The 72089-nt window shown below is 44.6% G+C and overlaps 4 protein-coding genes across 4 annotated transcripts; 1 reads left to right on the top strand and 3 right to left on the bottom strand.

Annotated features, from left to right (window-relative positions):
* Positions 1–5144: 5144 nt before the first annotated feature.
* Positions 5145–6135, bottom strand: LOC139758589 (uncharacterized). The gene is made up of 3 exons (XM_071680106.1): positions 6123–6135; positions 5621–5938; positions 5145–5435 (listed from the first exon to the last, which is right to left on the bottom strand). Exons 1-3 carry the CDS (start codon positions 6132–6134, stop codon positions 5169–5171), a joined length of 597 nt encoding a protein of 198 aa, XP_071536207.1. The 5' UTR covers position 6135; the 3' UTR covers positions 5145–5168.
* Positions 6136–22469: 16334 nt separating this feature from the next.
* LOC139758453 (uncharacterized) lies at positions 22470–24761 on the bottom strand. The gene is made up of 3 exons (XM_071679897.1): positions 24738–24761; positions 23820–24575; positions 22470–23215 (listed from the first exon to the last, which is right to left on the bottom strand). Exons 1-3 carry the CDS (start codon positions 24747–24749, stop codon positions 22712–22714), a joined length of 1272 nt encoding a protein of 423 aa, XP_071535998.1. The 5' UTR covers positions 24750–24761; the 3' UTR covers positions 22470–22711.
* A 20188-nt stretch (positions 24762–44949) lies between these two features.
* Positions 44950–45855, top strand: LOC139758458 (cuticle protein 19.8-like). Its single transcript, XM_071679903.1, has 3 exons — positions 44950–44979; positions 45093–45221; positions 45538–45855. The coding sequence occupies exons 1-3, from the start codon at positions 44968–44970 to the stop codon at positions 45853–45855; spliced, it is 459 nt and encodes a 152-aa protein (XP_071536004.1). The 5' UTR covers positions 44950–44967.
* Positions 45856–53285: 7430 nt separating this feature from the next.
* On the bottom strand, positions 53286–55070 carry LOC139758454 (uncharacterized). The gene is made up of 2 exons (XM_071679898.1): positions 54969–55070; positions 53286–54725 (listed from the first exon to the last, which is right to left on the bottom strand). Exons 1-2 carry the CDS (start codon positions 54978–54980, stop codon positions 53484–53486), a joined length of 1254 nt encoding a protein of 417 aa, XP_071535999.1. The 5' UTR covers positions 54981–55070; the 3' UTR covers positions 53286–53483.
* Between the last annotated feature and the right edge of the window lie 17019 nt (positions 55071–72089).

Here is a 72089-nt window from a genome sequence, read left to right as displayed (position 1 = left end):
GGTGAACTCTGATCACCAGCGATTACAGGAATTATTCTCCCACTCCTTTCTCTCTAGCTTCACTATGTGTGTTGGGGGGGTGGTTACAACACCCCCGATCCCCCATGACGTGGCTGTAGATCGTTATTGACACAATTCATTCCATGACTCACATACACACGCACACACACACACACACACACACACACACACACACACACACACACACACACACACACACACACACACACACACACACACACACTCACACACACACACACACACACACACACACACACACACACACACACACACACAACTTCTCTGTCAAGCCAACTATATATATATATATATATATATATATATATATATATATATATATATATATATATATATATATATATATATATATTTTTTTTTTTTTTTTTTTTTTATACTTTGTCGCTGTCTCCCGCGTCTGCGAGGTAGCGCAAGGAAACAGACGAAAGAAATGGCCCAACCCCCCCCCCCCCCATACACATGTACATACACATGTCCACGCACGTGTATACATACCTACACAGCTTTCCATGGTCCACCCCAGACGCCTCACATGCCTTGATTCACTCCACTGACAGCACGTCAACCCCTGTATACCACATCGCTCCAATTCACTCTATTCCTTGCCCTCCTTACACCCTCCTGCATGTTCAGGCCCCGATCACACAAAATCTTTTTCACTCCATCTTTCCACCTCCAATTTGGTCTCCCTCTTCTCCTCGTTCCCTCCACCTCCGACACATATATCCTCTTGGTCAATCTTTCCTCACTCATTCTCTCCATGTGCCCAAACCATTTCAAAACACCCTCTTCTGCTCTCTCAACCACGCTCTTTTTATTTCCACACATCTCTCTTACCCTTACGTTACTTACTCGATCAAACCACCTCACACCACACATTGTCCTCAAACATCTCATTTCCAGCACATCCATCCTCCTGCGCACAACTCTATCCATAGCCCACGCCTCGCAACCATACAACATTGTTGGAACCACTATTCCTTCAAACATACCCATTTTTGCTTTCCGAGATAATGTTCTCGACTTCCACACATTTTTCAAGGCTCCCAAAATTTTCGCCCCCTCCCCCACCCTATGATCCACTTCCGCTTCCATGGTTCCATCCGCTGACAGATCCACTCCCAGATATCTAAAACACTTCACTTCCTCCAGTTTTTCTCCATTCAAACTTACCTCCCAATTGACTTGACCCTCAACCCTACTGTACCTAATAACCTTGCTCTTATTCACATTTACTCTTAACTTTCTTCTTCCACACACTTTACCAAACTCAGTCACCAGCTTCTGCAGTTTCTCACATGAATCAGCCACCAGCGCTGTATCATCAGCGAACAACAACTGACTCACTTCCCAGGCTCTCTCATCCCCAACAGACTTCATACTTGCCCCTCTTTCCAGGACTCTTGCATTCACCTCCCTAACAACCCCATCCATAAACAAATTAAACAACCATGGAGACATCACACACCCCTGCCGCAAACCTACATTCACTGAGAACCAATCACTTTCCTCTCTTCCTACACGTACACATGCCTTACATCCTCGATAAAAACTTTTCACTGCTTCTAACAACTTGCCTCCCACACCATATATTCTTAATATATATATATATATATATATATATATATATATATATATATATATATATATATATATATATATATATATATATATATATATATATATATATATATATATATATATATTCTACCAATGCTGAGCACGAGCCAAATATCTTACAACTTTACTAAAGTATAACATTCGATCACAACTCGTTCCTACAACATCAGTGACGACGTCATGGTTCTCATCCAGCTCAGCGGCCAAGATAAACATACCTGCTGAACACATGACACTTGACTCAGGTCTGTCATGCTGTGATGCCCTATTCAGTCAGGTAGTGGTACATGGTTCTGTCAGGCACTGGCGGTACCCTGTTTAACGAGGCAGTAGTTATCTAGTTCAGTCAGGCACTGGTGGTACCCAGCTCAGCGAGGCAGTGGTTACCTAGTTCAGTCAGGCACTGGTCGTACCTTGTTCAGCGAGGCAGTAAGTACCTAGTTCAGTCAGGCACTGGTGGTACCCAGCTCAGCGAGGCAGTAGTTACTTACTTCAGTCAGGCACTGGTCGTGCCCTGTTCAGCGAGGCAGCAGGTACCAAGTCCAGTCATGTATTGGTGGCACCTAGTTCAGGGAGGCAGTAGGTACTTAGTTCAGCCAGGCACTGGTAGCACCCAGCTCAGCATGGCAGTAGGTACCTAGTTCAGTCATGTATTGGTGGTACCTAGTTCAGGGAGGCAGTAGGTATCTAGTTCAGTCATGTATTGGTGGTACCTAGTTCAGGGAGGCAGTAGGTACCTAGTTCAGTCATGTATTGGTGGTACCTAGTTCAGCGAGGCAGTAGGAATCTAGTTCAGTCATGTATTGGTGGTACCTAGTTCAGGGAGGCAGTAGGTATCTAGGTTCAGTCATGTATTGGTAGTACCTAGTTCAGGGAGGCAGTAGGTACCTAGTTCAGTCAGGCCCTGTTGGTACCCAGTTTAGACATTGAAGAAAGCCTCACATGTGGACACGTCATTACATCTATCATCAATTTAGTGATAATTCTTACTTTCGACCAGTTCACTGGCTTTTCTGTGGTCGATTTCAAAAGTTCCAGATGTTGGCCAATAACTGAGTCTAATGATTATTATATCTTCTCTCAGTATCTCTGTTTCCTGTGTGATTTCCATTGAGTTTGAGGGCGAATCTGTCTCCCTCATTTTCTTTCCTTCACTTTGATTGCGTTTCTTTAGCGTCCTTGCAAGGTCGCCCGTCTTGCTATGGTCATGAACATTGATCTTACTGTGAAAAGCGATGTCAGTGGCTGTTTGTGTCCGCGACTGTGACCCTGTCCGTGCTGTCCATGTGTTATGACACTGGTGCTAAAAGATAAAAAGAAATGACCACGTTTGTATTATTTCTCATTCCTTCAACTTCATATCATTATCTATGATCAATTTGTCTAACTACCGTAAAGAATTTATTGTGAGTTAGGTTATCGAAATTATTAGGAGTTTGGAGAAATTCTATCAGACACAACTGAAGTCTGAGCTCAATAGGGAGCACAAGTTTGAATTTCAAATACATTACTCACAACGTTTGTCCCTGAGTGACTGAATTAGTCTTGTTGTTCTTCTTTGTATGTGTTCTAGTTATTTTTTTCTGACCAGAACTGAGGAGAGTACACGGAATGTGGCCTGACAAGAGCGTTATTAAGAGTAATAGTGTGGCTTTTATCTTATAATCAACTTCTAGCCATTAACTACAACATTGTAATTGCTTTCTCAGATGCAGCGCAGCATTGCTTCGGGCACCAAACGGCACCTTTTTTTTTTTGCATTTTTATTGGAACTCTGCATTGACTTGTCTAGATCTCTTAATCATTAACCACTTTCTCTTAGCCTTTGGCTTTATTCCTTCCTGAGTGATCTAGTGATCGTAGACACTATTATTTGGTCTAGTTTATTTCAGTATTCTAAGACAGAGGTCATCAAGACCAACTGATTTATCTTGATTTATATTTTCTTATTTTTCAGGTACTGCATAGTGTTCAGTGTCATGTGCGGCAAATTCTTTATATCCTCTCTCCTTGGAAATATGTTTTCTCTTATCGTATATACTCGCGCATAGTCAGAGTTTTTGATACCAAATGTTTAGAAGAAAAATTAGGGGGTCGACCTATACATGGGTAATTGTTTCGTTAGGCTGAAACCTGTGCATGATGGGAAGGGCTAGGAGCAACTTTTAGCTTCAGACATGAAAAATATTTACCAGTTACTACCAGTAAACAATGGAAACATAGAATATGTACCAATTTGTAATTAAAAGTACCGTCACATTGAATCATAAATAAACTTGTCGTATTTCTGGAGAATAAGAAGCAAGACAATAAGGGTATAACACAATTTCAACGTACGGTGATATTAAAGGTTTCTTAGGAAGGGCCGATGCAAAGGCAAAGCCTCTAGGATAGGGTTCTGCTGTATTAACTAAGAGGTACGTGTTTTTCGAAGCGTTTTCAGTTAAAAAAACTGTTGCATCACAATTATATCTTATCTGAACTGTTCCTGAATGACTATATTCTCAGAAATTGTTAGCAGTTTTATTGAAACGTGGTGGTATTTCACCTAAGATGGGATAAGATGAATGACGAAAACAAAAGACTATACCTTCCGATGGTCAAGAGACGTTACTCGTTTTTTAATAGCTATGGCTAAAATGCTGTTTTTTTACAATGATATTCTATTCATGCTGTGCTTGATATAATACATTCTCGGATATGCAATATTTTTGCTGAAATGACTTACGCATTATAGAGGAAAATGGCAGAAAATCATGACGAAAACAATCGACCTTCGCTTTCTTTCGTTGTTCAAAAGATGTTACCGTAATCGCCTTACGAATGGTAATCAGTTAAACAAAAACTGTTGTATTACAATAATGTTCTATCCTAACTGACTGGAATAAATACTGGAATGGAAAGTGACGTTATGATATATTGTAAACAACTTGCCATCGGCACTCGATATTTCAGGCTTAGTGAACCTCAGTATATAGAACGTAGTGTGTTTTTAATGAAGATTCTTTTTTAAATGAGTTTATATGCCATACGATATGGTGCTTTATTGCCCTAATTTGTTGTTCCATTACCCTGAAAAACTTGGGTCGACCTATACACGAGATATATCATGAATTAATGATCTCTTAGGAAAACATCAATGGTCGACCTATACACGAGGTAGACTTATAGACGAGTATAAACTATATGTGAAAGAATTCGATAACGAACACTGAACCGAAATCTTTGCTTGATAACGAAGCTAATCTATTGTTATCATTTATTATCATAACGGACCTCTTTGCCCCTTTTTAACGTCTTGAGAAATTTTCATTACGACTTTCGTATTTGTACTGACTTTATTATCTTACAATAATTTCTGTGTCCGCACTATTGTCCATGATCCTGTGGGATGGCATCTACAGCAGCTGTCCTCAGCATCTGTTCATTTCAGTGTTCGAACCTCGAGGTATGAATCATAACAGAGGATATGATAATCATTTATTCTAAATCTAATTTTTTCCTTATATTCAAATACCTAAGGATACTGTGGTTCGGATTTCATATGCTGGAGCAGGTCTGTAGGGCGGGTAGGTGGCCTCACCCTCGTAAGTGACCTCGGCCACGAAGCCGGAGTCGCCGTTGACGTAGTAAGTGACCTTCTGGAGGCGACCGTCGGGAAGAGGCACGTAGTAGGAGCCCCTGGTGTCGTAGCCATCACGGGTCTCCTGGTGGCCATAGGTGGCGCCAGTCTGGTCGTCCTGGACGGTGTAGGTGAAGTCATAGCCGGTGGGGACCTGGAAGTACGAGAGTAGAAAATGACGGGAGGACAGTAATGGCGAAGTTGCAGTTGATTACTCTTGCAGAATGAGCGCATTCTATCTCCTAGCGCAAGCTATCATGTGTGTGTGTGTGTGTGTGTGGACAGTGATATACATGGATATATGGTAGTGATATCTATACATGGGCATTAGACTCTGACCTCCCTGGCAGGGGCATGGTATTTCGGGGCGGTGCGAGCAGCCCTATCTACTGGGGCGGGGTTGGTCGGGGCTCGCTGGTGCTGGGCGGAGCGGGGCATGGCAGACTGGTGCTGGGCGGGGCGAGCGGCTCTGTCCACTGGGGCGGGGTCCTTCGGGGCACTCTGGTGCAGAGCGGTGCGGGCAATCCTCGCCCCTGCGGCGGGACCCACCGGGGCGTGCTGGGATGAGGCGGGGCGTGATGGGGTATGCTTGGATGGGGCAGACTCCCCCGGCCTGGCGAGGACCATGGCTAAGAGAACGGCGGACACAACCAACTGCTGTATAGAAAACGGAAATAATTTCCTTCAGTGATCTTACCAAGACCACCAACTTCAGTGAGCCAGCATTTGCATTCTATAACACGTTATCACCTAGCAAAATGAAGTTTCGATTCTGAACTTGACTTAGATGTATGTATGGAAGATCATTGTGATCATGGCCCAAGAACTGTACAGAACTCACTTTAGCTCCCATGATCCTGCTGTCACATGAACTGATTCTTCAGTGGGAAGACTGGAGGCTTTTATACCTGTAATCCTCCGCTCGCTCTCAGCTCTACAGACGCACACTAGAGGGGAGTTGGGGAGAGAGGGGGTGTACAACAGACACCACGCCAACTATCGCTGGGAAACTTAATCACATCGTTACATTGTCAATAACCTCAGTTATTGACAATGGCATATGGTGGCTTGTTAAGTAACTTTTCGTTCAATTACCTTAACCAATGATAATCACGTCATTTTGGTGGATTTATAACAGGTGGATGTTCAACTATCTATGCGAATTATGTTAAGGATTTATATGAACATTTCACACCATTTATCTATACTTAACGATCTGTGGTAACCTAGCCTTTAGGTCGCAAGCTTTTGTCTTTCTCTGAACATATATATATATATATATATATATATATATATATATATATATATATATATATATATATATTATAGTTGTGTTAACTGGAGTGATAGTTTTCATCATGTGTTTTGACAAGAAAAGTGAAGTTGGAGAAAAATGTAGCTTAGACATTGAAGCTTATTGATACAGTGGTGAAATTGATGAGAACTGCTATTGACGTTTTGTGTGAATAAATTGTACATTTCCTTTTCCATAGCCAGAGGTTGAACCATTATGTGACATTCATTTTTTCATTCATTTCAAGCTAAAAGTTTGTTTTCTAAATTGTTTCTTACATTTTTCATATGTATATATATGTATGTGTGTGTGTGTGTGTGTATGTGCGTATGTGTTGATGTATGTGTGTGTGTGTTATGATATATATATGTATATTATCCCTGGGATAGGGGTGAAAGAATACTTCCCACGTATTCCTCGCGTGTCGTAGAAAGCGACTAGAGGGGACGGGAGCGGGGGGCCGGAAATCCTCCCCTCCTTGTATTAACTTTCTAAAATGGGAAACAGAAGAAGGAGTCACGCGGGGAGTGTCATCCTCCTCGAAGGCTCAGAGTGGGGTGCCTAAATGTGTGTGGATGTAACCAAGATGTGAAAAAAGGAGAGATAGGTAGTATGTTTGAGGAAAGGAACCTGGATGTTTTGGCTCTGAGTGAAACGAAGCTCAAGGGTAAAGGGGAAGAGTGGTTTGGAAATGTCTGGGAGTGAAGTCAGGGGTTAGTGAGAGGACAAGAGCAAGGGAAGGAGTAGCAATACTCCTGAAACAGGAGTTGTGGGAGTATGTGATAGAATGTAAGAAAGTAAATTCTCGATTAATATGGGTAAAATTGAAAGTTGATGGAGAGAGGTGGGTGATTATTGGTGCATATGCACCTGGGCATGAGAAGAAAGATCATGAGAGGCAAGTGTTTTGGGAGCAGCTGAATGAGTGTGTTAGCGGTTTTGATGCACGAGACCGGGTTATAGTGATGGGTGATTTGAATGCAAAGGTGAGTAATGTGGCAGTTGAGGGAATAATTGGTATGCATGGGGTGTTCAGTGTTGTAAATGGAAATGGTGAAGAGCTTGTAGATTTATGTGCTGAAAAAGGACTGATGATTGGGAATACCTGGTTTAAAAAGCGAGATATACATAAGTATACTTATGTAAGTAGGAGAGATGGCCAGAGAGCGTTATTGGATTACGTGTTAATTGACAGGCGTGCGAAAGAGAGACTTTTGGATGTTAATGTGCTGAGAGGTGCAACTGGAGGATGTCTGATCATTATCTTGTGGAGGCTAAGGTGAAGATTAGTATGGGTTTTCAGAAAAGAGAGTGAATGTTGGGGTGAAGAAGGTGGTGAGAGTAAGTGAGCTTGGGAAGGAGACCTGTGTGAGGAAGTACCAGGAGAGACTGTGTACAGAATGGAAAAAGGTGAGAACAATGGAAGTAAGGGGAGTGGGGGAGGAATGGGATGTATTTAGGGAATCAGTGATGGATTGCGCAAAAGATGCTTGTGGCATGAGAAGAGTGGGAGGTGGGCTGTTTAGAAAGGGTAGTGAGTGGTGGGATGAAGAAGTAAGAGTATTAGTGAAAGAGAAGAGAGAGGCATTTGGACGATTTTTGCAGGGAAAAAATGCAATTGAGTGGGAGAAGTATAAAAGAAAGAGACAGGAGGTCAAGAGAAAGGTGCAAGAGGTGAAAAAAGGGCAAATGAGAGTTGGGGTGAGAGACTATCATAAATTTTAGGGAGAATAAAAAGATGTTCTGGAAGGAGGTAAATAGGTGCGTAAGACAAGGGAGCAAATGGAACTTCAGTGAAGGGCGTAAATGGGGAGGTGATAACAAGTAGTGGTGATGTGAGAAGGAGATGGAATGAGTATTTTGAAGGTTTGTTGAATGTGTCTGATGACAGAGTGGCAGATATAGGGTGTTTGGTCGAGGTGGTGTGCAAAGTGAGAGGGTTAGGGAAAATGATTTGGTAAACAGAGAAGAGGTAGTAAAAGCTTTGCGGAAGATGAAAGCCGGCAAGGCAGCAGGTTTGGATGGTATTGCAGTGGAATTTATTAAAAAAGGGGGTGACTGTATTGTTGACTGGTTGGTAAGGTTATTTAATGTATGTATGACTCATGGTGAGGTGCCTGAGGATTGGCGGAATGCGTGCATAGTGCCATTGTACAAAGGCAAAGGGGATAAGAGTGAGTGCTCAAATTACAGAGGTATAAGTTTGTTGAGTATTCCTGGTAAATTATATGGGAGGGTATTGATTGAGAGGGTGAAGGCATGTACAGAGCATCAGATTGGGGAAGAGCAGTGTGGTTTCAGAAGTGGTAGAGGATGTGTGGATCAGGTGTTTGCTTTGAAGAATGTATGTGAGAAATACTTAGAAAAGCAAATGGATTTGTATGTAGCATTTATGGATCTGGAGAAGGCATATGATAGAGTTGATAGAGATGCTCTGTGGAAGGTATTAAGAATATATGGTGTGGGAGGCAAGTTGTTAGAAGCAGTGAAAAGTTTTTATCGAGGATGTAAGGCATGTGTACGTGTAGGAAGAGAGGAAAGTGATTGGTTCTCAGTGAATGTAGGTTTGCGGCAGGGTGTGTGATGTCTCCATGGTTGTTTAATTTGTTTATGGATGGGGTTGTTAGGGAGGTAAATGCAAGAGTTTGGAAAGAGGGGCAAGTATGAAGTCTGTTGGGGATGAGAGAGCTTGGGAAGTGAGTCAGTTGTTGTTCGCTGATGATACAGCGCTGGTGGCTGATTCATGTGAGAAACTGCAGAAGCTGGTGACTGAGTTTGGTAAAGTGTGTGGAAGAAGAAAGTTAAGAGTAAATGTGAATAAGAGCAAGGTTATTAGGTACAGTAGGGTTGAGGGTCAAGTCAATTGGGAGGTGAGTTTGAATGGAGAAAAACTGGAGGAAGTGAAGTGTTTTAGATATCTGGGAGTGGATCTGTCAGCGGATGGAACCATGGAAGCGGAAGTGGATCATAGGGTGGGGGAGGGGGCGAAAATTCTGGGAGCCTTGAAGAATGTGTGGAAGTCGAGAACATTATCTCGGAAAGCAAAAATGGGTATGTTTGAAGGAATAGTGGTTCCAACAATGTTGTATGGTTGCGAGGCGTGGGCTATGGATAGAGTTGTGCGCAGGAGGATGGATGTGCTGGAAATGAGATGTTTGAGGACAATGTGTGGTGTGAGGTGGTTTGATCGAGTAAGTAACGTAAGGGTAAGAGAGATGTGTGGAAATAAAAAGAGCGTGGTTGAGAGAGCAGAAGAGGGTGTTTTGAAATGGTTTGGGCACATGGAGAGAATGAGTGAGGAAAGATTGACCAAGAGGATATATGTGTCGGAGGTGGAGGGAACGAGGAGAAGAGGGAGACCAAATTGGAGGTGGAAAGATGGAGTGAAAAAGATTTTGTGTGATCGGGGCCTGAACATGCAGGAGGGTGAAAGGAGGGCAAGGAATAGAGTGAATTGGAGCGATGTGGTATACAGGGGTTGACGTGCTGTCAGTGGATTGAATCAAGGCATGTGAAGCGTCTGGGGTAAACCATGGAAAGGGCTGTGTAGGTATGTATATTTGCGTGTGTGGATTGTATTACATGTGTAATGGGGAGGGGTTGGCATTTCTTTCGCATGTTTCCTTGCGCTACCTCGCAAACGCGGAACAGGACAAGTTAAAAAAAAAAAAATAATAATATATATATAATATTAAATAATATTATTATATTGTATGTATATGATATAATATATGTATTATTATATTATATATTGATATATAAAATATACTTAAGTGAAGTAAATGTTATAGTTGTGTTATGAGTGATAGTTTTCATCATGGTGTTTTTGACAAGAAAATAGTGAAGTTGGAGAAAAATGTGCTTAGACATTGAAGCTTATTGATACAGTGGTAAATTGATGAAACTGCTATGACGTTGTGTAATAAATTGTACATTTCCTTTTCCATAGCCAGAGGTTGAACCATTATGTGACATTCTTTTTTTTCATTCATTTCAATCTAAAAGTTTGTTTTCTAAATTGTTTCTTACATTTTTCATATGTATATATATGTATGTGTGTGTGTGTGTGTGTATGTGCGTATGTGTGTGTATGTGTATGTGTATATATATATGTATATTATCCCTGGGGATAGGGGTGAAAGAATACTTCCCACGTATTCCTCGCGTGTCGTAGAAAGCGACTAGAGGGGACGGGAGCGGGGGGCCGGAAATCCTCCCCTCCTTGTATTAACTTTCTAAAATGGGAAACAGAAGAAGGAGTCACGCGGGGAGTGATCATCCTCCTCGAAGGCTCAGAGTGGGGTGCCTAAATGTGTGTGGATGTAACCAAGATGTGAAAAAAGGAGAGATAGGTAGTATGTTTGAGGAAAGGAACCTGGATGTTTTGGCTCTGAGTGAAACGAAGCTCAAGGGTAAAGGGGAAGAGTGGTTTGGAAATGTCTGGGGAGTGAAGTCAGGGGTTAGTGAAAGGACAAGAGCAAGGGAAGGAGTAGCAATACTCCTGAAACAGGAGTTGTGGGAGTATGTGATAGAATGTAAGAAAGTAAATTCTCGATTAATATGGGTAAAATTGAAAGTTGATGGAGAGAGGTGGGTGATTATTGGTGCATATGCACCTGGGCATGAGAAGAAAGATCATGAGAGGCAAGTGTTTTGGGAGCAGCTGAATGAGTGTGTTAGCGGTTTTGATGCACGAGACCGGGTTATAGTGATGGGTGATTTGAATGCAAAGGTGAGTAATGTGGCAGTTGAGGGAATAATTGGTATGCATGGGGTGTTCAGTGTTGTAAATGGAAATGGTGAAGAGCTTGTAGATTTATGTGCTGAAAAAGGACTGATGATTGGGAATACCTGGTTTAAAAAGCGAGATATACATAAGTATACTTATGTAAGTAGGAGAGATGGCCAGAGAGCGTTATTGGATTACGTGTTAATTGACAGGCGTGCGAAAGAGAGAATTTTGGATGTTAATGTGCTGAGAGGTGCAACTGGAGGGATGTGTGATCATTATCTTGTGGAGGCTAAGGTGAAGATTAGTATGGGTTGTCAGAAAAGAGGAGTGAATGTTGGGGTGAAGAAGGTGGTGAGAGTGAGTGAGCTTGGGAAGGAGACCTGTGTGGGGAAGTACCAGGAGAGACTGTGTACAGAATGGAAAAAGGTGAGAACAATGGAAGTAAGGGGAGTGGGGGAGGAATGGGATGTATTTAGGGAATCAGTGATGGATTGCGCAAAAGATGCTTGTGGCATGAGAAGAGTGGGAGGTGGGCTGTTTAGAAAGGGTAGTGAGTGGTGGGATGAAGAAGTAAGAGTATTAGTGAAAGAGAAGAGAGAGGCATTTGGACGATTTTTGCAGGGAAAAAATGCAATTGAGTGGGAGAAGTATAAAAGAAAGAGACAGGAGGTCAAGAGAAAGGTGCAAGAGGTGAAAAAAAGAGCAAATGAGAGTTGGGGTGAGAGACTATCAGTAAATTTTAGGGAGAATAAAAAGATGTTCTGGAAGGAGGTAAATAGGGTGCGTAAGACAAGGGAGCAAATGGGAACTTCAGTGAAGGGCGTAAATGGGGAGGTGATAACAAGTAGCGGTGATGTGAGAAGGAGATGGAATGAGTATTTTGAAGGTTTGTTGAATGTGTCTGATGACAGAGTGGCAGATATAGGGTGTTTTGGTCGAGGTGGTGTGCAAAGTGAGAGGGTTAGGGAAAATGATTTGGTAAACAGAGAAGAGGTAGTAAAAGCTTTGCGGAAGATGAAAGCCGGCAAGGCAGCAGGTTTGGATGGTATTGCAGTGGAATTTAGTAAAAAAGGGGGTGACTGTATTGTTGACTGGTTGGTAAGGTTATTTAATGTATGTATGACTCATGGTGAGGTGCCTGAGGATTGGCGGAATGCGTGCATAGTGCCATTGTACAAAGGCAAAGGGGATAAGAGTGAGTGCTCAAATTACAGAGGTATAAGTTTGTTGAGTATTCCTGGTAAATTATATGGGAGGGTATTGATTGAGAGGGTGAAGGCATGTACAGAGCATCAGATTGGGGAAGAGCAGTGCGGTTTCAGAAGTGGTTAGAGGATGTGTGGATCAGGTGTTTGCTTTGAAGAATGTATGTGAGAAATACTTAGAAAAGCAAATGGATTTGTATGTAGCATTTATGGATCTGGAGAAGGCATATGATAGAGTTGATAGAGATGCTCTGTGGAAGGTATTAAGAATATATGGTGTGGGAGGCAAGTTGTTAGAAGCAGTGAAAAGTTTTTATCGAGGATGTAAGGCATGTGTACGTGTAGGAAGAGAGGAAAGTGATTGGTTCTCAGTGAATGTAGGTTTGCGGCAGGGGTGTGTGATGTCTCCATGGTTGTTTAATTTGTTTATGGATGGGGTTGTTAGGGAGGTAAATGCAAGAGTCCTGGAAAGAGGGGCAAGTATGAAGTCTGTTGGGGATGAGAGAGCTTGGGAAGTGAGTCAGTTGTTGTTCGCTGATGATACAGCGCTGGTGGCTGATTCATGTGAGAAACTGCAGAAGCTGGTGACTGAGTTTGGTAAAGTGTGTGGAAGAAGAAAGTTAAGAGTAAATGTGAATAAGAGCAAGGTTATTAGGTACAGTAGGGGTGAGGGTCAAGTCAATTGGGAGGTGAGTTTGAATGGAGAAAAACTGGAGGAAGTGAAGTGTTTTAGATATCTGGGAGTGGATCTGTCAGCGGATGGAACCATGGAAGCGGAAGTGGATCATAGGGTGGGGGAGGGGGCGAAAATTTTGGGAGCCTTGAAAAATGTGTGGAAGTCGAGAACATTATCTCGGAAAGCAAAAATGGGTATGTTTGAAGGAATAGTGGTTCCAACAATGTTGTATGGTTGCGAGGCGTGGGCTATGGGTAGAGATGTGCGCAGGAGGATGGATGTGCTGGAAATGAGATGTTTGAGGACAATGTGTGGTGTGAGGTGGTTTGATCGAGTAAGTAACGTAAGGGTAAGAGAGATGTGTGGAAATAAAAAGAGCGTGGTTGAGAGAGCAGAAGAGGGTGTTTTGAAATGGTTTGGGCACATTGAGAGAATGAGTGAGGAAAGATTGACCAAGAGGATATATGTGTCGGAGGTGGAGGGAACGAGGAGAAGAGGGAGACCAAATTGGAGGTGGAAAGATGGAGTGAAAAAGATTTTGTGTGATCGGGGCCTGAACATGCAGGAGGGTGAAAGGAGGGCAAGGAATAGAGTGAATTGGAGCTATGTGGTATACAGGGGTTGACGTGCTGTCAGTGGATTGAATCAAGTGCATGTGAAGCGTCTGGGGTAAACCATGGAAAGCTGTGTAGGTATGTATATTTGCGTGTGTGGACGTATGTACATGTGTATGGGGGGGGGTGTTGGGCCATTTCTTTCGTCTGTTTCCTTGCGCTACCTCGCAAACGCGGGAGACAGCGACAAAGTATAAAAAAAAAAAAAAAAAAAAATATATATATATATATATATATATATATATATATATATATATATATATATATATATATATATATATGTATATATATATATATATATATATATATATATATATATATATATATATATATATATATATATATATATATATATATATATATATATATATATATATTTTTTTTTTTATGCCTCGTCGCTGTCTCCCGCGTTTGCGAGGTAGCGCAAGGAAACAGACGAAAAGAAATGGCCCAACCCCCCCATACACATGTACATACATACGTCCACACACGCAAATATACATACCTACACAGCTTTCCATGGTTTACCCCGGACGCTTCACATGCCTTGATTCAATCCACTGACAGCACGTCAACCCCTGTATACCACATCGCTCCAATTCACTCTATTCCTTGCCCTCCTTTCACCCTCCTGCATGTTCAGGCCCCGATCACACAAAATCCTATTCACTCCATCTTTCCACCTCCAATTTGGTCTCCCTCTTCTCCTCGTTCCCTCCACCTCCGACACATATATCCTCTTGGTCAATCTTTCCTCACTCATTCTCTCCATGTGCCCAAACCACTTCAAAACACCCTCTTCTGCTCTCTCAACCACGCTCTTTTTATTTCCACACATCTCTCTTACCCTTACGTTACTTACTCGATCAAACCACCTCACACCACACATTGTCCTCAAACATCTCATTTCCAGCACATCCATCCTCCTGCGCACAACTCTATCCATAGCCCACGCCTCGCAACCATACAACATTGTTGGAACCACTATTCCTTCAAACATACCCATTTTTGCTTTCCGGGATAATGTTCTCGACTTCCACACATTTTTCAAGGCTCCCAAAATTTTTGCCCCCTCCCCCACCCTATGATCCACTTCCGCTTCCATGGTTCCATCCGCTGCCAGATCCACTCCCAGATATCTAAAACACTTCACTTCCTCCAGTTTTTCTCCATTCAAACTCACCTCCCAATTGACTTGACCCTCAACCCTACTGTACCTAATAACCTTGCTCTTATTCACATTTACTCTTAACTTTCTTCTTCCACACACTTTACCAAACTCCGTCACCAGCTTCTGCAGTTTCTCACATGAATCCGCCACCAGCGCTGTATCATCAGCGAACAACAACTGACTCACTTCCCAAGCTCTCTCATCCCCAACAGACTTCATACTTGCCCCTCTTTCCAAGACTCTTGCATTTACCTCCCTAACAACCCCATCCATAAACAAATTAAACAACCATGGAGACATCACACACCCCTGCCGCAAACCTACATTCACTGAGAACCAATCACTTTCCTCTCTTCCTACACGTACACATGCCTTACATCCTCGATAAAAACTTTTCACTGCTTCTAACAACTTGCCTCCCACACCATATATTCTTAATACCTTCCACAGAGCATCTCTATCAACTCTATCATATGCCTTCTCCAGATCCATAAATGCTACATACAAATCCATTTGCTTTTCTAAGTATTTCTCACATACATTCTTCAAAGCAAACACCTGATCCACACATCCTCTACCACTTCTGAAACCACACTGCTCTTCCCCAATCTGATGCTCTGTACATGCCTTCACCCTCTCAATCAATACCCTCCCATATAATTTACCAGGAATACTCAACAAACTTATATCTCTGTAATTTGAGCACTCACTCTTATCCCCTTTGCCTGTGTACAATGGCACTATGCACGCATTCCGCCAATCCTCAGGCACCTCACCATGAGTCATACATACATTAAATAACCTTACCAACCAGTCAACAATACAGTCACCCCCTTTTTTTATAAATTCCACTGCAATACCATCCAAACCTGCTGCCTTGCCGGCTTTCATGCAGCCGTTGGACCTGAACGATCCCAACCTCGTCAAGGCCATCTGGAAACCTGAGGTGTACTTCCCCAACGCCAAGCATGCAGAGTTCCAGTTCGTGACTGTGCCCAACGTCCTAGTCCGGATCAACCCTTCCGTCACCATTGGTCGAAGGAAAGACGAACGCTGAACAGTTGTGTTACTGGAGTGATAGTTTTCATGCATGGTGTTTTGACAAGAAAATAGTGAAGTTGGAGAAGAATGTAGCTTAGACATTGAAGCTTATTGATTCAGTGGTGAAATTGATGAGAACTGCTATTGACGTTTGTGTGAATAAATTGTACATTTCCTTTTCCATAGCCAGAGGTTGATCCATTATGTGACGTTCATTTTTTTCATTCTTTTCAAGCTAAAAGTTTGTTTTCTAAATTGTTTCTTACATTTTTCATATGTATATATATGTATGTGTGTGTGTGTGTGTATGTGCGTATGTGTGTGTGTGTGTGTGTGTGTGTATATATATATGTATATTATCCCTGGGGATAGGGGTGAAAGAATACTTCCCACGTATTCCTCGCGTGTCGTAGAAAGCGACTAGAGGGGACGGGAGCGGGGGGCCAGAAATCCTCCCCTCCTTGTATTAACTTTCTAAAATGGGAAACAGAAGAAGGAGTCACGCGGGGAGTGCTCATCCTCTTCGAAGGCTCAGAGTGGGGTGCCTAAATGTGTGTGGATGTAACCAAGATGTGAAAAAAGGAGAGATAGGTAGTATGTTTGAGGAAAGGAACCTGGATGTTTTGGCTCTGAGTGAAACGAAGCTCAAGGGTAAAGGGGAAGAGTGGTTTGGAAATGTCTGGGGAGTGAAGTCAGGGGTTAGTGAGAGGACAAGAGCAAGGGAAGGAGTAGCAATACTCCTGAAACAGGAGTTGTGGGAGTATGTGATAGAATGTAAGAAAGTAAATTCTCGATTGATATGGGTAAAACTGAAAGTTGATGGAGAGAGGTGGGTGATTATTGGTGCATATGCACCTGGGCATGAGAAGAAAGATCATGAGAGGCAAGTGTTTTGGGAGCAGCTAAATGAGTGTGTTAGCGGTTTTGATGCACGAGACCGGGTTATAGTGATGGGTGATTTGAATGCAAAGGTGAGTAATGTGGCAGTTGAGGGAATAATTGGTATGCATGGGGTGTTCAGTGTTGTAAATGGAAATGGTGAAGAGCTTGTAGATTTATGTGCTGAAAAAGGACTGATGATTGGGAATACCTGGTTTAAAAAGCGAGATATACATAAGTATACTTATGTAAGCAGGAGAGATGGCCAGAGAGCGTTATTGGATTACGTGTTAATTGACAGGCGTGCGAAAGAGAGACTTTTGGATGTCAATGTGCTGAGAGGTGCAACTGGAGGGATGTCTGATCATTATCTTGTGGAGGCTAAGGTGAAGATTAGTATGGGTTTTCAGAAAAGAAGAGTGAATGTTGGGGTGAAGAAGGTGGTGAGAGTAAGTGAGCTTGGGAAGGAGACCTGTGTGCGGAAGTATCAGGAGAGACTGTGTACAGAATGGAAAAAGGTGAGAACAATGGAAGTAAGGGGAGTGGGGGAGGAATGGGATGTATTTAGGGAATCAGTGATGGATTGCGCAAAAGATGCTTGTGGCATGAGAAGAGTGGGAGGTGGGCTGTTTAGAAAGGGTAGTGAGTGGTGGGATGAAGAAGTAAGAGTATTAGTGAAAGAGAAGAGGGAGGCATTTGGACGATTTTTGCAGGGAAAAAATGCAATTGAGTGGGAGAAGTATAAAAGAAAGAGACAAGAGGTCAAGAGAAAGGTGCAAGAGGTGAAAAAAAGGGCAAATGAGAGTTGGGGTGAGAGACTATCAGTAAATTTTAGGGAGAATAAAAAGATGTTCTGGAAGGAGGTAAATAGGGTGCGTAAGACAAGGGAGCAAATGGGAACTTCAGTGAAGGGCGTAAATGGGGAGGTGATAACAAGTAGTGGTGATGTGAGAAGGAGATGGAATGAGTATTTTGAAGGTTTGTTGAATGTGTCTGATGACAGAGTGGCAGATATAGGGTGTTTTGGTCGAGGTGGTGTGCAAAGTGAGAGGGTTAGGGAAAATGATTTGGTAAACAGAGAAGAGGTAGTAAAAGCTTTGCGGAAGATATATATATATATATATATACATATATATATATATATATATATATATATATATATATATATATATATATATATATATATATATATATATATATATATATATATATATATATATATATGATAGTGAAAGGTACTAGAGAACATAACACCTAGCCATCTGTGTGAATCATTTAAAGGAAGGTTTTTATCAAATTACGTGACAGTGAGAAACGGTCGGCTCACTTACGTCTGAGTACATTTTGTTCGTTGTAGACCGTCACAATGTGGTGGGAGGTGACGGTGCGTGACGCTACTGGCCATCACGAAGATGAGGATCGCTGGGCAGGCTCCCACGCAGGTTCCGCTGGTGAGGAGGTGAGTGAGGACTGGTAAGGTGTCGCATCTTCCACACAGCCTTCCTTGTGGTTAGCACGGGACGAGGGACCTCACACACCGCGTCCACAACTGTTTAACTACCCACAAACAACCATCTAACTACCCGCAAACAACCATTTAACTTCCTGCAAACAGCCACTTAACTTCCGGCAAACAACCATTTAACTACCCGCAAAGAACCCTTTAACTAACCGAAAACATCTATCTAACCACTAACAAGCATTTAACTACCCACAAACAACCATCTAACTACCCACAAACAACGAATTCATTGGTTGAAAATTCTACTTCCAACGCGACAGGAACTAATATACAACCCATAAAAATCCTCTTGTTACCTTTAACTGTCTGACTACCCTCCAAACGACCCTATTAAAGACCAGACCAGGAGCTGCTAAAAGGCGCTTCTCCCATCAGTTCCCCGGCGGCTTAACCAGGCAAATCCTCTACCAGGGTTCGATTCAACCGGGCGAGAAGCAATTAGAGTTACCAATAACGAAGTAGAACTTCCCCAAGAGCGACCACTGCAGTCAGACGCCGCGAGGGGAAGCTACACGGAGGGTTGGATCCTGCTGCTGGTCTTTGACGGTGGTATTCGATGCCACGTTTGATAAGATGCCGATTGAATTTGCCTCCGCTTGGCTGGCGTTCTTGTAGGTGCAGAACCCCATGATCATCAGTCCTATTCGTCAGCCACTGTCTAAGATACGGTGGTATTCAGAGTAGGTGCGTGTGTGTGTGTGTGTGTGTGTGTGTGTGTGTGTGTCCTTACAACTTGCACGTGGACCAAGGTCACATGACTGGTCCAGCACGGACCTAGACGACGTACATCCCCCACAACTCGCTCCCTACAATCGACTGATGAACTTACTGACATCTTAAGAAATGAGGAACCACATGGCATCACAGCTTCCCTGGATGTGGAGTCTCGCTTCACACATGTAGCAGTGGAGAGGACAATAGACATCATCTTGGATTACGTTTATCAACACCATGTCTGACTTCCCCTGAAGATGCCCAGAAATATAGTAAAAGAAATATGACGTGTCTGCACCATGGACGCCTCTCTGAGATGTCCACAAGGCAAGCTTTACCAGCAGGTGGATGGAATAGCCATGGGGTCCCCCTTGAGGGTTCTCTTTGCGCAGGCATTTATGTCGTATATCTAAATTACAACAGTGCGACTTTGATACCACTGTGAACAGCAAGGTAGAGCACCATCTCGTGGCTAGCAGACAGCCTCAACGTAAGAGCATAAATGTTTACTACAGGAACACACACTTACGACAACATATCGTAAGGACGAGAAAGTCGTGCGAGATAATGTGGTCAGAAACTGCAAAGCGATTGAGGAAGACAAGGATACCTGTCTGATAATATACTCCAACAATCCGAAAAGATGTTTGCTCCTCATGAACAATATGGTAAGTCACTCTGGAAGTTTGAGTCGTACCGTTGTGGTATATGAGTACCGATGCAATATCATGGACTGTCAGCCTCACCACATGAATTACATTGGACATACAACCTGCACCCTGAGCCGCCGCCTCTCGCTCCTCATGCCAAGGGATGGAATCAAACATCATAAACCAAAGCATGGAACGAAACTAACGAGGGAGATTACAGTAAATAACACCGAAATCATGACTAGCTGCAGTGATTGGAGGAGACTACAGATATTAGAAGCCATTCACGTTAGAGAGAAAGCACCTGTCATCAACATCCAGACAAACATGACCACCGCCATATAGCTCTATGATGGCCCGCCAATAGGATGTAGAGCTAACATTTTAGAGCAAGGGAAACTCGTTACTCACCCGCCATAAGTTAACGAGTCCGTCATTCCAGGACAGGAGGAACGTGACACTGATCCACCTTATGCTGGGTTACGAAGGTCAGAGAGAATCAGACGAGCCTGACCTGACCTCAACGCCACACGCGGAAAAGAACGGTCTCGCTTGGCCCAACTTAGTGTATTTAGTAATGGACTACCTATATTCCTACCTAGTTGAAGATTGTTCTCATTTGTTTCCTTTCCTTAAGTTTTTCTATATTTCTGCATCAATATTTTGTTTTTGGGTTGTAGTTGATACTACCGTTCATGACATTGTTAATCTGTATCGCTTATAGTGTTTCCCATACTTTTTATGTTATATGCACTTTCGGTTTTCCGAGTTTGTTTCTTATACACATGTTGTTGCATAATACATTTTATATCCAAGTTTTGTGAAGCAATCTTTACTCTCTTTTTGTAGATTCCTGATGATAAATCTGTGAAAGCGAAAGCTTGATTGAAATATAACGGATGATTTTGGACAATTGTTGTTTGAGCCCTCACCCGGTGATAGAAAAACGTTGAGAAAATTAGAGAATGTAAAAGATATTCATAACTCTAAATACGCTTTCGCATTCAATTCTATGTGTATGAGAGAAAAACCTGCTCCCAGTTTACACTATTATACATATATATATATATATATACACGAGTATAGTGCATATGAACTCGCACTTTCCGTTAAACACATAATGTCCTCCAACAGCAAGGATTCGAACCCCAGGCCTTTTTGGTGGTAGTTGGGAACGCTAACCACTCGGCTATGATCGTCCCTAATAGGGAAATGACTATGGGGTCTAGACCGGTCAAATCTCATCAGGCTCACATTACTAATCATAATGTGAGTTTGATGGGATCTGACTGGTCTAAACTCCATTGTTCATGATGTGAGACGAAGAGTATTCGATTACTAGTGATCGAGTAGTCATTTCCCTATTAGGGGAGATCATAGCCGAGCGGTTAGCGTTCCCAACTACCACGCGAAAGGTCGGGTTTGAATCATTGCTGTTGGAGGGCATTATGAGATTATATATATATATATATATATATATATATATATATATATATATATATATATATATATATATATATATATATATATATATATATATATATATATATATATATTACAGGCTGACGTTAGTGACTATATCCCTGTAGTTTGCTCTCATATATTATAGCTTGCGTCACCTGAAAGAGAAAACGGAGATAATGTTCTTTACGAAAGCCATATTTCCCCAATTGTTTCCACCACAACAACACATGAATGGTGAGGCTTTCGATCTCCAGCAGAACTAGCAAACCCCGTCTGCTCGGGGCGTATTTGGATCTATTTTTTGTTTGTATTAGATATGAAGGAAACTGCCTTTAGATCTACAGTATATATATATATATATATATATATATATATATATATATATATATATATATATATATATATATATATATATATATATCTTAAATTTTTGGTGAGTTCTTTTCATTTGTCGGAAAGTTTATATTTTGTGTTTACGATGTTCTTGATGGGGTAGTGGGAGTGTGAAGGTGAGGGTTGGTAGGTGGCCCCGCCCTTGTGACACCAGCACGTCTCTAAGAGGATGGTGTTGCCGCCCTTGTGACACCAGCACGTCTGCGGGAGGATGGTGTTGCCGCCCTTGTGACACCAGCACGTCTCCGGGAGGGTGGTGGTGCCGTCACCGCCACCCCTCGAGGGAGAGAGGGCCCCAGCCACAGCAGGTGGGCGGCAGGTTATCATCAGGCGCTCGGGAAAGTGACTTTAATCTTTCACTTTCAAGCGTGAGCGGTGCAGTAAGGGTGCTCGCCATGAGCCACACGTGTGTCAACTTCCTCGTCTGAATCAGAGCTTAATCGGTGGGTGGGGGGAGCCAGCGGTGGCTACGTCTGCCATTAAGTGTTATACGAAAAGTCGAGTAAATATCACTGTGTGGAACGGCTGCAGGAGGAGGAGCTGCTCCTGGTCTTGAGGTGTTTGCCAACCAGTGTGCAAAAGTTCCTGATTGTTGATCTGTAAAACTGCAGCAGTTTGTCTAGTCGAAAGGAGTATTTTGACAGCCACGGTGTGAGAGTTGTTTACAATTGTAGTGAAATAGGGGGGATATATTTAGAAGATTCTTGTCTACATACTGTTGTATGTAAACAAGAGGACCGGTCCACAGCCTCTGTGCCACAGGGATTCGAATGTGACGTGGAGAAGTGAGCGTACGAGATGATGAAACCATGAGGAGAACAAGCTTATCTGACGTTGCGTTTAATAGACAAAAAAGATAAAAATAATGACATCATTTCTTGATAACAATAACGGAATAACAATAAAGATCAACATAACATGTCACAGTGAGCAGAGATCAGTCTTATGAGCGAGCTTGTCGAAAAGCCCTATGCCGCAATGATCATTTCCGGGTCCCTCACCAGGCGTCGAAACCCAGGGTCTCGGGTTGCAGATGTCGTGCGCCGCTGCCGGACGAACCACCTAGGCCAAGGACTTAGGCGTAAGCTAGGGGCGGGAGGTGAACACCGGTAGGTCTGTAGTCAAAGTCGGACTCATGAATGGGGTCTGGTTGGTATGGCCTGGGGTCCGGTTGGTATGGCCTGGGGTCTGGTTGGTATGGCCTGGGGTCTGGTTGGTATGGCCTGGGGTCCGGTTGGTATGGCCTGGGGTCTGGTTGGTATGGCCTGGGGTCCGGTTGGTATGGCCTGGGGTCTGGTTGGTATGGCCTGAGGTCTGGTTGGTAGAGGGGCCTGGGGTCTGGTTGGTAGAGGGGCCTGGGGTCTGGGGCGGGATGCGAAGCCTCGCCCTCGTAGGTGATCTCAGCCACGAAGCCAGAGTCGCCCTCGACGTAGTAGGTCACCTTCTGCCGACGGCCGTCAGGGAGGGGCACGTAGTAGAAGCCACGGGTGCTGTAGCCGTCGCTAGACTCCTGGTGGCCAAAGTCCTCGCCCGTGTAGTCGTCCCGAACGTTGTAGCTGAAGTCGTAAGGCATGGGACTCTGGCCAGGGGAGAAGGCACGTTAGGTAGAGACAGGGGCAAGTGAACATCAGGTTACGTATTACCTGATCATATATCTGTAGCACAACCTGGGTACCACAGACAAAGTCTGAGTTGTATACGACCCTCCCTGAAATTGTCGAACAACCTCAGTATTTTTATAAAGACACTCAAGACCTTCATTCATCATTCACTCAATACAAAATATATATTTATGAATTTTGATCGAAGTTTGGTCTGTGTGGTTCACCTCATCCATACATGACGTTCTGATCAGGATTCTACACTGGAAACCTCGACACTGACTACATATTCATGATGCTATCTTGCTGAGGTTGAATCTAAAGAATTTACATTACCACTGATGCATTACCAGTGGCCTCTGAGACATGGACAGCTCAAGTCTTATGACTGAGTTAAGTTGTGACACGACTTGATCGTTCATCTAACGTAACGTATACTGTAACTAGTGGCTATAGTGAAAGCCTCTTAAGCTAAGCAATGGAAGTATCATACGGTATTGACTTAATGTAAATTGCTTTTTTCTCACTCATGTTCTTTAAAAAATCAAAATTGCGTTTGCCAATCCAGCGGGAAAGTCTTACCTCATCCTCGTAATTGTAGACTGGATCAGGACGGACGTACGCTGGGGGTACTGCTGGATGAATGGGCTCTAGGGATGGATGGATTGGTTCTGTAGATGGATGAATAGACGCTGGGAGAGGTTGGACAGGGCGGACAAAAGCAGGGCGACGAACAGGAAGGATAGGGCGATTCCTGATGTAGATGGGGCGTGGGACGGCGTGAATAGGTCGAGCCACAGGGACTAAAGGACGTGAGGCGACGTGGATAGGTCTCGGGGCAATAAAGATGGAGGATGAATCAGGGTGGACAGGCCTGGGAGTAGAATGGACAGGACTTATATCAGAGTTGAACGAATCTGAGCTGTGGTAGGTAGTGTCTTGCGAGGAGTGGACAGGCCTTGGATTTTGATCAAAAGGACGTGGGGTCGAGTAGACAGAGCCTGGAGGCAGGTAAATGGGATCGTTTGGAGGCTGGATAGGGGGAGTATTTGAGTGAGCAAGGTGGATAGGTGAGCTATGGAAGGAGTCATCAGGAGGGTGAGGTGCGGTCTGGATAGGGTCGGTATCGAAGTGGATTGTGGGCCTATAAATGGGATCAGACCCAGAACTGACAGGCGCAGGAGTGGAATGGACAGGTCCAGGCGCATGGTGGATAGGTCGCCTGTGGACGGGAGGAGGAGCGGAGTGAATCGGAGCACTAAATGTGGGACCACTGTGGGATAGGTCAGAATCGGGGCGAGCGATCGAGGCGCTTAGAACACTTGCCAAGATAATGACCTGCAAAAGGAAGATAAAGCACATTAATAAGGAAATAGAAATGAGTAATGTAAACAGACAACAAACTAGAAATAAACGTCACTAAATGCCATTGACAAAAAAGGCCACAAGAATCACTGTTCACACGTCACTTCCTGTTTAACACTACGACACTATACAGACCGCTAGCGTCATTCTGACGGTGGCGCTGGCGAAAGCAGATAAAGAATAATGCCTCGGTGAGAAGCAGCCAGACTTATATACTCGGGCGCCACCGCCCCCGGCACACACGTGAAAGGAAACTATGCTGAACCTGTTATTCCTTAGCAATAGTTGGTGCCAATATCCCTGTAGAACCAAGGAACTTTTCGCTTTTCAGTTATAAAGATGATCATCAATAGTGTTTGAAAAGACCGCCAGAGCTGGTCTGTTGCTTGGTTTCTTGGTTATTTGGATATCAAGCCTATCGATTACCAATTGACCATAGAGACCGTTGACTTGAAGTTATGACCAACAATCAAATAATCTTGAACACCTTCTTCAACACCTTCTTCAGGGGTTCAATCTAATTCCTAAGGCCATTTACGCTCTCACTCATGTATGGATGTGTCTGCAAGGGGGTTTGTTTGTTTATGTCTATAGTTCTTATAATGGCCACCAGAGGTTTGTTTCCCTGTGACAATAGTTCATGAGGCGACCACCAGGAGTTTGTTTACTTGGGATCAAAAGAAGGGTATAGAAATGACCTCTGAAACTTCATTAAGCAGAGAATTGGTTGTCAGGCTACAGTGGTGCCAGAGTTTGCTGTCACGCTATAGTTATGTCAGGATTGAGGGTTGTCAGTGTTTGTTGTCACGCTAGGGTGCTCTCACGGTAGAGTGGTGTCAGAGTGTGTGGTCACGCTAAGGTGATGTCACATTTCGTTATCACGCTAGGGTGGTGTAAGAAGCCACACTATCGACTAATGAGGTTCTCATGTCTTGTTCATTCATTCTCTCCCTGAGGTTAATCAACGATTATGATAATGACATTTGTCCAGACCTAATCTGCAACAGTTTTCATTCCGTGTGACAGCTGGAGTAAGTACAGCTGAGCGAAGGCTTGGAATGATGCGTCGTCAGCTGAGGAAAGAGAATTAGAAATGGTGATAATAAGAACGGAAGGCAAAGACCTCGGGAGGTCCAGTACTGCAGGAAGCATTTACTTGTGAGGAGGAGGAGGAGGAGGAAGTCATTTGTGTTACGCAGGATGTGACATAATCTCTCTCTCTCTCTCTCTCTCTCTCTCTCTCTCTCTCTCTCTCTCTCTCTCTCTCTCTCTCTCTCTCGCAAGGTAGCCACCGACCAGTGAGGTAGTATACCAATGGTACCACCTGCCCGGGTATCGGAAGGGTCAGTGACAGTTACACAACAAGTCAGCACTTCTATGGCTGTCAAGTTTCACTCCTTTGGCCCAGTAGCTGTCTTTTCTAATTCATTTTTAAAGCTCCACCCACACGCGGGCTGCTGGCTTTCATGCCAAAAACATATGATTTCTCCACCTCACACATAACGCGAGACAACACGCAACTCACACGACTCGTCGCTCTCCGTAACTCTACATTTTCCCGTGGTGATCACTGCGTGCCAGCCCTGCCTTCTTGCAAGATCACGTCGAAAGTACTTGTAAGTAATTACTCCCTGTCAAAGCGGACGGAAAAGGAAGGTTGACGAGAGGTGATCCAGCTTTGTAACCAACTTCCTTTGTGAGACGGTATCAAATGTCTCCTGGCAGTCTAAGAACACACGGTCCACCCATCCATCTATATTGTTTAAACCACAGTTCATTTCCTCATACAAATCTTCAAGATTTGTTACGCCAGACCATTCTCTTGTGAGCCCATGTTGTCCCTCTCAGGTAGTGTCTGCTTTGCGAGTGGTCACCCAATCCTTCCTGCCTCCAGAGGTACCCATGTTCTGACTTCTTCGTTGAAGATATCGCAGTCTATCAACAGCTTTGGTCTATACTCCTTCAACACCGTCAACGCCCTCAAAGAACTTAATCAGTTCCATGTTTGTTGCCTTGGCTGTATTTCCACCTTTGGGTCCCAGCGTCTCTCTCATGTCCTCCTCCACTACAGAGTCTAAATCAAGCATCATGTGATCAATTTTCTTTTCCTCAGTAGATGCATTATATGTCAGATGTTATACTTCCATACTACAGTGTGTGAAGGCCAGGCTAAGTGCTGATTGTCTATCATCCCCTTAGTTCTCGTTTGTTATATGATTGGCTCATGCAGGAAGTCCTCCTCTATCCTATAAAGGAATTTTGTGTCTCCATGACTCGCTATCTCCATGCGAACCTCCGTTTTCTACTGTATTTCCGCGTAATTGAAACCTCCGACAATCAAAGCCTCACCATTTACGAGGAGGGAGTACTTCTCCACCTCATTCACCATCCTGATTGTTCCCTCGTTCTCCACAAAGTATACCAGTTCGGGGTCACTGCAGTGCCTTGGAAGGTTGCAAATCAAAAGTCCAACGCCTATACACCTCCTCCCCATTGCCTGAAGGCGCCATCTATTGATATTCTCAGGAATTTATCGATATTCTCGTGTATGATTATCTATTGTGCAAGATTTCTACACTTGTGTGGGGTCTCATTTCTTTAATCTTCTGTTCGCTCTCCGCATACACAGTTTATTGCAATCATCCACCATTCTCATACTGTAAAAGCGGTTCCTTTCAACTTGCCCAACAAGTCACTTGCCTCATTTCATGTTATGGCATTTGGGCGTTGCATCCTTACATTTTTCGAAGAATATTTCACAGTCTTCGAGCTGATTTGAAAACTTAAAGGCTTCGAACCTTTTCTTGTACATTAGGTTTCTTGATTCTGGTATAATCTTTCTTATTCTTCTGTGGATATTGTCTGTAAGATCTTTGTGCGTCTTTAAGGTTAATGACCAAACTTGAGAAGCATATTCTAGTTTTGATCTTATATAGGACTTATGAATAGCTTATTGGTATGTCTTTATCTATTCAACATTTGCCAGCAAACAGTTTGTTTCTTCACTTTCTCTTAAGCTGGGATCCTGGCGACAGTGCTGGGGGCAATGGCCAAACCCAGATCTTCCTCACACCTAGACTCCTCCGGCTCATTTCTTGCAAGATGATATTTGCACAGAAGCTTTCTTTCTCTGTGCCTCGAGGCTTTCTTTCTCTCTGTGTCTCATCTTCACTACTTGGCATTTACTTCAGTAGAATCCCATCAGCTATGCATCATACTAACTCTGGAAATTGCGAAGGTCCACTTGTAGACGATGCAATCCTCCTCTCTTTATTCATCTTGGCAACATCCGCAAAGCATATCCATGTCGGACTTCAGTCCCTCTGGTGAGTTAGTGACACAAGGAAAGGCAGTGGTCCCAGCACAGAACCCTGTGTATGCGTGTTTGTACGTCTGTGTGTCTGTATCTGTGTATACGATCAGTAGGTAGCTAGGAACTGAAGACGAACTGTGTCATGAAAATGAATCATGAGGTCGGTAGTGAGCCAGTGATGTTGACAATGAGTTAGTAAGGTCGGCAGTGAGTCAGGGGGTTTAACAGTGGTTCAGTGACGCTGACAGTGAACCTGTGAGGTAAACAAAGAGTCTGTGAGGCTGGTATTGAGTCAGTGGGGCTGGCAGTGACCCAGTGAGGCTGGAAGTGAGTCAGTGAAGTTGATATTGAGTCAGTGAGGTAGGTAGTGAACCAGTGAGGTTAATATTGAGTCAGTGAGGCTGGCAGTGACCCAGTGAGGCTGGAAGTGAGTCAGTGAAGTTGATATTGAGTCAGTGAGGTAGGTAGTGAACCAGTGAGTTTAATATTGACTCAGTGAGGTAGGTAGTGACTCAGTGAGGCTGGGAGTGAACCAGTGAGGTTGAAATTGAGTCAATGAGGTTGGTAGTGAGTCATGGGGTTGACAGTGAGTCAGTGAGGTTGGGAGTGTGTACCACAGAAGGGGATCCCGAGGTAGGAAGGTAAGTCAAAATGAATAAGTCAGCTGGCGATATCGTCCGTCAGCCAGGGAGTGAGTCAAGCATTAAGTCATTCGGAAGGCCAATCAGTCAGTCAATGACTTACTCAACCACGTAATCATTCAGTCATTAGTCGTACAATTCTTTATACAGTCAACACCTACACAAAAATGAGTCGGTCGGTCGTGAGTCAGTGAGTCAGTTAGTAATGACCCAGCCCATTTACCCCACCTATCAGCTGTTGAGTCATTCATATTTCAACAGTGACCCAGTCAACCAAATTAATCTATGCAACCAGTCGTTTGACTGGTTTGTGACTGGTGCTTCTAGCCAAACAGTTAATTAATCACTCAGTCAGATAAACAGGAAGTTAAGTAGTAAACCAAGTAACTGGTCAATTGATTAGCCAATCAATTCATCTATCAGCAAACCAACTGGCTGATCACTTGGTTAGCCAACCAGTTAATTGGTTAACTAGCCAACATAATAATTAGTCAACTGATTAGCTGACCGATTAGTTGAATTGTTCGCTAATCAGTCAGCAATCTAGTGAATCAACCAATCAATTAGCCAATGAATCAGCCAACCAATTAGTCAGTTAGCCAACGAATAACTAGAGAGATCAGTAACCCAACCAATTTCAACCAACAAGTCAGTTCGTAAAGTCCTCCATCAATTTCTCAACCAATTCCTTAAAAGATAACCCAGACATTCACTCACTCATCCAGATGAATGATCATTTATTCAACTGAACAACTCACCCATTAATTAACCAGATTGATATGCGGTTCGTCGACCAGGCAATCAGCCAGGTAACCAACCAAACAGTTGGTTGACGACCCCCCGTTGATAATCAGCACGTCAGTAAATCATCCATTCAGTCAGTCAGTTAAACAACCGCTCAACCTTCGTCATTCCAGTCACTCAGGCAGTCAATCAAGCAGATAATCAAGTACTTAGCAAACTTGACAGTCAACCAGCCAGTCAACTGTTTCATCAATTACCTGAACAGTTAATTGATGAAGAGGTCGACATACAGTCAGTCTACCACTCATTCAACCAGATGGTAAACTGATCAACCAACAGCTAGGTTGAACAGTCAACCTACCAGTTGGTCTATTAGTGATCCAGTTAGGTCGGTCAACTGTCAACTCGTCATTGGATTAAACAACTAAGTGCTTTCTAATTCAACCAGTTAGACAGCCAGTTGATGGAACAATCATCCAACCAGCCAATTATCAAATCATCCACTGCTGAGATGTAAATGCCTTGTTAACGTTATTGGATTAACTAGGATTAGCCAAGCGTCAATAGGGACAAATATGCTAATCACACTTACCAATCACAGGTTACTGAATCTATTGTGAACCAGTCACATGATACACTGTACCAACACACTGTACCAGCACACTGTACCAACACACTGTACCAACACACTGTACCAACACACTGTACCAACACACTGTACCAACACACTGTACCAGCACACTGTACCAACACAGTGTACCAGCACACTGTACCAACACAGTGTACCAGCACACTGTACCAACACACTGTACCAACACACTGTACCAGCACACTGTACCAACACAGTGTACCAGCACACTGCACCAACACACTGTACCAACACACTGTACCAACACACTGTACCAACACACTGCACCAACACACTGTACCAACACACTGTACCAACACACTGTACCAGCACACTGTACCAACACACTGTACCAACACACTGTACCAACACACTGTACCAACACACTGCACCAACACACTGCACCAACACACTGTACCAACACACTGTACCAACACACTGTACCAACACACTGTACCAACACACTGTACCAACACACTGTACCAACACACTGTACCAACACACTGTACCAACACACTGTACCAACACACTGTACCAGCACACTGTACCAACACAGTGTACCAACACACTGCACCAACACACTGTACCAACACACTGTACCAATAGTGTGCCAGTACACTGTACCAACACACTATACCAGCACACTGTACCAACACAGTGTACCAGCACACTGCACCAACACAGTGTACCAGCACACTGTACCAACACACTGTACCAGCGCACTGTACCAATACAGTGTACCAGCACACTGTACCAATACAGTGTACCAGCACATTGTACCAACATAGTGTACCAACACAGTGTAGCAACACGGTTTAGCAACACACAGTATCATCACACTGAACCAACATACTGTCCCAACATAATGCAACATTTGTAACATGATTGGGAAGTTAAGTTCAGCTAAATAGCTGTTTTCATGAAGTAGTTAGCTTTCATCCTGTTCACTCCATCTGTCACTTTTACTGCTTATGGCGGGGTGGACGTGAGCGCACGCGCGCCTGTTTCTGTTGTACGCTCCTGTCACACACACACGTTTGGAAATATCTTTCGCGTTTCACACACTTTCTTATAACATTATCTTGGTGATGTTATTAGATCGATGTGGCACGATTACCTGTTTTGCTGTGAGGATTGATCACTGCCATTAGCTGTCTAAATGAGTCATTATCTTAATCTGTCTTGGATGAGTAGAGAAGGGAGTTGGGGAATATAGGTGTTGACAGAGGTTGTGTCTCGTGTGGAGGGTGAGCCCAGCAATGTGAGACGGGAGCCGCGCAGGCCAGGCACCCTCCTGCCTCCCCTTGTGGCAACATTTTCCCACATATTTCTCCGTTTGATGGTTAGATGGTGTGTGTGTGTGTGTGTGTGTGTGTCTGTGTGTAGAATATATATATATATATATATATATATATATATATATATATATATATATATATATATATATATATATATATATATATATTTTTTTTTTTTTTTTTTTTCATACTATTTGCCATTTCCCGCGATAGCGAGGTAGCGTTAAGAGCAGAGGACTGGGCCTTTGAGGGAATATCCTCACCTGGCCCCCTTCTCTGTTCCTTCTTTTGGAAAATTAAAAAAAAAAACGAGAGGGGAGGATTTATATATATATATATATATATATATATATATATATATATATATATATATATATATATATATATATATATATATTTTTTTTTTTTTTTTCTTTTCTTTTAAACTATTCGCCATTTCCCGCGTTAGCGAGGTAGCGTTAAGAACAGAGGACTGGTCCTTTGTGGAATATCCTCACCTGGCCCCCTCTGTTCCTTCTTTTGGAAAATTGAAAAAAAAAAAACGAGAGGGGAGGATTTCCAGCCTCCCGCTCCCTCCCCTTTTAGTCGCCTTCTACGACACGCAGGGAATACGTGGGAGGTATTCTTAATCCCCTATCCCCAGGGATTAATATATATATATATATATATATATATATATATATATATATATATATATATATATATATATATATATTATATATATATATATATATATATATATATATATATATATATATATATATATATATGTATATATATATATATATATATAATTCCTTTCACATGTATACTCGGGGTTACCCATTACAATAAAGTAATCAGGCTTCTGTGTTAAGCAAGAGACAGTCATACATATACGTTACCTGAAGGAGTGGTGTAGTTCATGTCTGGGATGTGTACGTAAGTGCCGTGTCCACGTGGGAGTGTGGCAGGTACTTATACATACAGTGTGCGTATGTTCGTGCGATGGTTTAATATGACTCAGGAATTCAATTTACGTCGGGTCTGGCTAATCAGGACCTGAGACACTTCCTCGTGTATTACAGGGTTGTCGTGTACTACCTGACCCCCCCCCCCCCTGAGCAAACGACGGAACGACACTCTGTGCACGATTGTACGACTCTTTGGCGCGACAGTACGACCCTGAGCCTGAGGGACCGAGTCGTTTTACTCAAGTGTCGTGCCGTCGTGCTCAACAGGTTAACAAGTTTGATGTTGATCCCGAACCAGTCTGATGGGTGATAAACTGGTAATTACCCTCCTGGGAAACACTGTGGTCCAGCTCGGATGTTGTCTGCTGGTAGCGAGAGAGGCTGAGTTCCGAGGAGCAATGTCGTGTTTTCAGCCGAGGCTCTGTGGGTCGTCCTTCTTGCCCGGAGCTGAAGCTAGGGAAAGTGTGAGACTGGTTGCCTCAGTGTACACTCTGTCTATCGCATGTCACGTCCTACATCTATCTATAAGCTGCTACTTCCCTAGTGACTAACACTGTAGAGAATTGGTCAGGGTTGTTTAGATTCATCATGGTAGGGCGTCAGCCAAACGCCATGATGAATTCAGTCCACATAACTGGAGCAGTTCGGAGGTGGTTGTATTCTCCTCATGTCTTCTACTTTCACCAGAAGGTTAGTCTATCCCAATCAGGAAGTGGCGTCACTGGGGAGGACCTGCAGCAGGTTGGAGTGAGCCTCAGCAGCTCCTTGCTTACTCACGCCACGTCCGGCAACAGCGCCACTTGGCTTTAGAGTCAGTTTGTGAGTTGGCTATGGCGCGGGGGAGGGACGTGTGGGGGTCCTGGTGTCCTCATTACCTCCAGGAGCTCTGCAGGATCTACTGCCCTCCTGCAGGACCCACTACCGTCCTGCAGGGCCTACTGCCCTCCTGCAGGACCTACTGCCCTCCTGCAGGACCCACTACCCTCCTGCAGGACCTACTGCCCTCCTGCAGGACCCACTACCCTCCTGCAGGACCTACTGCCCTCCTGCAGGATGTACTGCCCTCCTGCAGGACCTACTACCCTCCTGCAGGACCTACTACCCTCCTGCAGGACCTACTGCCCTCCTGCAGGACCTACTACCCTCCTGCAGGACCTACTGCCTCCCTGTAGGACCTACTGCCCCCCTACAGGACCTACTGCCCTCCTGCAGGACCTACTGCCCTCCTGTGGGACCTACTGCCCTCCTGCAGGACCTACTACCCTCTTGCAGGACCTACTGCCCCCCTGCAGGACCTACTGCCCCCCTGCAGGACCTCCTGAAGGGAGGCAGTTCCCAACCTGTGATGTGTGTACCGCCAGTGGTACGTGTACCGCCAGTGGTACGTGTACCCCAGTGATACTAGTATCCCCAGTGGTACGTGTACCGCCAGTGGTACGTGTACCCCAGTGATACGTGTATCCCCAGTGGTACGTGTACCGCCAGTGGTACGTGTATCCCAGTGATACGTGTATCCCCAGTGGTACGTGTGCCGCCAGTGGTACGCGTACCGCCAGTGGTACGTGTACCGGCAGTGGTACGTGAGAGCCCTCCAGATGGTATATGGTCTTAGGCTAGGAAAAAACTTTCACTTGTTAAAAACAGAGAATGTAAATATTCTTCTTCATGAAGGAGTCTTAGGTCATATGTCCTCCGCCTATTTCTCAGTGTCAGGGAATGACATACACGTAAGATCTATCAATCTAAGAGTACATTACGATGATAAACTGAGATTTTACACGTAAGACGTTACGTAGTGTGGAGGAGATAAATTAGAGGTACGATATTCAGAGAGGGGCTTGAGGACCCCAGTGTGGCTACCCCTGAGTAGATACCCCAGTGGGGCTACCCGTGAGCAGCTAGCTGCCCCAGTGTTGCCATCAGTCGTGGCTGGCGTGTCTCAGGGAGGGAAGGCGAGCCACACACGTCTGCATTGTACCGCCTGGCGCTGACGTGTGGTGTGACCTTCGTATCTCGAACACATAAGTGAATTCTGTACATTGTTAACTCCTCCCCTTTCCCCCTCCGCCTTCCCATGACCTTGACCTATATTGCGACCCCAAGAGGTCAACAACAACTCGTAGAGTGACCTGGGTACTGTGACGTCATCATTCGGTATGTAAGTACACTTTGAGAGAGATCTACAAGTAGCATAGGTCTAAGTGGACACTTATGAGACTTCGTATTGATCATATTGATTAACAGTACTCATGATTACGTCATCTGATAATGTTCTGCGGATCAAATACGGATTAATCTGGGTCTCTTAATCATCTGGTAATGAGCGACGTGGATGGTTGAATAATTATAAGTTATCGACTTAACATTAAAGTATAAGGTGTTACGTAGTTACTTAGACATAGTTTAATTCCAGTATACACCTCAAAGACCTGACGTAAACCAGTTGTCACATTACGTGTGACTGCTCTCGTGGCCTCCGTGTTACTGGTGTTACTGGCCTGTGTGTGTGTGTGTGTGTGTGTGTAACATCAGGTATGTACACTCCGCCAGACCGGACGTACTCGACATGGAGTGACCCTCAACATGCCAAGCAAGGGGATTCGCTCCACAACTTTCTCCAGCGACTAAATATACCAGCGATCATCTCGCTCCCTCGCTGGCTGTGGTATTACACCATGGTGTTCCCTGAGGTCGTCTACGGGTTTCCAGCTCTCGCCCCCACGTCTTTCCTCCCCTGAAAGGCCACAGTTACCAGTGGAAATCCCACGCCGTAGCGAACCAGATGTTCTGGGGGAAATACCACCACGTCACCTGTTACACGATGAATGTCTGGCCACAAGACAGACGCACCGAACGAAAAAAAAAATGTCTCAAAACAAGACGAGAAAGAGAGGCATACGTGGTCCTCAGAGCTGCTGCTCTGCAAGACAAGATGAAGAGTAAACAACATGTCTTGCTGGGCATGTATGTAACTGGGGATGAGGCATGTGTGTGTCAGACCTGGGCTATCCTCCACCTCCAGGACTGAAAACTGAAGAGTTTATACACACACACACACACACACACACACACACACCCACACACATACACACGCGCGCTGAAGACCTGGTGCTTGCTACCTTGTTTGTGGTTCTCTGTTCATCATGAATGACTTTTAGTGGTGATGACATGTGTGTTGTGTGTGGTGTGTGTGTGTGTGTGTGTGTGAGTGTGTGTGTGTGTGTGTGTGTGTGTGTGTGTGTGTGTGTGTGTGTGTGTGTGTGTCGGTGTGTGTGTGTGTGTGTGTGTGTGGGTGTGTGAGTGTGTGTGCGGTTGTAGCATGATGTTCCTAACTCAGCTCTGATAATACTCTAACAAGGTGTCACTTGCACGTATCATTTACTTGTTGTCTGAATAATTCAGATGAAAATGACTCTGTGTTCCGTGTGTGTATTTCGCCATCGAATGAGAAGTTTTGAGTTTCAATTTCACCGTACAATTCACAGTGTGATTTTTCTCTTTTTTACTACCATTTGCAACTTCAGTCCTTGATCATACTGGAAGGTACAGTTGCTTAACTTCACGAAATCATAAACAGTATATTGATATCTTAACAACCACAAGAGATAAAGATATCACTTATGATATCATTCTTTTAATGTTTTCTTGTATATTGTCTTGAAAAGTGGCAGGTGTATCACAGGAGGTGGAGGAGGGAGGAAGTTCTGATGAATATACAAGACAATTGTGTGTTTCTGCCTCTGTTCGAAGACGTGAGTTCGATGTCCACTCCTGTAGATTCAGGAAGGTGGATCTTAACCCCACTTCCTAATGTTGATTTAACGGGAATTCGAGATCAATTCTACAGTAAACCTTCTATGAGTATACTGAACATATTCCTGTAACACTGCTATAACCTTCTATGAGTATACTGAACATATTCCTGTAACACTGCTATAACCTTCTATGAGTATACTGAACATATTTCTGTAACACTGCTATAACCTTCTATAAGTATACTGAACATATTCCTGTAACACTGCTATAACCTTCTATGAGTATACTGAACATATTCCTGTAACACTGCTATAACCTTCTATGAGTATACTGAACATATTCCTGTAACACTGCTATAACCTTCTATAAGTATACTGAACATATTCCTGTAACACTGCTATAACCTTCTATGAGTATACTGAACATATTCCTGTAATGCTGCTATAACACTTCTCTGATAATTTGAAACCCAGTCACTTTCTCTGTAGGAATTTCTTGACTTCTATAAATACTCATGTCCCAAATAAAAAACACAGAAGTCACCAGTGAATTTTCACGTGCCGGAACCTGTATTTAGGGAAAGAATAGAAATGTGTTATATTCTTTCTCTGTGGCCGGTAATGACGCGTTTGTGAGGACACAGCTGATGTTGCTGTGTTGCAAGACTGGACATCGACACGTACAGAGCCAGAGAATTATCACATACAGTTTAGGACCCACAGCTACAGTATTTCGCAATAGAAATAAGCGTGGAAGATTCTTGTTAGTGTTTCCTTGAAATTACTGAGGTAACCCCATGAAAGTCATGAGAATTCTTCATTTTCTTTGAAGCAATTGTTGACTCCACTTCAGAAGTTGATTTGCAGAAATTCGTTGACAACTTAAATGTTGAGAACAAGTGTAATCTATTCTGTAATTCCAAATAAAGCAATATTGATCCTACCGCGAGTAGCGAATAATAATAGTTCTATGGAAGTGTAGAATATAGCATATAGTCACTCAGCCGTATTTAGCAATGCTATAAAATCATTTGTGACTGAGAACAATAAATGTTTTTGTAAAAGTCATAAGAGTGGGTTAGAATGAGTTACAATATGTCTTTTGTAAGTACCTTCCATTATTTGTGCTTTTATGTCTCGGTTGCTTTTCAAGATGGACTTAAATTTGCTATATATTGTGAGGTGTCGTAAGATGTCTCCCAGAATAGGTTTGTGATGATTGTAATTCTGACCATCCAGACCATGGCCGCCACTACAGTTATCATCATTACACCATTAGCATTATCTGTTATCACCATCACACATCATTATCATCTGTTATCACCATCACACAACATCAGTATTATCTGTTATCACCATCACAACATCAGTATTATCTGTTATCACCATCACACAACATCATTATCATCTGTTATCACCATCACACAACATCATTATCATCTGTTATCACCATCACAACATCAGTATTATCTGTTATCACCATCACAACATCAGTATTATAATCTGTTATCACTATCTTCATCATCTCACCTGCCTCAGTCTGCCTGTTTTGCTGTCTGTCTCTCCACAACAAGGCGTTCCACGTAGAAGGGTGGTCTCGTAGACCCCACTGTCATTATACTTCCTGACACATTCAGCGTTTCAACACACCTCCAGACACGACCGTCACCACACGTCACACACACACACACATTACCCTCCACCACACACACACACACACACACACACACACACACACACACACACATTACCCTCCACCACACACACACACACACACACACACACACACACACACACACATTACCCTCCACCACACACACACACACACACACACACACACACATTACCCTCCACCACACACACACACACACACACACACACACACACACACACACACACATTACCCTCCACCACACATACACACACACACACACACGCACACACACCCCAGGCACTTACCTCAGGCCCTCCATAACCCGAGACCATTTTTATATTTTCATCTGTGATAACCACCACACGGTACCTCCGCCACATGGTACTACCACCACATTGTATTACCACCACATGGTACCACCAAATGGTACTACCATCACATGGTACTACCATCACATGGTACTACCACCGCATGGTACTACCACCACATGGTACTACCACATGGTATCACCACATGGTACTACCACCACATGGTACTACCACATGGTACCACCACATGATACCACGATAAGATCATGACCATATCGTCATGACCCCTTGAGCACAACGGTACGATTCGTGACCTTGCTATTGTGACCCTTAACTATAATGGCCTGAGCTTTGACCTAAACGCAAGAGGATTAAGTTAAAGGCCAGACAGACTATGATACCCAAGGGTCGTAAGGGTTTTGCTCCGGGAGTTAAGTATGAACTGATTGATTATTTTACAACACTCAGTAACGTAGTAATACAGCAACGTGTAACGTTATACAACTATGAAGAGTTTAGTAGCACTACGTCGTGTTAACGTTATACAATCATCCATAGTGTCGTAACACTACGACTACAACACTCAGTAACGTAGTAATACAGCAACGTGTAACGTTATACAACTATGAAGAGTTTAGTAGCACTACGTCGTGTTAACGTTATACAATCATCCATAGTGTCGTAACACTACGACTACAACACTCAGTAACGTAGTAATACAGCAACGTGTAATGTTATACAACTATGGAGAGTTTAGTAACACTACGTCGTGTTAACGTTATACAATCATCCATAGTGTCGTAACACTACGACGTGCAATGTGACGTCTCACGTCTGCCTGGTTATGATTTACGACGAATTTTCTCAAAGTAATTTTCCTTCTTCCGGTACGTCAGCGGAGGGCAGCGATAGCGCATGCGTCAGTCTGTGTGAACATGGGTGTGGCGTGGAGGGAGGGAGGGAAGGAAGGAGGGAGAGTCTCTAGCCCCATAAACCTCCCCGAACCCCCTCTTCCAGGTCAAGGTTCAAGCACCCCTTCCTCCTACCCCCCCACCCCACCCCCCCTCCACCTTTCCCTCCCTCAGACCCTGTGGTCTGAGACACTGAGAAAAGAATTGGTGTCGAGAAGTTCTCGCCTCTGAGGGTCCGAACGAAGACCTGCCTGAAGGGAAGTTCTCGCCTCTGAGGGGTCCGAACGAAGACCTGCCTGAAGGGAAGTTCTCACCTCTGAGGGGTCCGAACGAAGACCTGCCTGAAGGGAAGTTCTCGCCTCTGAGGGGTCCGAACGAAGACCTGCCTGAAGGGAAGTTCTCGCCTCTGAGGGTCCGAACGAAGACCTAATTGAAGGAGAGACCTCACCTGAGGTATGAGGATGTTGGGTCATGATGGCTGCAGTGTTCGCCTCCCAGCTTATGGTGACGGCCAGGTACGTCCACAGATGAGCCCTGTGACGTAATTCAGTATCATCATGTTTAGGTAATCACCAAAGTGTGATCAATTATCTGTACTGTACTGGGAGGTGAGGTTTACACTGGTGGGGCCCCATCTGTTGTGCATTCTCACCCATCATACACTGTGTGTGTGTGTGTGTGTGTGTGTGTGTGTGGCTGCTAGAGGCTGACGTGAGCCGGACTCTGGTGACGTGGGACGGACTCTGGTGATGTGGGACGGACTCTGGTGACGTGGGACGGACTCTGGTGATGTGGGACGGACTCTGGTGACGTGGGACGGACGCTGGTGACATGGGACGTACTCTGGTGACGTGGGACGGACTCTGGTGACGTGGGACGGACTCTTGTGACGTAGGACGGACTCTGGTGACGTAGGACGGACTCTGGTGACGTGAGACGGACTCTGGTGACGTGGGACAGTCCCGGGATGATACGTGAGCAGGGGCTACACCTGTCGTGTCGTCGCGTCGTCCTTCCGCTTTCTTCGCGAACACGCCACGTCGTCGTCGTCGTCGTCGTCTCCGTCGCCGTAGTCGTCGTCTCCGTCGCCGTCGTCGTCGTCGTCGTCGTCGCCGTCGTCGTCGTCGTCCTGATGAGACGTTCCTGGGGGTTGCGTGGGCTGAGGGCGACGCGGGCGGTGACGCTGGAGTTCAAAAGATTCCTCTCGTTGCTGATATAGTTCTGACCTGTTGTGATGACCTGCTATGATCATCAGTTGTGATCAATCGTGATCAACTATGATCAACCATGATCAACCATGATCAACTGTGATCAACCATGATCAACCATGATCAACCAAGATCAACCATGATCAACCGTGATCAACCATGATCAACCAAGATCAACCATGATCAACCGTGATCAACCATGATCAACCAAGATCAACCATGATCAACCGTGATCAACCATGATCAACTATGATCAATTGTGATCAACCATGATCAATGATTAACCATGATGAACCATGATCAACTACAATCAACCGTGATCAACCTTGATCAACCATGATCAACTACGATCAACCGTGATCAACTACAATCACCCGTGATCAACCGTGATCAACCGTGATCAACTACAATCACCCGTGATCAACCGTGATCACCCGTGATCAACCGTGATCAACCGTGATCAGCTGCGGTGATCCATAATCTTTAAGCCATGTAATCTTGGCGACATTCGGGACAACCAGTGTTCGCTGGAGTGTTGTGTCACGTGGGCGTGGTTGTGGGCGTGGCTGAAAGACCACACCCACGCCACTGTTCCTCCTGCCATCAGGTCACATGCGAGGTCGGTGGAAGACCTCCGTCAGCTCTAACAGTCGTGTTTGTAACACCTGGGAACACCAGAACTTCCCGTTTTCCTCCAAGTAACTAAGTTACTTTTGAAAAGCTCGCCTATCTTAGATATTACGTCTTAGATATCTTTTTAGTCGCGTGTCCTATTTTGGTACTGACTATCTGTAGATATCTCCGGGTGTTGTGAATGTAAGAAATGGAAATGAGGGTGACAACTGTCATCATGGAAATAAGAGAGAACGGGAAACGGGAGGGATGATGGAAGAGAAGGAAGAGAGAGGGAAAATGGGTTGTTAGATCAGACGTGACGTCGCTTCCAGATTTTGAGGGAAAGTCGTATCACTGAGCTGGTCATGATGGCCACCTGCTGGAGCCTCATGATCACCATCACCACCTGTCACCATCTTCACTCGTCACTATCAACCAACCACCACCACCTGTCACCATCTTCACTCGTCACTGTCAACCAACCACCACCACCTGTCACCATCTTCACTCGTCACTGTCGACCAACCACCACCACCTGTCACCATCCTCACTCGTCACTATCAACCAACCACCACCACCTGTCACCATCTTCACTCGTCACTGTCAACCAACCACCACCACCTGTCACCATCTTCACTCGTCACTGTCAACCAACCATCACCACCTGTCACCATCTTCACTCGTCACTATCAACCAACCACCACCACCTGTCACCATCCTCACTCGTCACTATCAACCAACCACCACCACCTGTCACCATCTTCACTCGTCACTATCAACCAACCACCACCACCTGTCACCATCCTCACTCGTCACTGTCAACCAACCACCACCACCTGTCACCATCCTCACTCGTCACTATCAACCAACCACCACCACCTGTCACTATCTTCACTCGTCACTATCAACCAACCACCACCACCTGTCACCATCTTCACTCTCACTATCAACCAACCACCCATCACCGTCATCATCATAATGATCATTACGTATCCTTCTCACCATCACAAACCATTATGACGACCAGTCAAACCCCACTCCCCTCCTACACTACCACCAGGCTCCACCGCCATCAACACCATCTCCACCACAAACCACCACAGCAACCACACTATCCCTCCCACCACCACAATTTTCCAGCTTGTTCCTTGAGCCCTCAGGTGCGAGGGAGGTGTCGTACGAGGCGTCACACACACACTAGCGTGCGCGTCGCACGTCCGCCCTCAATACACACTCCAGACGGGAGGGGAAGGTTTACGTCACACAACGTATATACACCTGCATGGAGTAAGGATTTCATATACTGATATTTCAGTGTTCTTCAGCTTGTGTGTGTGTATACACAACACACACACACACACACACACACACACACACACACACACACACACAAATGCATACATACCCTAATACATATGGAATCACATACGAGAGACCCCCACAGGTTGTGGACCATACAAAGACCACTGGAGGACCAGCCAGGTTGGTCTGTGATCACCTCATGGTGGCTTTATGATCATCAGAACATATTTTCCTTTTTTTTTTTTTTTACAAAAATAATGATTCCATCTGGACCTGTGTTGCGCCATCAAGTTCTCCGAACGACAGAAAATTAACCAAAAATCTATTTCTATGAGTCACACAATGAAGAATCTTGTTTATCTTTCTTTTATTCCGTCTTTGATTATTACTTTGAAGAACATTATTTTTAATTTAGTTTTCTCGTGTATATGTATATATTCATCTGTTTACTTGACTCGTTCGCCGTTTCCAGCGTTAGAGAGTTAGCGCCAGGCACACACGACGAAAAGGCCTTCCTTCCCTCACACTCAGCTGCCATGCGCAACGCTGGGAGGAGACGGGTTGTCTGCTGTCATGGCAAATACTAGACCAGCAGGCAACCAGATGTCTGTCTGTCAGCTGAGAGAGAGAGAGAGAGAGAGAGAGAGAGAGAGAGAGAGAGAGAGAGAGAGAGAGAGAGAGAGAGAGAGAGAGAGAGAGAGAGAGAGAGAGAGAGAGAGAGAGAGAGAGAGAGAGAGAATCATGGTTATCTCTGCCAGTCATCGCTAAACATAGGATCACATTGAGACGTGCCTCCATCTTGGAGGTCACTTATACTGACCTTCAAAGGTCATTAACTTTGGAGACGTAAGTGTAGATGCTTCGCCAGAGACCAGGATTTGCATTCTTGACCCCACCAAGTTCTTGTTTATCCCCGGGCTGGGGACAGTTACGAGTCCCCCCACGCCCGTCTTCTGGCGTCCCCTCCACCTGGAGATGCCAGAGGACGTAGTCGAGATCTGTCATCAGTGAGTAACCGCAACACTGCGACGTCTGACCAACCAGCACTCAGCCTGACGCAACATGGTAGATCGTCCGCCAGACGTGCCATTTATGTATAAATATATATATATATATTTTCACACATTTTCGCACATGTCTCGAATTCCGGCCCCAGTACTACACATATAGTTAGTAACAATCGGAAATTGTATATATAAAGCCTTGCGACCCTCACGAACGACCCTGCAAGGACGCGTTTACGTAACTATCATCTTACCGAACAATTTTGATGCGACACGCGACGTAACAGATTGCGATGAGGGTTTTTCGGTGTCACGATGGCAACAGTGAACGGATATAAACAGTGACTTACTTTCCCCGTTATACTTAAGATCCTTCTGACAACGGACCTCCTGCTTGGCAACGGTGGCTATAACGCCTTTGGGGGTAGAAGGCCACCATAACGACGCCAGAGCACACGGTCGTAACCCAGCGTTGGGGGACTTCGAAGTGTAAACGAGATGAAGGTCAATACGAACCGCATGATTAGTGTTGGTCTGGTCAATTGACCGACCATAGCTGTGAAGAATATGTGAAGTATATTGCCTGTGTGTAGACCTACGTTATCTGACGGACTTTTCTGTTCTTTGTTATCACTTGATCCTAAAATGGAAGAAAAGGTTACGTGTCTTGTTCGTAATTCAGATCAAATGTTGTGAGGATAACGATGAAGCTAACTGTAGGTACAGTCGAAGTGTGGTGGTCCACCAGGGCCTCAAAAACACTCCGGTTCTTGGCCCAGCCACGTCCAGGGAGAACTCCTCTCTCTCTCTCTCTCTCTCTCTCTCTCTCTCTCTCTCTCTCTCTCTCTCTCTCTCTCTCTCTCTCTCTCTCTCTCTCTCTCTCTCTCTCTCTCTCTCTCATCGGCTTCAGTTAGCCATAGAGATAACAGTATCATCAAAGAACTCGTCTCAAAAGAGTCTATCATGTCCCTGCTACAGAGCGCAGTACAGCCTTAGAGCTGCAGGATCCCTTGTTAGAGCTGCAGGATCCCTTGTTAGAGCTGCAGGACCCCTTGTTAGAGCTGCAGGATCCCTTGTAGACCCCTTGTAAGTGTAGGAGTGTGTGCGTTGCTTGTGGCAAGTCATCTTCGGCGAAAGTATAATATCATCATCGGACGCAAAGGAGTACAGGAAAATGATTGTATAAGGAAGACATGTGGTAGTAAGAGTATGGTGGAGGTAGGTGAGGTGGGTGTGCTGAAATAGTTTGGAAAAATAGAGAGGATGAGTGAGGAAAGGTTGACAAAGAGCGTATGTGCGTCAGAAATGGAAGGGATAATGAGAAGGGTTAGACCAAACTGGAGACAGAAAGATGAAGTGAAGCCTGTTTTTAGTAATCAAGGTCTGAAGACACAAGAAGGTGTGAGACGTGAATGTGATACAGCGAATTCGAGGGATGTGGTATACAAGGAGCGACGTGTTGTCAACGGGCTGAATAAAGGTATATGAATAGGTCAGAGGAAACCACGGAAAGGGCTGTGGGTTTAGCTGCGTGTAGATGGTTCTACTTCGGTGTATTATACAAGACAGCTAAAGAGTAGATGTGAGGAAAAGAGGCTGTTTCTCCGCCTGTTCCTAGCGCTACCTCGCACGCGGAAAATAGAAACATGTACTATATATGTAAATATATATATATATATATATATATATATATATATATATATATATATATATATATATATATATATATATATATATGTAAATATATATTAATCTATAAAATTAAGAAATCCAATGGTTGACGACTGTATATTAATCATGATCTCATCACACTTGATGGTCATTAAAACAAAACAAACACGACATTAAAGACAGTGGTGTTGTCGTCCCCAGGGAGCGATAAGGTGTATATCACGACACGACACGACACGACACGACACGACACGTCCCTACCATCACTGTGTTGCATCACGTGACCTGAGGGACGACAGTTGGAGGTATATAAGACCCTTGGTCGCCACTCACAGCATTACTTGCAGTCGCTCTTCAAACATGGCTCACAAGGTGAACATGGCCTTCCGAGCTTCACATTAAAAGAGAGCTCGTGTCACATTCTCTCACATGGACGAGGTTCAGTATATTGGGTCTTTGATGACATACCGTCTCGTGTCTCACAGGTCCTGGTGGTGGTGGTGGTGTTGGTGGTGACCCTGGTGTGTGGTGCTGCCCTTGCCCGACCTGACTCTACCCCTGGCTACGTCGCCCCAGGTCCTCACAGCTACTCCTCACCCGTTGTTTATCAAGACGTAAGCCATGTTCCTGATGTGTGTGTGTGTGTGTGTGTGTGTGTGTGTGCGTGTGTCTGGGTACTGCACTCGCACAGTCGGTCTCCATTATCAATATATACCCTCATTAGGCATTTCATCCTCTTTTCTTTTTTTACATTTTTCACGCGTATATCGAAGGTCGTACAAGGTCAGCTTTTATCGCATACAGGCCAGTATCATGACGCAGGGGTCAAAGTTCAAAGAAAGGTTTTAACTTGGGGACGAAGGGGTGGCGCCTGTGTTGTGAGGACGACCCGGGATTCATGAAACACCACGTTCTTATCCCCCCCAACAGACTCCTCCCCAGTACAACTCCCAGTACGCCGTCAAGGACGACTATTCCGGCAACGACTTCGGTCACCAGGAGTCCCGTGATGGCTACGACACCCAGGGCACCTACTACGTCCAGCTCTCCGACGGTCGTCTGCAGCGGGTGAACTACTACGTGAACGGCGACTCCGGCTACGTAGCGGAGGTCAGCTACGAGGGCGAGGCTCAGTACTCCGCCTACCAGCCCGCCCCAGGACCTTCCTACGGCCACGCCCCAGCACCCTCCTACGGCCACGCCCCAGCACCCTCCTACGGCCACGCCCCAGCACCCTCCTACGCGTAATAGCAATAACTTCAATTCATAACAGGCTTTATGAATTCGTATATGAATCGAACACATCTAATAAAAGATTTTTGATGACTTGTGTGTATATCTACGGACCTGCTGTAGCTAAAGCTTAGATCCTGAAAGGTACAACGAGGGGCTGATAACAAAGGTATTGTATTGACTGAATTAATGTTTGGTCTTTTAAGTCCTGTGGTGTGGCAACTTGTGCTGTGGTGTGGCTGAGGTCAGTCTGGACAGATGCTTCCCAAGCAATCATCAGATAGGTTGACCAGAGACAGAGAAAGAACAAGAAGAAGAAGAAGAAGAAGGAGAAGAAGAAGAAGAAGAAGAAGAAGAAGAAGAAGAAGAAGAAGAAGAAGGAGAAGAAGAGAGAAAGAAGAAGAAGAAGAAGAAGAAGAAGTAGAAGAAGAAGAAGAAGAAGAAGAAGAAGAAGAAGAAGAAGAAGAAGAAGAAGAAGAAGAAGAAGAAGAAGAGAGAAAGAGGAAGAAGAAGAAGAAGAAGTAGAAGAAGAAGAAGAAGAAGAAGAAGAAGAAGAAGAAGAAGAAGAAGAAGAAGAAGAAGAAGAAGAAGAAGAAGAAGAAGAAGAACAGAGAAAGAAGAAGAAGAAGAAGAAGAAGAAGAAGAAGAAGAAGAAGAAGAAGAAGAAGAAGAAGAAGAAGAAGACAGAGAAAGAAGAAGAAGAAGAAGAAGAAGAAGAAGAAGAAGAAGAAGAAGAAGAAGAAGAAGAAGAAGAAGAAGAAAAAGAAGAAGTAGAAGAAGAAGAAGAAGAAGAAGAAGAAGAAGAAGAAGAAGAAGAAGAAGAAGAAGAAGAAGAAGAAGAAGAAGAACAGAGAAAGAAGAAGAAGAAGAAGAAGAAGAAGAAGAAGAAGAAGAAGAAGAACAGAGAAAGAAGAAGAAGAAGAAGAAGAAGAAGAAGAAGAAGAAGAAGAAGAAGAAGAAGAAGAAGAAGAAGAAGAAGAAAAAGAAGAAGAAGAACAAGAAGAAGAAGAACAAGAAGAAGAAGAGCCACAGACAAAGCGAAACGTTTGGCATTTCTGTTGATCGTACTTTTCGTAATGATTCGTCTGTTGTCATCACTCGACTCGTCGCGTCACATAGGCGAACACTACTTGTGGTAATGATGTTTATTGTTTCATTTCTCTGTGTGTCTTACAGACGACCATAACCCAGTGTCCAGGGTCCCTGCTGGCTAGGCTGGTTAGGGAGTCCAGCTGGTTAAGGTGGTTGGGGAGCCCAGCTGGTTAAAATGGTTAGGGAGCCCAGCTGGTTAAGGTGGTTAGGGAGCCCAGCTGGTTAAAATGGTTAGGGAGCCCAGCTTGTTAAGGTGTTTAGGGAGCCCAGCTGGTTAAGGAGGCTAGGGAACCCAGCTGGTTAAGGTGGCTAAGGAGCCCAGCTGGTTAAGGTGGTTAGGGAACCCAGCTGGTTAAGGTGGCTAGGGGGCCTGCTGGTTAAGGTGTTTAGGGAGCCCAGATGGTTATCATGGTTAGGGAGCCCAGCTGGTTAAGGTGGTTAGGAGCCCAGCTGGTTATCATGGTTAGGGAGCCCAGCTGGTTAAGGTGGTTAGGGGCCCCAGCTGGTTCAGGTGGTTGGTTAGGGAGCCCAGCTGGTTAAGGAGGCTAGGGAACCCAGCTGGTTAAGGTGGCTAAGGGGGCCCGCTGGTTAAGGTGTTTAAGGAGCCCAGATGGTTATCATGGTTAGGGAGCCCAGCTGGTTAAGGTGGTTAGGGGCCCCAGCTGGTTCAGGTGGTTGGTTAGGGAGCCCAGCTGGTTCAGTTGCTCAGGGGATGTTGTATCGGTAAGATTAATGTTACTGTAGACTACTTCATACTTACCCACTCTGTGTGGAGTTACCAATTTGTATTGTACGACGAGGCAGTTCTACACTCGTGGGGCCTCATCTCGTTAACACTCCGTTCTCACATCATGTGTGTGTGTGCGTGTGTGTGTGTGTGTGTGTGTGTGTGTGTGTGTGTGTGTGTGTGTGTGTGTGTGTGAAAGTCTTTCACAAGGGAAGGGTTGCGCATGCTCTCATACGGAAGTCTGTGTCTCATCAATAAATACAAAAACGATAGAAAGTAAGGCTGAGTGCATGAATGTAATGATGTGATATTTTGGTTCTCGGCGAATGAAGGGAAGTGAAGGAACACGAGTCGAACTGCTGCATTGTCAGAGACCCTCCAGGGTTCGAATTTTGGGCGTGGCAGTCGCCCAACAGTCAACCAAGCTGTTCATCCTCTGCTCGGTGTTGGCATTAACTAAGGATATATATATATATATATATATATATATATATATATATATATATATATATATATATATATATATATATATATATATATATATATATATATATATATATATATATATATATATGTATATACATATATATATATATATATATATATATATATATATATATATATATATATATATATATATATATATATATATATATATATATATATATATATATATATATATATATGTATATATATATATATATATATATATATATATATATATATATACATATGCCCTGAATTCAATCCACGTCAACCCCGGTATACCACATCGATCCAATTCACTCTATTCCTTGCCCTCCTTTCACCCTCCTTCATGTTCAGGCCCCGATCACACAAAATCTTTTTCACTCCATCTTTCCACCTCCAATTTGGTCTCCCACTTCTCCTCGTTCCCTCCACCTCCGACACATATATCCTCTTGGTCAATCTTTCCTCACTCATTCTCTCCATGTGCCCAAACCATTTCAAAACACCCTCTTCTGCTCTCTCAACCACGCTCTTTTTATTTCCACACATCTCTCTTACCCTTACGTTACTTACTCGATCAAACCACCTCACACCACACATTGTCCTCAAACATCTCATTTCCAACACATCCACCCTCCTGCGCACAACTCTATCCATAGCCCACGCCTCGCAACCATACAACATTGTTGGAACCACTATTCCTTCAAACATACCCATTTTTGCTTTCCGAGATAATGTTCTTGACTTCCAACCATTCTTCAAGGCTTCCAGGATTTTCGCCCCCTCCCCCACCCTATGATTCACTTCCGCTTCCATGGTTCCATCCGCTGCCAGATCCACTCCCAGATATCTAAAACACTTTACTTCCTCCAGTTTTTCTCCATTCAAACTTACCTCCCATTCAAACTTATATATATATATAAAGAGAGAGAGAGAGAGAGAGAGAGAGAGAGAGAGAGAGAGAGAGAGAGAGAGAGAGAGAGAGAGAGAGAGAGAGAGAGAGAGAGACTGTTTTCTATTATGGCGATAGAGAAAAAGACAAATGATCTAGCGACATATATATTTCTGGAAGAAATTTCCAAAAGACGTTTATTTGTGGTCAGGTTTTGCTGGGCCGCTCAGCCACCAGAGTTGTGCAAGGGAGAAATTACCAACATGTTGTACGTCCATAATTTAACCTGTAAAAAAAAAGTGCATATCATACCTTCTGTCATCATACGTGGTAATGTGTGTGTGTGTGTGTGTGTGTGTGTGTTTACCTACTGGTATGTTAAGGGCAGATAGTGTCAAACTCGCTGTGGCCTCAGTCTCTCATACCATTGTATTTTTCTCACACAATCTGGACGTTTTCAACCCTCTCCAGACTCACCTGTTCCATAATATGTCGGTTTGGTCGACGTGTCTACGTCTCTGCTGTGGGTGAACTGCTTCCTCGCGTCTAGTCTTGACTCCTCACTTGCCATCTTCCTTGTTTCATCGTCCCATCCTTGGAAATCTGTGATTTCAAGACACTTGTCTATGTCCACTTCATCATGACGCATTAAAGACACTGTAAAGTATTTTCGTGTCTCTCTTCCATGGTGGTTCGATCAAGGACACGTTTCATTTCTCTAAAGCTAGGCAACAGCCTCGTTACGTAGTTGTGGACCTGGTTTAGCAGTTATCTGTATGCTTTCTCACCTGATCGCCAAACTTGATGAAGGATGAAGGAAAGAAAGTGAATGTATACAGCGAAGAGCAACAAAGCTCATTCCGTCACTTAGGAGTAAGCTTTATGAAGAACGACTCAGATCTAGAGCCATTTTCTCCAAGAAAAAAAGTATAGACCATCAAGCGAGATGTATTCAAAATACTAAACAACTTCAGCAACATTACAGAAGCCAGTTTCTATACGTTCGATAGATGTTCAAGACCCAGAAATAATGGTATGAAACTTAAAAAAAAAAGAAGGTAGATTTGATAGCAACGTGGGACGAACGTGTCTTCAGCTGTAGAGTTGTACGATAATTTTCAATCAACACTTCCCTATAGAATATCAATGGTAGTATGCCCGCTTATAGTCCATGGCGGTCCGTAGCTTTCTCATGCAGTGGTGGGTGGGGAGGTGCCTTCTGCTTGACTATGCTGTCTCTGTGACTTATACGATAAGGAAATCTAGATATAATTTCTGTCCTCCAGCAGACAACCTCGTCATGAACCATCGGGTCTCCTGTTATCTGTCCTTCCCTTGTGCTGTCATGCGCTGAAACCTCCTCCAGTGTGGGTAGAGTCTCCGATATATCTTCTTGAGCATAAGACTGTCAAGGGAACTTGAAAACGTCATTTGTTCTAACCCGTGTGTACAGCAGTGTGTGTGTGTGTGTGTGTGTGTGTGTGTGTGTGTGTGTGTGTGTGTGTGATTGCTCTTAAATGTGTGTTGCTGGGAGAGAGTTTTAGACTCGCGTTGTTCTGTCGCTTAAACTTGTATATATAGAACATCTATTTACTCTCTCTCTCTCTCTCTCTCTCTCTCTCTCTCTCTCTCTCTCTCTCTCTCTCTCTCTCTCTCTCTCTCTCTCTCTCTCTCTCTCACACACACACACACACACCAGACTAAGCCGGGCACCCGTTTACCGACCTGTCCTGAAAGGAGAATGAAGAGCTAGGTCTGTTAAGTGCCAACTGCCTCGCCCAAGATTCGAACCCAGACGGACCCATCCTTGAATGATGGTCAGCAGCGCCAACCACTACGCCACGGAAACCCTCAATTGTGTGTGTATGCGTGGTTGAGCGCGTGTAATGGTGTGTCCGTGTGTGTATGCGTGGTTGGTCGTGTAATGGTGTGTCCGTGTGTGTATGCTTGGTTGAGCGCGTGATGGTGTGTTCGGGTGTGTATGTGTGGTTGATCGTGTAATGGTGTGTTCGTGTGTGTATTCGTGGTTGAGCGCGTAATGGTGCGTTCGTGTGTGTATGCGTGGTTGATCGTGTAATGGTGTGTTCGTGTGTGTATGCGTGGTTGAGCGCGTAATGGTGCGTTCGTGTGTGTATGCGTGGTTGATCGTGTAATGGTGTGTTCGTGTGTGTATGCGTGGTTGAGCGCGTAATGGTGCGTTCGTGTGTGTATGCGTAGTTGATCGTGTAATGGTGTGTTCGTGTGGGTACGCGTGTTTGATCGTGTGATGGCGTGTGTTCGGGTGTGTATGCGTGGATGATCGTGTGATGGCGTGTGTTCGTGTGTGTATGCGTGGTTGATCGTGTGATGGCGTGTGTTCGTGTGTGTAATTTGCCTGATCACTGTAAGTAGTCACCCGCATCAAACAAGGTGAGAACAAAAAGACTAGAAAGTGTGTTTATAAAAGAAAACAGGAAACTGGAAAAAAAAAATTATGAGTAAAGAGAACGGAGTGTGCAAGGGAAGAATCGCTTTTCAGGGGAACTCTGGTAAACAAAGGAAAAAGTAATTTTGGGTTACGACAACACGAAAGAGATAGACAAGGAAGCAAAAATATTTTGGAACAGTTTATTAGAGTCATAGTAATCAGCGAGGGATGATACGGTCATAATCAACTCTTAAATAAAACATATTGTGAGAAATGATGATTCTGGTGATGGAAAACGGAAGGTAATTTGGATGACCTGGTTATTGAGAAGTTTTATTTTCCTGACATGATCTTTTTATGATCATAATGTAATCTAAGATGCACCTTAATTACATTCTGTTCATGTGAAATATATTTTTCTATGTTGTTATCGTATTTGTATTTGTGATTATATAGACATGTCTTCAAAAATAATTTTTATTTATTCTTTTTTTTCCAGTTTGTTTTCTGGATCTTGTCTCCTTGACTGGCTCATCTTGGCAGCTGGTCAGGTCCGCTCTGTGTCAGGTGGTTTGTAAGGTTCAGCCCTGAGACCTTGTACAGGCTGGCAGGGGACCTTGCCCAAGCACCCTGCATTAATGGGGTGGGCGAGGGGGTTATTGGGATGATCAGGGTCATGTTAACATGCTAGGAACAAACAGCTGTTTTTTGCTTTTCTCATTTTCTTCTTTTTTTTTCTAAGGTTGGATGAAGACTTTTGAGAGTCCTTGTTTTAAGGCAATGGTTTAAGACAACCTACTCAAAGATAACATAGATTAGATAAAGGTAATCACATCGTCTTTGGCCACGTAACTCCTAAATTACTTAGGTGTTCTCATTACTTCCTAGTTCGTTCTAGCTAAACACAAACAAAAACAGAAATCTAGCACGACCACCGTTCTTGTAGTACTCACAGAAAACGAGATGAATGACAGAGGTGGAATGTCCAAAACACACGAAACCTCGATTTCAAAATAATCTATAAATCCAGGATCTTCATGTGACGTGATTCGTGAATGAATGGCTCGATATCCAGTACATGAAGAACAAGTGAACAGCGTCTGCGATACGCGTCAGAATGTGTCGTGGTCTCGACCCCAAGTTCCTCCAAGAATGGGGTTGAACAGCAGCTGGTGGATCCACGACCCACAAGGCACACCCTCGTTGCTTACTGCTCCACACGGCGAAGGAGGCGACCTGGAGGAGGGTGGGAGAGAACACGATGACGCTGTGTGGAAGGCTACCCATCTGTGCCACCCGGAGGACATTACGAGAATAGTTTCCAATGTACGAAAGTGACGGAGGGGATAAGGCCAGCGGCCAACTGGGAGCGATGAAGAATGTGTTGCAAGAGAGAGAACGTTGCTAACACTTTGCTGTCGAGTAGTTTAACTCGATAGTGATTGTTGTTATCAGTGATGATGATGAAGAGTGTAATCTTCGAAATACGTCGTCTTGTTATGATAACACATGCGACCAACACAATGTTTGTTTTTCGGATAGCCTGACAATCTGCAGGACCCATTAGGGTAGGATAACATGGGATAGGATAACATATATGTAATGTAGGATAACAAATAGTGGGTAGGTTGACATACATACGGTAGGATAGACTAAATAGGCTAGGATAACAAGGATAAGGTAGGATAACATCACAGACAAGGATAACAAACAGGGTAGAATATCATAATATGCACAAAACTCTCTTGTTATATTATAATATTTTCCGCAACGCTTGAAGAGGAAGAAGATGACACAGATTCTGGTCTGATGGAACACTGGTTTATCATGAGGTTATCATCAAGGACTCGGGCCTGTTCATGCTGCAGTTTATTAAGATATCCATGGAATAAATATACACATCAACATAAATATGAGGGGAATGGCTAACTTCTGTCTCACTAGTGACGGAAGACGCGGGTCGTGGGGTTGACACCGCCGCCATGAAGAGCAGGAGAAACCCTACAGGAAGGTTCTGGGACGTTGTAGATGGGGGTTGGATTCTTGTGGGGAGGTTAGTGAGCGCCGTAGGGTTCTGGGTCTGTGTAGGAGGTAGGCGGGACGCCGTAGGGTTCTGGATCCTTGTAGGAGGCTGGTGGGGCGCCGTAGGGTTCTGGGTCCTTGTAGGAGGCTGGTGGGGCGCCGTAGGGTTCTGGGTCCTTGTAGGAGGTTGGTGGGTCGCCGTAGGGTTCTGGGTCCTTGTAGGAGGTTGGTGGGACGCCGTAGGGTTCTGGGTCCTTGTAGGAGGTAGGCGGGACGCCGTAGGGTTCTGGGTCCTTGTAGGAGGTTGGTGGGACGCCGTATGGTACTGGGTCCTCGTAAGAGGTAGATGGGGTATCGTATGTGGGTTCTGGCGCCTTGTATGTTGCAACGAGCGCTTTATAGTTTCGAACAGGATGAGATGGAGTTTGATAGCTTGGAGAAGGGTTGGAAGGCGGCCTGTAGCTTGGAGTGGGGTGGGAAGAAGGCCTGTAACTTTGACTAGGGTTGGAAGGAGGCCCGTAGCTTGGAGTGGGGTGGGAAGGAGGCCTGTAACTTTGACTTGGGTTGGAAGGAGGCCCGTAGCTTGGAGTGGGGTGGGAAGGAGGCCTGTAACTTTGACTAGGGTTGGAAGGAGGCCCGTAGCTTGGAGTGGGGTGGGAAGGAGGCCTGTAACTTTGACTAGGGTTGGAAGGAGGCCCGTAGCTTGGAGTGGGGTGGGAAGGAGGCCTGTAACTTTGACTAGGGTTGGAAGGAGGCCCGTAGCTTGAAGTGGGGTGGGAAGGAGGCCTGTAACTTTGACTAGGGTTGGAAGGAGGCCCGTAGCTTGGAGTGGGGTGGGAAGGAGGCCTGTAACTTTGACTTGGGTTGGAAGGAGGCCCGTAGCTTGGAGTGGGGTGGGAAGGAGGCCTGTAACTTTGACTAGGGTTGGAAGGAGGCCCGTAGCTTGGACTGGGAGTAGGGACAGGGCTGTGGCTTGGCCTAGTGTTGGGGGAAGGCCTGTGGTTTGGCCTGGTGTGGGCGGAAGGGCTGTGGTTTGGCCTAGTGTGGGCGGAAGGGCTGTGGCTTGGCCTAGTGTAGGGGGGAGGGCTGTGGTTTGGCCTAGTGTGGGGGGAAGGGCTGTGGTTTGGCCTGGTGTGGGCGGAAGGGCTGTGGTTTGGCCTAGTGTGGGCGGAAGGGCTATGGTTTGGTGCAGCATGGGCGTGAGAGGCAACATGGGCAGTCGAGTCCGGAGTGGCTAAGGCGGCGGCCACAAGGGCGGCCACCAGCGCCAGGATCTGCACAATACAAAACAAAACAAAACATGAAACACTTCACAAAACAATCTGTAATCCAAAAATTTGATAAGAAATTCAAACACTTCGAACCAAAACAATGAACACGTTGCTTAAAGAGAACCGAACTACACGGGTTTAGGTGGTCAAGATGGTGTGTACGAAGAAAAGCGAATCGTGATATGTCCACAGTAATACACTGTATAAGGGCGTAGGATTTCATGACACTGGAGGAAGAGAACTTACTCGTAGCGTCATCTCAGCTGGGGAGGATTATGGGAACTGGTGCTGGATGAGGAAGGTCTCCTGTTTATATAGCACGAACTCCGCCCACGGCCATGTCTGTGCTCACTGACATTGACTTCTCACTTTTTATAGCAGGAATCTTAAGAACTATCAATGCCTTCAGTTCCTTAGGAAAGTAGCACCAGGGACAGACGAAGGAAGGCTGTCATGTACGTGTTTGTGTGTTGGATAGTTCCTTCTATTGTATTATGAATTGCAAGACTATTCTCAGCCATTCCGTTTGCTTCAAGCTCTTGATGGACTTGATGTGTCTTCATACAAAGCAGACATGACCGAATGTTTCATAAAGGATGATATATGTTCCAACTTTTATGTAGAGCATTTTCCTCTCGGTCTCATTATCATGGCTTTCTTAATTCTATTTGAATTTCGAGTCACATATGAACAAGACGGTGAATACCTTTAAGCAATTTCTTCAGAATCTTTATGACACATTTCTCTTCAGTGACCATACTCAAAACACACTCATTATCTGATGATTTGACATATACACTCACGCCCACTGCCCTTATAAACGCTCATCATACACTCACCAACATCATACACCCTCATCATAAAATTCGCCACCAACATACATCGATTTCATCTGCGTTTTAACAACCCAATTTGTCCTTCATGGAAGCACGACTTGGTGTAGCCCATCCCCAGGAAGGAAGCCTGTTCTAACCTCTCCAGTTATCTCCCTAACACTCACTTCTACTACCTCCTAAAATCTCTGAAATTCTCCTTCAATCTTACTCTCTTAAGCAGTGGGAAATACTTTTCCTTCTAGATCATCATGACAACTTTTGCAGTGCAGTGTCTCTAGTGATCTCGTCTCCTCGACGTCTCCAAAGCATTTGACTTGAAGATCACGAAGTCTTTGCTCTCTCAATTTCCTTCCTTTGGCTTCCATGTTTCTCTCTGTTCTCTGATGAATAGTAACCTTTCTGGTCGGTTCACTGAGGAAGATGTTGACGGAGTGACATGTCCTCCTCATCTTGTCAGAAGTGATGAGCCTCAGAAGTCTGTACTGCCGCCTCACCTCTTTCTGCTCTCCATAAATGATCTTTCCTCACCCTCAAATCTTATTCACTTTCACACTGGTGATGCCACTCTACTTACACACTTGGTCTCACTTTCCCTTCTCTCACCGAATCAAAAGCTCGTTCTTTTATTTTCCTCGGCAATGAACATGTCTCCTCTCCTGATTTAGACCGGTGCATTATCTCTTTCTAAATCTCACGTATTTCCTATTGCTAAGTTTCGAAGAACAACAATTCAGTCTTGGAGTGTTATCAACATGTTAGGCATGATCAGACCTTTCAATACCTTCCCGGGAACTGCTCATCATGAGCATCGTAAAACATGTTCTCCAGAAGCTGTTGTATAGGTGCTGTGATCATTCCATATTGCTCCAGTATAGAGTACTTCTTCCACTTGTCTCTTAGACAGAGTAGAATCAGAAGCCTTCTGTCTCATTAACTCTCTTGCTCTCGTATCTTGGAGAAAGACCAGGAGAGTGCAGCACATATGGTACCCGAATCATAAGTGCTGAGTTGCAGGGAAAGGCTACAAGGTTTGAATTCGCCCACCTTGGAAAAGAGGAGTGTGAGAGACTACGTGATCACATCCTTGAAGTTTCTGAACTAGATTGATGATGAAGACGGTCCATCGGAAGATGTAAGGAAAGAACCACTAGAGGCCATTAATGACCTTCTTGAAAAAATAATCTAAAGAAGTTTTTATACTATATGAGTGCTGGATGAGTAGACCAAACTGCAGGTGAGTGTGTTAAATGTGGTTGACATACAGATGTTCAAGAGACGGGGCTCCGCCAGTGTAGAACTTCATCCCACAACTGTACAAACATGTAATACACACACACACACACACACACACACACACACACACACACACACACACACACACACACACACACACACACACACACACATTATTACTCATCACAACACGTCCCTAATAACACCGTGCCCCTCCGCCTCTCACCAGGCCACATAATTCCAACATTATTGACCATAACGGAGCACATAAGAGCCACACTAAGGCTAGAAGTATGTCACTGTTGTTCAATGAATCATTAAAAACTATATTTGTCTTCCCTTAAGGACTCGAGGACGTTCTCTTCTTAGAATAAACTTCGTGAAAGAATTTTCCTCTCCTGTTCTGTTGTTGTTCATACGAGCAAAGTCTAAATATACTGATCTTATCCCAAGAGTTATATATATTAGATTTTTACTGATAAAGTAATATAAATTGATATCTTTATACTATATAAGATTTCTCTAAACATATATACACATGGGTCATACGTTACTTAAGACCTATCACTCAAGAGTATTTTGTCAACCCATTTCTTCAAGAACAAATGTTCTTCAACACCAATCAGTCAAGACTATGTCTCTACCCCCAGTTGATCAAGAGTACGTTTTTATACCCAATCAGTGAAGATGTTCAATCCAGTCGCTTAATATCTAAGTCCTTCAACCCAATCAGTCAAACATGAAAATATATCGTTCAACTCAATCAAATACATGTCGCTCTATCCAGTCAGTTAAGCATATATATCGTCCAACCCAATCGTTTTAGCACACACCTTTGAAACCAATCATTCAAGAATACGACGTCTAAGGCAAAGTAGCACAATCGTTTCAACCCAATCATATCTTTCTGGCAATCAGGTAAATGACATTTTAAACCAACACTCCAAGCTGTAACAGATGATTAGGAGAAAGTGTGTGCTGGCTGGGAGGGGAGTAGTGGGTGGAGGGGGGCGGGGGGGGGATTGTTATAGACTAGCTAAACCCAAGGTTGGGTTCCAGGAAAAGAAATAAAAGTGATTCGAGTGCGAGTCAAGTGACAAATGATTCGCGGAGAGATTAGGTGAGATGGTCAGGAGGCATGATACCGTTCAATCAAGACTCCGGCGGATTCATGAGCAGCGATTGGAAGAGAGATTAGGAGATTAGAACTACGGCGATCATCACGGTACGAGCATGAACCACGGGGATTGGCATACACTGGAGATGGGGCACGGTTGGCTGCGACTCACTACCCCAGACAACCATATCTTGTGACTGGGAGATACATGGGTGGAGATTGGAGAACCGCCGTGCCATATGACCATGACTCTAATCAGCAAGTGGTGATTGGAATTAAGTACTTGTGATTCGTATTACGAACCTAGTCTTGGTATCAAGGATCTGTGACGTGACTGATTAGCCTGCGATTCGGTTTAAGAGTCTGTGATTCGAATTACGAGCTCGTGATTCGAATTTCTTGCCTGTGTCTCGTTGTAATACACACACACACACACACACACACACACACACACACACACATATACAGTTATGCACCTGAACACCCATGTAAAGTTATACATTTAACTGCAACTCATCATTCATTTCACATATCCAGCTTTTATACATATGTAGAAGCAATGAGAACCCCTGAAAGTGTAGTCATCAGCAGTGTCATAGCCCGTGGACACAGGAAACATTATTCGTTTCCTCTAGCAACTCGTGTATCATGTCTTTAACATCCCTCAGTTCCAAGTATAAGTTGCCACTCATAAGGCTCTATCACCCGAACCCGAGTGTAAGACCCACTTATAAGCCCCTGTCACCAGAGATACGTATGGCTTCAGCCAACATCAATGTAGAAGACCTTAACTATCCACACATGAGACTCCGCGACACACAGTCACATGTACAGAACTCCCACAGTCACATGTATAGGACTCCCAGTCATATAGGATTCCATGATCTGTCTGTATTTGTTTACGCGTGACTCCAGTCACAGAGGAAGAAGATATGAATCTCCTGTCATCTCATGACCTGGAGCACCTCTGGTGCGCAGGAAACACGGCCAAGGTAGATGGATGTAAAGAGCCAGCGCTGGATACACCCTGCGATGGGTAAATGGCATAACTGGAAAAGCCTAAGAGTTCATTGTTCATTTACTTTGAAGTAAGAACACATTAGATGTCTCCGTAACCACCACAAGAGCTCCCAGTCCACCAAGTTGTCTTTGAAGATATCTGGAGACCTTCAACTTCCTCGGTATGAACGAGGATGGAGGAGGTGTCAATCGAAGTGAGGATGAAAATACGGATACCGACGTCGTCCAGACATAGTGCCCCCAGAACCTATCTATAAGGTCTTAAACCCTAACAACAAGCCTCCGGAACGCCCCGGAAACTACATTCAAGGTCCCAGTACTCAGGTACAATGTTTTTAAACACCCACGAGTCCTAAGAACCTGCCTGGAAGGTTCCAGACCCACCCATAAGTTTCCAGAATACACAAGGCCCTGGAACCCAATGACAGCTATTTAGAACAGGCATACAAAGGTTCCAGTCCTACCTGAGGGGCCTCAGAACCTACGAATAAGGCCCTAAGATTCACATACAAGATCCCGGAACCTACATATAAGACCCAAGATCGCACCTCCAAGGTCCTGAAACCAAACTTCAAGGCACAGGATCTATTTTGAAGATACGAGAGCACACCTGCAAGGCCTTAGAAAGATTCCATCACCATCTCGGAAAGCAGACACAAGGACTTTAGAATGTTGTGTGTGGGACCACAATTTAACCTACAAAGGTCTGGAACGAAGAATCCCCTAAGGTTGCAGAACGATAATAGAAGCCTCACGAGGACCTCAGATCCCACAGACAAAGTTCAGAAATAGCAAACAAGGTTGTAAAAGCCACTCCACGAGACACTGCAGGTTATTAACGAAGTCCCTGAGGCACAGGAGACGCGATCGCTCTCCGAAGCGACAATTTCTCCTCTGAAAATTACGATCTGTTGTACATTTCTCCGTCGCACTGGCGCCAATTTCATACAGAAAAAGATATGAATTCGGCTCACAATGACACGCTTTTCACGTCCCGAAAACCACACATTGGTCACCACCAAAAGACCATCAGGGGAACCAAACAGTCAACTTTCAGAACGTCATTGCTTACATGGCAGAGCTCCAGCTGAGGGCACTCAGCCTGTTGGCTTCGGTCTCTCTGTCATCTTGACTTCTGTCTCTCACTCGTGGAGTGAAGAGGATGAACATATCGTCTCATCAGCAAGGAAGATTTTTTTTTCCATAAACCAGTATAAGTATCGTATAAGTATTGGTATAAGTATTGGTATATAAGTATCTGCAGGGCCACGGAACAAGACACCAGCATGTATAGTTTACGGGTCCCATACCTATGTCTTCAGTTTTACCTTTATTCCCTCTCTACATGCGATCTTATTCCTCCCTGTGGCAGGATAATTGCAATGAAGGAACAGCATGTTGTATGGAGAGGACATACCATAATGGACATTCCATATAATAGGCTAGATAGAAAACACATTCTCATCTAATTACAGTCGCCTGACTCATGAAAAGGGGCATTGTAACCGATGGTCTATAAAGGAGTTGAAATACATGTATAGGCTCAGTCACTGATAACTGACGTCACTGCAGTAATCGTCTGGCTGTGATTTAAGCTTGCTAACAGTTTGATGATAGTGTATTCCAACGATATATAACCTTACTCCCGAAATACCTTTTGCTCTTGTTAGCAGTACATCATCATCAATACTGACGTCCCACCGTTGTTTCTAGTCATTGTATCTATGTATCATGGTGGACTTTAGCATCACTTAGAGTATCGTAATCACTAATTATTTCCTGGGCTTCCAGATCTCCCCAGAGTTTACGATTTGTTTCAGAAAACGATTTTTGACTCTCCGATCCCTTCTTCAAATCTCTAAGAGAGAGCTTGGGAGGTGAATCAGTTGTTGTTCGCTGATGATACAGCTGATTCCTGTGAGAAACTGTAGAAGCTGGTGACTGAGTTTGGTAAAGTGTGTGAAAGAAGAAAGCTGAGAGTAAATGTGAATAAGAGCAAGGTTATTAGGTACAGTAGGGCTGAAAGACAAGTTAATTGGGAGGTAAGTTTGAATGGAGAAAAACTGGAGGAAGTGAAGCGTTTTAGATATCTGGTAGTGGATTTGGCAGCGGATGGAACCATGGAAGCGGAAGTGAATCATAGGGTGGGGGAGGGTGCGAAAGTTCTGGGAACGTTGAAGAATGTGTGGAAGTCGAGAACATTATCTCGGAAAGCAAAAATGGGTATGTTTGAAGGGATAGTGGTTCCAACAATGTTATATGGTTGCGAAGCATGGGTTATGGATAGAGTTGTGTGGAGGAGGGTGGATGTGCTGGAAATGAGATGTCTGAGGACAATATGTGGTGTGAGGTGGTTTGATCGAGTAAGTAATAATAAGGTAAGAGAGATGTGTGGTAATAAAAAGAGTGTGGTTGAGAGAGCAGAAGAGGGTGTGTTGAAATGGTTTGGTCACATGGAGAGAATGAGTGAGGAAAGATTGACCAAGAGGATATATGTGTCAGAGGTGGAGGGAACGAGGAGAAGTGGGAGACCAAATTGGAGGTGGAAAGATGGAATGAAAAAGATTTTGAGTGATCGGGGCCTGAACATGCAGGAGGGTGAAAGGCGTGCAAGGAATAGAGTGAATTGGAACGATGTGGTATACCGGGGTCGACGCGCTGTCAATGGATTGAACCTGGGCATGTGAAGCGTCTGGGGTAAACCATGGAAAGTTGTGTGGGGCCTGGATGTGGAAAGGGAGCTGTGGTTTCGGTGCATTATTACATGACAGCTAGAGACGGAATGTGAACGAATGGGGCCTTTGTTGTCTTTTCCTCGCGCTACCTCGCGCACATTTGGGGGGAGGGAGTGGTTATTTTCACGTGTGGCGGAGTGGCGATGGGAGTGAGTAAAGGCAGACAGTATGAATTATGTGCATGTGTATATATGCACATGTTTGTGTGTGTATATATATGTATACGTTGAGATGTATAGGTATGTATATTTGTGTGTGTGGATGTGTATGTATATACATGTGTATGTGGGAGGGTTGGGCCATTCTTTCGTCTGTTTCCTTGCGCTACCTTTCTAACGCGGGAGACAGCGACAAAGCAAAATAAACATATAAATAATATATATATATATATATATATATATATATATATATATATATATATATATATATATATATATATATATATATATATATATATATATATAACATGTCTTGACTCCTATTCATTTACACACACACACACACACACACACACACACACAAATAAAACTACTCTGTCTTTACAGTCACTAACTACTGTGATCGTAAGTCAGGAACACACATAACACACGGCAAAACAGCGTAACAGATGATCAAACCACGTCACGTAAAGATAGGTTGTGTAACGGAAGTTAAGAAAGCGTCACGCAAGGTTACGCGCGCGTGACGGACAACACGGAGGCGTCATGGAAAGTAGTGGTACGTAACGGAAGGTCACAAGGCGTCACGTACGGTCATGTTACGGAAGGTCAGATACTATGCCGCAAGGTCGGGGTACGTAACGGGAGGCATCATAGCGTCACGCAAGGTCGGGGTGCTCAACTGGAGGCGTCACAGCGTCACGCAAGGTCGGGGTGCTCAACTGGAGGCGTCACAACGTCACGCAAGGTCTGGGTACGTACAGAAGGTCAGGCAGCACCATGCAAGGTCAGGGTCAGTAACAGACAATTTGCGATCTAGATTTTGATTCATCACGTGTACGTGGAAGAGAGGGGCAGGTACACCAGGGGTAGAGAGGGGCAGGTACACCAGGGGTAGAGAGGGGCAGGTACACCAGGGGAAGAGAGGGGCAGGTACACCAGGGGTAGAGAGGGGCAGGTACACCAGGGGTAGAGAGGGGTAGGTACACCAGGGGTAGAGAGGGGCAGGTACACCAGGGGTAGAGAGGGGCAGGTACACCAGGGGAAGAGAGGGGCAGGTACACCAGGAGTAGAGAGGGGTAGGTACACCAGGGGTAGAGAGGGGCAGGTACACCAGGGGTAGAGAGGGGTAGGTACACCAGGGGTAGAGAGGGGCAGGTACACCAGGGGTAGAGAGTGGTAGGTACACCAGGGGTAGAGAGGGGTAGGTACACCAGGGGTAGAGAGGGGTAGGTACACCAGGGGTAGAGAGGGGCAGGTACACCAGGGGTAGAGAGGGGCAGGTACACCAGGGGTAGAGAGGGGTAGGTACACCAGGGGTAGAGGGGCAGATACACCAGGGGTAGAGAGGGGTAGGTACACCAGGGGTAGAGAGGGGTAGGTACACCAGGGGTAGAGAGGGGCAGGTACACCAGGGGTAGAGAGGGGCAGGTACACCAGGGGTAGAGAGGGGTAGGTACACCAGGGGTAGAGAGGGGCAGGTACACCAGGGGTAGAGAGGGGCAGGTACACCAGGGGTAGAGAGGGGCAGGTACACCAGGGGTAGAGAGGGGCAGGTACACCAGGGGTAGAGAGGGGCAGGTACACCAGGGGTAGAGAGGGGTAGGTACACCAGGGGTAGAGAGGGGCAGGTACACCAGGGGTAGAGAGGGGTAGGTACACCAGGACGCTCTCAAGGGAGAAGTGGAGAGGATGTAGATACAGGGACGAGAAGATGTAGAAATAGGGACGAGATGATGCGATGGATGACGTGTACAGATGGATGAGTGACAGATTGGATGAGGGAGATAGGTAAGTACACTTCACCCTGGGTGCAATTGACGCCAGTGAAAAGATCATTTGAAGCGAGCGTGTCAGCAGGTAAGGGGGTGTTGCAGATACATACTTTAAACATAAAGATGTTCATAAACATACGTGACACAGGCAGGGAAGGGAGGGTAAACAGTCATGATTGATCTGTTTCTGGTACGAAGGATGACCACTAGTAATGTTCATGGTGTGTTGTCTAGGAGGAGGCTGGGAATGGGGTAGTAACACTTTGCCTTTTTATATATATGGTAAAGGATTAGATATGTGAAACACGAGGGATAAATGCAGAATGACTGAAGGGTGGAAGCATGAAATTTAACTTTCAAGAGAAATCTTATGAAGAGCTGTGAGGACAATGAAGAATAATAGGCAAGAATGAGATGATGTGGAACAAGTTTAAGTATGAATTAGCAGAGTTTGCCCTGTAGGTGTGCTGGTCTGCTTCTACAGGTTGTAGAAATATAGGTAGAGCATGGTGGAATGACGATGTAAAAAAAGCTATTGGAAAATACAGTGAGAAACTGTGAGAAGCTGAAGTGCCAGAAAACAGCGATGAGTGGAGGGCAAAGAGTTTAGAATGTACGATTCTAACTAGAAAAGTTGATAGTGGAAGTGAATGAAAGAATATAAGACAAGGAAGATATTGAGAGAAAAGTGAAAATGAGGAGTTAAAGAATGACAAACTATCCTGGAATGGGAATTATTGGAAAAGAAATCATATATGTATAGGGAGGGATAGTGTATGTGTAGGGAAGGAAAGCGTATGTATAGGGAGGGATAGTGTATGTGTAGGGAGGGAAAGCGTATGTATAGGGAGGGATAGTGTATGTGTAGGGAGAGGGAGTGTGTATTAGAGAGATGTGAGAGAACGATAATGATAGAGGATGGAGTGTGTGACAGATGAAGATATCATCAGAGAATTGCTGGCGAGCATGATGAAAGAGACGTGTCTATTGGCACAGTAAGGTGGGAGAAATGGAATGGTCATATCAGAGAGGAAGACATTACAAAATGGAGGAGCAACATACCTGTTAAAGAATGGAGGAGCCAGGAGGGTAGGTGGGTCGAGGATGACATGGTGTTATGTGATGGTCAAACTCCAGTGGAGCGGATCTATGAACTAGTGGTCATGTACGTGACACAGTGCGGGACGCTGTTTCAGTGGCAGTGTGTATGTCGTGTGTGGCAACGTTCGAGGGGGACGGTGTATGCAGTGTGGGGCAATATCCCAGGGGGAGGATGTATGTAGTGTGGGGTTAATGTTCCAGTGGGAGGGTGTATACAGTGTGGGGTAATGTATGGAGGACAACGCTGGGCTGGAGTGGGTTTGAACAGTGATGGCTGGACCTCAAGGCTGCTTTTGCTCGAGAGTCATTACGTCTTTGCGCAGTTCCATTACACAACCATGATGGCATTGGACCTCGTCACTGAGAATTATGGCAATACAACTGTGCCGTGTCTAGGGGTGTGCGCCCTGTTGATGGCGTGTATAGACCATTCCCGTGACTCTGGTTTTCCACAAATTGTGGGAATATAAGCGGAAACAGTGACCCAGAGTCGCGTTCACCCACAATAGGTAATGACTAGGTCAAGGACAGGGTGCGTTTCAGACTCTTTGCGAAGTCGCGCATGTCGCTGGATCTTGCTGGTCATTCGCTGACGATCAGCCTTGCTGGGAAAGCGATCGTGACGTCGTGCAAAATACGAGCGGAGGAAATTAATGTGCGAAAGACGAGCGATCGTTCTAGTCAAACTGGAGCAGCCCGGATCAATAGACGACTTCCTCAAGGGTGTAGCAGTTGCTGGATGCGTCTGTGACGAAATCGGTCAATTCAGTTCTAAATTCTATTTCTTTATTATACCATCCAACAACCTGCTTACAGCTCCACAGGCTACTTACCCCCCGCATCCTGTTTACCTCCCCTGTGTGCTATTCACCAAACCCCAGACTATGAGGGTGACCGAGACATTGAGGTCGCCCGAGGAACTGGAGTTCGTAGAGTTAATAAAGTCGTAGGAACTCCCAGGGCGCGTGCGCAGCAAGAGCAAAACGCGGGAAGGTATCGGACGCGCCAAGGTTGACGCTAGAAACACCGCAGGAAATCCCGGATGAAGGCGTTACTGCGACAGCAGCAGCAGGTCGTCCCCGGTACAGCAGTACGTGAGAGTGGCGAGACGATGGCTTCCCCTGCAGGAGGACGCTGGTTGGGTGACTGGCTGCGACACGTAGCCCGGGTCTTGCGTCATCTGCTGGGGTCCATCGTGGGGAAAGGAATTCAGTGAAGGGAACTTGATACGGTTCCGCCTGGTGAATAGACATTCGAGACAACCTTGGCTCAGCTCTGTGTGCTTCTTGGGATCCATCGCCTGACGTGTGTGCCTTGCGCCCATCTGGCCAGAGTTCTCACTGCACACCTGCACACCATTGTCTTCAGGTCACATATACCAGCCATCGAGGCCTAGCATGTATCCAGAGCCAGAGATGCAGTGTGTTGTGGTCTGTTCCGTAACCAATGGTCTGATGTGAAGCGATTGGTTCAATCTGTCGGGCATGGTCTGGTATGAAGGCATGGGTATGGCCAGAAACCCATTGAACGCAGTGGTGTAGCTAGGAACACAACTGTCTGTTGTGAACGCGGTACTCTGGTTCAAACGCAATGTTCCGTTCAGAACGCACTGTGTCTCCTTGTAAGTGCGCCACTGTATCCCGAACTCCTGTCATTTCCTAAACCTCATATTACACCAGATTCCTTTCCCTTTCGGTGATCACGTCTGACTACAATTCTCGACACAAATAAATCCACCATTTTCCTCATACTGAAGATACATTCAACCCAATTTTTTAGGTTCTGGGTCAACATATAGTCCTTTAGACACTATTGCAGTGGTTGCGAGTTATCATGACCAGATTGGGTTTCTCTTGACATCTAAGATGTGTTCCTGTAGTGAATATTGACTGAAACATAACACTATCAATACCCACCAAGAAGAATATTCTCCAACCAAAACATAACACTATAAATATCCACCAAGAAGAATATTCTCAAACAATAGATGATGAGGACTTCTTGGACTGGGTCTTGTAGTTAGTACATATTCTGCAGTGAGGATCTTTCATAATATTTACATTTACTTATGATAGGCGTATCGTAGAATTACGACCAATTTTGAAGATATTGCAAAAGGCATGAGAAAGGGAAAGGAATATCTTGACACATATCATTTATTTATTTAATCAGTTTCGTCTTTTTTGTTTGATTATGTCAAGAAACTACTGGATTTTGGGTAAAGTGATGTTGGCTGTTGAGTTCTCCTCCCTGGCTCATATGAGCACCCAGCCATAGAGTGAATGTTCAGTTTTGGCTGAAGTGATGTTAGATGTTGAGTTCACGTCCCTGACTCATGTACCCACCCACAAAGAATATGTTGGGCTCTCCTTACCTACTCATGTACCCAGCCAGAGGAAGAAACATATTCATTTTTCAGAACAGCGACGCAATCATGAGCAAAAACTGAAGCAAAACTTGAAGTTGAAAATACAAGATAAACGGAAATGGATTTTGAAATATCTTTCTTAAATTGTGTTCTTTTGTTTACTTTTGGACACAATGTGTCGTATCACACTGCACCACAGTGTCGTATTACACTGCACCACACAGTGTCGTATTACACTGCACCACACAGTGACGTATTACACTGCACCACACAGTGACGTATTACACTGTACCACACAGTGTCGTATTACACTGCACCACACAGTGACGTATTACACTGCACCACACAGTGTCGTATTACACTGCGCACAGTGTCGTATTACAGTGCACCACACAGTGTCGTATTACACTGCACCACAGAGTGTCGTATTATACTGCACCACACAGTGTCGTATTATGCTGCACCACACAGTGACGTATTACACTGTACCACACAGTGTCGTATTACACTGTACCACACAGTGACGTATTACACTGTACCACACAGTGACGTATTACACTGTACCACACAGTGACGTATTACACTTTACCACAGTGACGTATTACACTGTACCACACAGTGACGTATTACACTGTGCCACACAATGACGTATTACACTGTATCTATTGCAAGAGCTGATTTCGGTCTACTGTGAAACATTTGCTAAAGTGTCAAGGGTTTGTGCTTGACGTAGTCACCTATTTCATTCGCTGAGTCGAAATCATCCACAGTTCGAACCTTCTGTTGCTGCTGCTGGGACGCGAACCCTACCTGACTGACTCACATGACGTGACTGACTGACTCACATGACGTGAGTGAAAGTGTTAGAAATTTCAGCTGCCCCTCTATGGTGACTTATCGTATCTGGAACTGAGAAACCATTAAAGAAATAGATGAACAATACACACACACACACACACACACACACACACACACATATATATATATATATATATATATATATATATATATATATATATATATATATATATATATTTTTTTTTTTTTTTTTTTCATACTATTCGCCATTTCCCGCGTTTGCGAGGTAGCGTTAAGAACAGAGGACTGGGCCTTAGAGGGAAAATCCTCATCTGGCCCCCTTCTCTCTTCCATCTTTTGGAAAATTAAAAAAAAACGAGAGGGGAGGATTTCCAGTCACCCGCTCCCTCCCCTTTTAGTCGCCTTCTACGACACGCAGGGAATATATATATATATATATATATATATATATATATATATATATATATATATATATATATATATATATATATATATATATATATATATATATATATATATATATATATATATATATATATATATATATATATATATATATATATATATATATATATATATATATATATATATATATATATATATATATATATATATATATATATATATATATATATATATATATATATATATATATATATATATATATATATATATATATATATATATATATATATATATATATATATATATATATATATATATATATATATATATGAGTATTCCTGGTAAATTATATGGGAGGGTATTGATTGAGAGGGTGAAGGCATGTACAGAGCATCAGATTGGGGAAGAGCAGTGTGGTTTCAGAAGTGGTAGACGATGTGTGGATCAGGTGTTTGCTTTGTAGAATGTATGTGAGAAATACTTAGAAAAGCAAATGGATTTGTATGTAGCATTTATGGATCTGGAGAAGGCATATGACAGAGTTGATAGAGATGCTCTGTGGAAGGTATTAAGAATATATGGTGTGGGAGGCAAGTTGTTAGAAGCAGTGAAAAGTTTTTATCGAGGATGTAAGGCATGTGTACGTGTAGGAAGAGAGGAAAGTGATTGGTTCTCAATGAATGTAGGTTTGCGGCAGGGGTGTGTGATGTCTCCATGGTTGTTTAATTTGTTTATGGATGGGGTTGTTAGGGAGGTGAATGCAAGAGTTTTGGAAAGAAGGGAAAGTATGAAGTCTGTTGTGGATGAGAGAGCTTGGGAAGTGAGTCAGTTGTTGTTCGCTGATGATACAGCGCTGGTGGCTGATTCATGTGAGAAACTGCAGAAGCTGGTGACTGAGTTTGGTAAAGTGTGTGAGAGAAGAAAGTTAAGAGTAAATGTGAATAAGAGCAAGGTTATTAGGTACAGTAGGGTTGAGGGTCAAGTCAATTGGGAGGTAAGTTGGAATGGAGAAAAACTGGAGGAAGTAAAGTGTTTTAGATATCTGGGAGTGGATCTGGCAACGGATGGAACCATGGAAGTGGAAGTGAATCATAGGGTGGGGGAGGGGGCGAAAATCCTGAGAGCCTTGAAGAATGTGTGGAAGTCGAGAACATTATCTCGGAAAGCAAAAATATGTATGTTTGAAGGAATTGTGGTTCCAACAATGTTGTATGGTTGCGAGGCGTGGGCTATAGATAGAGTTGTGCGCAGGAGGGTGGATGTGCTGGAAATGAGATGTTTGAGGACAATGTGTGGTGTGAGGTGGTTTGATCGAGTAAGTAATGTAAGGGTAAGAGAGATGCGTGGAAATAAAAAGAGCGTGGTTGAGAGAGCAGAAGAGGGTGTTTTGAAATGGTTTGGTCACATGGAGAGAATGAGTGAGGAAAGATTGACCAAGAGGATATATATGTCGGAGGTGGAGGGAACGAGGAGAAGTGGGAGACCAAATTGGAGGTGGAAAGATGGAGTGAAAAAGATTTTGAGTGATCGGGGCCTGAACATGCAGGAGGGTGAAAGGCGGGCAAGGAATAGAGTGAATTGGATCGATGTAGTATACCGGGGTTGACGTGCTGTCAGTGGATTGAATCAGGGCATGTGAAGCGTCTGGGGTAAACCATGGAAAGTTGTGTGGGGCCTGGATGTGGAAAGGGAGCTGTGGTTTCGGGCATTATTGCATGACAGCTAGAGACTGAGAGTGAACGAATGGGGCCTTTTTTTGTCTTTTCCTCGCGCTACCCCGCACACATGAGAGGGGAGGGGGATGGTATTCCATGTGTGGCGAGGTGGCGATGGGAATGAATAAAGGCAGTGTGAAATGTGTGCATGGGTATATATGTATGTGCCTGTGTGTGTATATATACGTGTACATTGAGATGTATAGGTATGTATATTTGCGTGTGTGGACGTGTATGTATATACATGTGTATGGGGGTGGGTTGGGCCATTTCTTTCGTCTGTTTCCTTGCGCTACCTCGCAAACGCGGTAGACAGCGAGAAAACAAAATAAATAAAATAAATAAATATATATATATATATATATATATATATATATATATATATATATATATATATATATATATATATATATATATATATGTACACACACAAATATATACAGATAATGATGGTAATAGCAATTGTTCCCGACGCTCGTAATTAGTGAAGCAATATCCAAATAATTTCCGTTATCAGCTGAATATATTTTCATTTGTTGGACATTTTCCCTCATGGCGCAATTGTGATTTCCGGACATTCAGACGAGGCTACTGAACCCTCCACGAAGGGACGTGACTGAGGTCCTGCTGAACCCTCCACCAGGGGACGTGGCTGAGGTCCTGCTGAACGCTCCACCAGGGGACGTGACTGAGGTCCTGCTGAACCCTCCACCAGGAGACGTGGCTGAGGTCCTGCTGAACCCTCCACCAGGAGACGTGGCTGAGGTCCTGCTGAACCCTCCACCAGGGGACGTGACTGAGGTCCTGCTGAACCCTCCGCCAAGGGACGTGGCTGAGGTCCTGCTGAACTCTCCACCAGGAGACGTGGCTGAGGTCCTGCTGAACCCTCCGCTAAGGGACGTGACTGAGGTCCTGCTGAACCCTCCACGAAGGGACGTGACTGAGGTCCTGCTGAACCCTCCACGAAGGGACGTGACTGAGGTCCTGCTAAACCCTCCACCAGGGGACGTGGCTGAGCTCCTGCTGAACCCTCCGCTAAGGGACGTGACTGAGGTTCTGCTCAACCCTCCACCAGGGGACGTGGCTGAGCTCCTGCTGAACCCTCCACCAAGAGACGTGACTGAGCTCCTGCTGAACCCTCCACCAAGAGACGTGACTGAGGTCCTGCTGAACCCTCCACCAGGGGACGTGGCTGAGCTCCTGCTGAACCCTCCACCAAGAGACGTGACTGAGGTCCTGCTGAACCCTCCACCAGGGGACGTGACTGAGGTTCTGCTCAACCCTCCACCAGGGGACGTGGCTGAGGTCCTGCTGAACCCTCCTCCAGGCGACGTGGCTGAGGTCCTGCTGAACCCTCCTCCAGGCGACGTGGCTGAGGTCGTGCAGGAAGAGGGGTACTGAAGCCCCTCACAGATATGTGGCTGGATGGCTCTCATGCATGAGGGTCTGTCTTGGAGCAGTTACATTGCCTTACTTACCTCAGCTGCCACAACTTCCCTCACCCCAGGGCACCACCTCATCCCACACACCACCCAAGCCTTCACCCCGGCCATCACCCACACTCTACCATCACAGTCACATTATATGTTTGTCAACAATCATCCCATTTTCGTTCTTCCCTACGCTAGTCACGGAGGAACAAATCAGAGGCAATGTAGCATATGATAAGCGACACGCCCCCTACCCAACCACACCCTTCTAGGGGCGTGGCAATGCTCCAGCCCGGCCCTTAGGAAGTCATCGGACGAGGGGCCACCATCCTTGACCCGTCCATGCGGCAACTCCAGATAAAAAGACCAAATATCTCTCGAGGATGAGGAAGATTGCCTCACTACTATGTTTACATAAAAGGGCAAGGGGAAAAAGAAGAAAAGAATGGCCCTTTTTGCAAGGAAATAACTGACAAGTGGCTCGTATATTTTTTTTTCACCAGGTTTTTTTTCCGTTTTCGTAAGGAATTATTATGCCACTGAATGACGAAGTGTATGTTGATGGTAATGATGTGATATACGTATATAACGAAGGTTCTCGGACCTTTTGGAGACGTATAGATACACACACACACACACACACACACACACACAC

The sequence above is a fragment of the Panulirus ornatus genome, chromosome 30, assembly GCF_036320965.1.
Source record: "Panulirus ornatus isolate Po-2019 chromosome 30, ASM3632096v1, whole genome shotgun sequence".
In the NCBI taxonomy this organism is placed as follows: Eukaryota; Metazoa; Arthropoda; class Malacostraca; order Decapoda; family Palinuridae; genus Panulirus; species Panulirus ornatus.
Note: the sequence above shows the minus strand (reverse complement) of the source record. Positions and strands in the feature narration are given on the sequence as shown.

Coding starts and splice junctions, on each gene's coding strand:
- LOC139758589 (XM_071680106.1), bottom strand. Junction 5,436..5,620: donor ACCATGCCCCTGCCAGGGAG/GTCAGAGTCTAA, acceptor TCGTACTTCCAG/GTCCCCACCGGCTATGACTT.
- LOC139758453 (XM_071679897.1), bottom strand. Junction 23,216..23,819: donor TCTACAATTACGAGGATGAG/GTAAGACTTTCC, acceptor TCCCCTGGCCAG/AGTCCCATGCCTTACGACTT.
- LOC139758458 (XM_071679903.1), top strand. Junction 45,222..45,537: donor CACCCGTTGTTTATCAAGAC/GTAAGCCATGTT, acceptor CCCCCCCAACAG/ACTCCTCCCCAGTACAACTC.